Source organism: Lygodium microphyllum, chromosome 1, assembly GCF_053477565.2.
Source record: "Lygodium microphyllum isolate KBCC chromosome 1, Lygodium_microphyllum_v1.1.10, whole genome shotgun sequence".
Lineage (NCBI taxonomy): Eukaryota > Viridiplantae > Streptophyta > Polypodiopsida > Schizaeales > Lygodiaceae > Lygodium > Lygodium microphyllum.
The window spans coordinates 60,658,142-60,730,230 of NC_141135.1; the positions used below are offsets into that span (position 1 = coordinate 60,658,142).

Sequence of the window (72,089 nt, forward strand, 5' to 3'; positions counted from 1 at the left end):
AGAGAAGAAGAAGAAGAAGCTTTGGCCACACACAAGAATGATCTTCTCATTCACTTTTTGAACTTTATATACATGCCCTACTTTTCATGGGCGGTCATCCCCTTTTTTTACATGGCCGGCCATTAGCCTAGGCCCATTTCTCATTTCCCACCGTTCTAATCTATCATATTCCCAACTAATGCATACAATTTGCACAGGAATGAGCCTGGCGCTCTTTTACAAGGATTCGGGAGCGCTGAAATGACCTGCTCCCACAAGAACTTTGCAGTGGTTCTAGCATCATTCTTTCTCGTGGCTCGTGCCTCTGCCCAATTCGTTAGATAATCAGTTGCCACTATGATGTAGCGAGCTTGGGAATATTGTGCCGCATGACTGATAGGTCCAATAAAATCGATGCCCCATTTTTCAAAGGGTTGTCGGGCTATGGCAGGGGTCAACTCCATCTTGTCTTTCTTCACAGGCACTTTGGTCCTTTGGCACTCATCGCAGTGCTTTACGAATTTAGCTGCATCGCGGAAAAGGGTGGGCCACCATAGTTAGGATTGTAGCACCTTTTGGGCTGTTGTGTCCCCGCTAAAGTGTCCTCCAGTGATTCCGCCATGTGCTTCTTTCAATGCATCGTGCATCTCGTGCTCACATACGCATCTGCGCAATAAATCATCTTGTCCCAACCTGTAGAGTTGGCCGGCTATCAGTTGGTATGGCTGAATTTTCAGGATAAGTCTTCTCAGCCTGGCCTTCCCAATGGGTCTCTCAGGTAGTCCGCTCTCTAACACTTGCACTATGTCATCGGCCCAATACGGCATCAGATCAGCTTTAAATAATTCTCTCTCGCTAGACTGGTTAAAGAGATGAGCATCATGGTGAATCGTCACGTATGCCTTGTCTAGTGGCTTCTCCTGTGGGTATGCGGGACACGTGGTCAGCCATGTAATGCTGCTTTCCTTTGCGTACAACCACAGAGAAGTCAAACTCCAGTAGAAGGAGTAACCAGCTAGCTATGCGTCCCGTAGCGCAAGGCTTGTTCACAAGATATAGCAAGGCTTGATGGTCAACAAAGAAGACAAAGGGAGTGGCCAACAAGTAATGCCTAAATTTCTTTACCGCAAATACCATGGCCAACCCCTCCCTTTCTATCGTGGAATAGTTCATCTCGGTCTCTGTGAGCTGCCTGCTGGCAAAACTCACCGTGTAATCTAAGTTATGTTCACCAGGCTGGCATAGCACGGCTCCAATAGTGAACTTAGAGGCGTCTATGTGTACATGAAACGTTATGTTCCAGTCTAGGGCTCGTAAGATTGGTGCAGTAGTAAGAGCCTTTTTCAACTCCTCATATGCGCGCTGGCATTCCTCAGTCCACTCGAACACTATCAACAACTTGTACAATGGTCTAGCAATTAGTGCGTAATTTAGTACAAAGCGTCGATAATATCCAGTGTGTCCTAAGAAGCACTGAACTCCCTTGTAGTTATCGGGTGGCAGTAAGTCAACAATGACTCTGACTTTAGAAAAGTCAGTGGCAATGCCGTTCCTTGATACTACGTGCCCTAAGATGCATCCATGTTTCACCCAGAATTGGCACTTTAAGGGGTTCAACAAGAGGTGGTACAACCTACACCTTTCAAAGACAGCTCTCAATTTCTCTAAGTGTTCGGCCCAACTAGAGTGTACGCATAAGTCGTCTACAAACACTTCCAGTTCGCGCCTAAGCATGTCCTTAAAGATAGTGCACATTAGGCATTGAAAAGTCGCAGGTGCGTTCATCAGCCCAAAAAGCATGACAATGTAGGCGAATACACCCCATTCCGTGGCAAAGCAGTCTTGTGCCTGTCGTCGGGGTGCACTTGCACTTGATTATAGCCCGAGGAACCATCCAGAAAACTGTAGGCTTCTTTACCTGCTACCCTCTCAAGCATGTGCTCAGTGTAAGGTAAAGGATAGTTATCCCTCTTTGTGGCGGCATTCACTTTCTTGTAGTTCACGCACACTCGGATTTTTCCATTTTTCTTCATGACAATCACGATAGGTGATACCCAGTCCGTGTGCTCGATCTCATATATGAATCCTGCCCTCATGAGTTTATCAATCTCCTCTTTTACTGCATGGGCGTGTTTGGGATTCATGGGGTAAGGTCATTGTTTCGTTGGCACTGCATCAAGGACCATTGGGATATTATGAGTCACAACCCTAGGGTCGACTCCCTTAAGTTCATCCAATGTCCAGGCAAATACGTCAATGTACTCTTGCAAGAGTGCAACAAGTTTGGTCCTCATGCTCCATCAAGTCATCTGCAATGAATATAGGTCTTGGCTTTTCACCTTCCCCAGCCAAGTTAACTTCCTTGACTTTGGTGGGTCCCTCGATCAGTTCACTAGTTTGGCATTGTCTTTTCACACCTAGCAGAATCACCACTCTGTCACCCTTTTTAAATTTTGTAAACCATTTGGGTAGATCCTCTGGTTTCTTTTGCCTTTCTGCTTCTGAGTCCTTTGCTTGCTTCCTGGCCTCCTTCTTTAGCCTCCTGCGCCTTAGGTGGACTGGCAAGTCTCCCTTGGTGCGTTTAACTTTAGAAGGTTGTGGTATCTCGGAATCACTCTCAGTGTTGACTTCCGAATCTGAGTTAAACTCGCATCCCTCACTTGAGGAAGGTGTTTCCCCAGGGGGTCGTAGTTCAGTAGGTGCATCCGTCTTGAGCACTGGGATTACCCGTGGTCGTGCCACTCCGGCTTGCTCGTAATCCACGGCTCCTATGTGTTCTAGCCAGGATCTGTCACACTCCATTCGCATGACTCCTTTTTCATTCTGACTGGTCCTTCCTCTCCTAGGCCTCGAGTCTGCCCTGATTTGTTCTATCGCTTTTCCTTCCGTGTCGTACTCTATTGTATCTATCTCTTCTTCACTCTCCTCTCCTGTAGAGCGATAGCCCTCATACTCCTCATCATCAGAGTCGTGTCCTTCTGACTGCTCATCATCACCTAAGCTTTCCTCTCCAGTCTCCTTGTCATCAGTAACTAAAGCCCAGTTATATAACAAATTCAGGTCGTGGACCTTGGTCCATTTCCATTCTGGCTTAGCTAATAGATCACGTAGAGGTTTTAAGTCAACAGCCAAGTTGCCTTCCAGTTTATTGGTCAGATACTCTACGATTTCTTGAAGTTCTAGTTTGTTGTTGGGGATATGGAACGAGGCTGGTTTTCTTGGGTTGAGTGAGCTTCCTGCCATCATGCAGAGTGGCACAATTGGCTCCTCAATTGGCATGGTTGCGGCTTTAGCAGCCTGCCAATATAGTTCTTCCTCATCCGAGAATGGTAGGTCAATGGTTGCCAAAACGTGCATCCAATCCCTCTCATCCTCAGGGCAAGGAATATATTTAGTGAGTGATCCATAGGGTTTGGTCGTTTGAGTATTGCCTTTCAACATAGCTGAGATGGCATCTAGGTCAATAGGGGTCGTCTTCCAAGTGTCCATCTCTACCCTTACTGCACTAGTTCTATTCCCTAGGAAAATCAAACCATTGCCCCAGTCCTCAATGACAGGCGCATTCCTCATCCAAGGTCGGCCTAATAGTATGTCGTAATCCACTCCCTTCATGACAATGAAGTTTACGGAAAACTGCACACCGACAATCTTTACTGGCCAATTCTTTAAGACCCCAAATGGTCTTACCTTCATTCCATTTGCTAACGTGACGTTAAACCTAGTAGTCTCTACAAGAGGGTTTCCCCATGCCTCTAAGACTGCATGGCTTAGTACACTAACACCTGCGCTTGTGTCTACAATTCCTTTTCGCGTCATATCTCCTAAGGCTAGGATGGGTAAAACTGCATGCATTTCAGTGCCTTCCCAAAAAGCATTGATGTGCAAAGACTTAGGAGTTGAGTGTAGAGTTAGACTTGGGATCTGTGTAATCGCATCATGATCTTGCGGATCAGCACCCGCAAGTCGTGTGTATCCCTCCATCAAGTCTTTTAACTCCTGCCATAAGGAACAATTCTGCCTAAGCAGGTCTTCCAAGCTTAGAGTTACTGGAGTAGACAACAAGGTTGTGAGGAGGCTACTGGGCTCTTGTCTTCCCCTGAGGCTAGCATTTCTAGGCCATGCGTTCTGTCTGCCCTAGCAAGTTTCCCCTTGGCCTTGCTGCTGAGTTGCCCCCAGTGGTGCAGGTATGCTCGCAGCTTGTGGTTTTGAAGGTGAGACTGGTGTGCTCACGTTGGAGAAATCGTCAATAGGATCTTCTAATATGGATTCAACATCCTTGAGGTGCTTTTGGGCATCCTTGACCCATTCCTTGACCTTAGCTATAGCCTCGAGCTGCCGTTTGGGATGGGGATATTCCCCTACCTTGGCACTCCCTAGCTCGACTGTCTTAGGAGCTGAGGTCTCCGCCTCTGCGTCTGTGACCCTCTTTCCCGTTACTAGCGTAATCGCTTCCTCGATTTTAAGAGTTATCTTTGCATCGGTTCTCTTTTTCCGTCTCCTCCGGCTTTTCTTTCCTATTGAGGTTGCGTCAAGGTTACTTGGCCCTGGCAAAGAGATGCCTATCATAACATGTAGTGGGATGGGTGTATCCTCACTGTCAAAGGTTTCCACTCCAAAAAGCCCCAAAGGCACCGATGGCATGTTGGCAGAGCTGGTTGATGGCTTCCGCCTAGGACAGTCAGGAAACAGATGTGTGATTCCACACTTTGTGCATCAGAGATCCGCTTTGTCCTTGTTAGCTTGTTCTCATTCTGGGCAGCGTGATGAAATGTGGCCTGGGTGGCCGCAAGTCCAGCATGTGACTGGATCTTGGCTTGGCCCTCCAAAGCCTCTTCCTCTTCCTCTTCCTAAAGCCATCACCAGCACCGGCCGATAGTCCATCAGGACTGGGTTGCCTTCCTTGTCATAGGATATGTACAGGTTGACATATGTTTCTTCCTCATTAGGCTCCTCCACAAAGTGAACAGGAGCATCGCTAGATGGGTGGGTTACAAAAGGCCCTGGTGGTCTGGGTATACCAGTCGAGTTCATCTCCAGCCTAGGTACGGCAGGTCTTGATTCAGTCGGTGCTAGGAGAGCTAACTGGGCTCCCCTCCCAAAGAAATTGGGTGGCCTATTACCTAAGTATGGAGGGTTGTACTGTTGCGTGTATGGGAACCTCCTCGGCATTCTGCAATGCACTACATCATGCCCGACGAATCTACCGCAATTTGAGCACGGCCGAGATCTAGGATCTTGGCACTCAACTAGAAGGTGATTGCCGCCGCAGTATATACATTGTATATGCAATCTCACAGGCTTCCTTACCAGCTCTTGCAACCATGCAATCTCCATTCTCATTTCTGCCATCCCCTGGTCATGGTCTACACTCTTTCCCTTATCCTGCACACTAGCAGTTGCTTTTCCCCCCGAAGTAGTTGATCTCTCAGGGTCCCTCTGGCTTGCACTCTCTCGGTTGATAGTCCTCATGCTGCGTTCCCTGAGTTGATCATCTACGCGTATTGCCTCCTCAAAAACTCTAGCTAGCACGTCTCGTTGCAAGGTGGAGTTACTGGCCAAAGCCTTGTAGAGCTCCTCACTCCGAATCCCATTCATGAACACTGTAGACACTGCCCTCTCGGTAGGTCGCTCATTGGCAGGGATTCTCTTGTAGAGGCTATGCACCTGAGTGACGTAATCCCTAATGTCTTCCTTCTCCCTTTGACTGATATTCATTAACCTAACGATGAGGTTATCTGAATACCCTGCCTCCGAAAACCTCTTGATGAAGAGGCCCTTAAGGCGAACAAAGTTCGTACGTTCTGCGTCATCTAGATTAGAATACCAGGTCCTCCCCTTATCGCCTAAGCACAGGCCAAAAGCTTGAGCTCATTGCGCAGGGTCTGTAAGACCATTTGCCTCACATACTTGCTCGAACTGCTCCATGAAGCTGTACGGGTCACTGCTAGGTTCGTATCTAGCTAGTTGTTTTGCTACGATGGGGATTCTAGCCTGCCCTTTAGCCCCTTGCGTGACTCCCAATCCCGATAGTAGCCCGGTGGCTAGGGCAGTAGCGCTCTGTTCAACGGACGTATTGTCCAAGAGTCGCTTTGCTACCAGTTCGCTCAATGTCATGTCAGCCTCTGCTGCCCGTTCCCTCTCTACATTCGGTCCAGATTTGGCCGCTCCAGCTAGGTCTAGCACTCGTCTAGCCTCATACATATCTACGTCTTGCTGTAGCCTTCTAGCTCTTTGCTCATCGTTGTAGGCAATTATGCCTTCTAGCTCTCTCTTGATTACTCTTCTCTCTTCTTCCAGGTTTGCTACCACTTCCTCTACAGGTCTGCCATGGATCATGGTCCTAGTGAGTAGATCGTAGTTGGGGACTAGTTCCTGGACTGAGGTTGGAAATTCTCCTAAGTCTAATTGGTCCTCTCCTCATTCGCCTCTTGATCCCGACATTGTTTCTGCTTCCAGCTCCACAAGGTTGTCAATAAATCCAAGCAGCTCCAGCAGCGTCCAATCCTCTATATTGTTGCTTTCCGTGTCTTCGTGTCTTCTCCAGGTCCTACTAGTAGGGCACTCAGGCACCTGTCTAAGTCTTGGGGTCTTCTCCTACTAGTGGGTTCCTTAATGTTATTAGATATCCTGATGTGTTCCTTGTTATTTGAAAGCAACTACAATCCTTATTCACACGTTATGCTTAGTGCTTTTGTGGTACTTGGTGCGAAAACAGGCTTTTCTCTTTTCTTGCAGTGCAAACTTAGTGGAACACAAGAGTGAAGTGCTGATGCAGAGAGCATGTAATGCGAACTCCACTCTGTTTCTCTCCACATTCTTAACCTGATTTGAGTTCTAAGCTCGGTTCCCGGCTATTCTATGGTCTTTCTAAAGGTCTATGCTGCATTTTCTATTCTACTCTAAATTCGATTGGTCTCTGAGGTTCTAATGGTCAAACTGGGTCTTGGGGGTGTTCAGGGTTGTGTCCTGGGGTCAGGTCTGTGGCAGGGTCAACTAAATATCCTTATTTTTTCTTCTGGCAGGATGGTCCGATTTCCAGAATCAGACTGTCCGATTCTAGGAATCGGACAGGGCTGGTCCGACTCTAGTAGTCGAACGGTCCGATTCTTGCAGTCAGACAGAGTGATCCGAGTCCAGTAGTAGGACAGGTCGGGTCCGATTCCTAAAGTCTGATGGTCCGACTATGATGGGCGGTCCGAGTGCCACGTGGCACGTCCGATCGAACTGTCCGATCCAGTAGTGGTGTCCGATTCTAAAATTGTTTGGTCTGATCCGAATGTTGGATGGTCCGACTAGCACGCAGTCCGACTCCCTCAGTCAGACGGTCCGATTCTTGGAATCGGACGGTCTGACTCCAGGACTCGGGTGGTCCGACTAGCACGCAGTCCGACTCCCTTAGTCGGACGGTCCGATTCTTGGAATCGGACGGTTCGACTCCAGGACTCGGGTGGTCCGATTCTAGGAATCGGACCACTGAGACCTAGTCCGACTGCGTCTAGTGGCAGGCGCAATTTCGAAGCGTTTCGATCCCACTTGACGCCTGCTACACACAATCACAAGAGACTTTCCATATATGATTAGGGCACTACTAAGAAGCACCAGACTCACCTGGAGTAGCACAAATCGATGGCACCCAGAATCGTGATAGCGCTCCCTCTTCCTGGCAACCAGAAGCTCTCTCTCTCTCTCTCTCACAAAGCTAACCAGTGAAATGAGGTTTGCCCTGGGCTCCCAAGCCTCTTAAGGTCCTTTCCTAGCACTACAAAACCTTAAAGCCAGTTCCCTTTTCCCTGTTTTACCCAGAAATTTGAATCTGGTCCCTTGTTCCCCTGTTTCCAGCAGCAGCCAAAACCTTCTGTTTTCTCTTTTCTTAACCTAATCCAACCATAATCTAGTGCAGCCAAAATGCAAAACAGAGATGCAGAATGGTAGTCCTACACTAATGCTTCCAACAAACCAAAACACTTACTTGTTTCACGGATTAAAACCTCCTAAATCTTCTAGCTATCTCGAGCACCGGTTCAGGCTACAAACCCTACTTCTATGCTTGATTTGATACATGTGGTGCTCAAGGCTCGATTCCGTCTGTCCCGGGAACGGAACCAAAATGAAGGGGAGCTACAAGCTCTACCCCGAGACCTACGGACCACTTATTGCTCAAGTGTTTCAAACCGAGCGGCCATGGCTACCTCTCACATAGCCGACGCCCAATGGCTACCTTACGAGTGTAGTGAGCTTACCTTGATGCTCGATCGAGTACCCTCCTCTTTCTTGCACAGCTCCACGATCCTTGAGGCAAGCTCAAGAAACCTCAATCCCTCTCCCATGAGCTTCATCCTCCATAGCCACGCGCGAGACAAGAGAAGAGAAGAGAGGAGGGGAAGATGAAGAGAGAAGATGGAGAGCTTCTTCTCCAAGATCCCTCACTCTCACACAATCACTCCCTCACTCCCTCACACTCTCTCAATCCCTCTCTCAAGCACAAGCAAGAAGGCAAGAAACAAGAGAAGAAGAAGAAGAAGCTTTGGCCACACACAAGAATGATCTTCTCATTCAGTTTTTGAACTTTATATACATGCCCTACTTTTCATGAGTGGTCATCCCCTTTTTTACATGGCCGGCCATTAGCCTAGGCCCATTTCTCATTTCCCACCGTTCTAATCTATCCTATTCCCAACTAATGCATACAATTTGCACAGGAGTGAGCTCGGCGCTCTTTTACAAGGATTCGGGAGCGCTTTCATACTTAATGGTAGACTTCCTGAGGGTCATGCCCGTGCTTTTAATTTTTTCAGGGTCTGGTTACCGGTTAAGGCGCCTTTTTCTTCCTTTTGTCCTGCGCCTTTTGCTATTTCCTTTTTTCCATTTCCCGCTCCTCTGTGCTACGGTAAACATTAGGTAAACATAAGCTAATGAATCCAAAAAACTAATACTTCTTCAAAAATAATTTCCAAGACTTGTGCTTTACTATTATTTTGATCTGATTAATTTCTAACATTTGCAACTGACTTTTACTTTGACCTTCTTTCTTTGTAGTTTGTCATTACTAGATGGATGCTAGTCCCATGACACTCACCATCATTGCGAGTAGGTTGTAGCTTGCACTAAAGATACTAAATCTTGGGATGGTCAAGGATGAAGTGGTCATTTGAAGTGTGGCAATTGTTGTTGATGCGGAGAGATGCTTTAGTGATGTTGGGACAACAATTACTAGTAGATAATGGGTGGTGTGACAATGGAATGAGGTTGACATCAGGGGTTGCTAAGGTGTAGGATCATAAGATGGGATGGAGTGTAGGCCATGGATGTTGATGGTTCTTCATGGAGAGTCTATTGCTACTAATTGTGCAACTTATTGTGCTCTTCTTAAGGAATGTGTCTACCTTACTATGTTGTGAGGTGTGTGCATGTGAGTGTAGCTGGGAGAGACAAGTTAAACTCCAAGAAAGCTTGGAGTATTGTCCCATACTTAAGGACCTACTTAGTGGAGAGTTTGGGGGTGCAACAAACATTCAGGGTGACAAGTCGTCCAAGCATGCTCGAGAGGTCTTGCTCTCGATGTGCCCCAAAATTGTGAAGGAGAGGTTACACATCCTCAACAAACATTCCTTCCTCATCAACAAGTACTTCAATATGAAATCCATTTTGAAAGTTCATGGGGCTACTAGACATCATACCTCCTACATGATAAAAACAACCAAGATAATAACAAAACCATTTTAAGAAGCCTTCATGTTTTCTATAGCCAACATGATATGTCTAACTTCCTATGGAAACTTGAGAACACCATAACACACCACAAGCTATGTTAGTAAAAAGTGCCTTGAGATATAAGTGTTTGTAAACCCTAGCCCTCTAAGGGAGAGAGACCATGTTATAATTTGAATTTAAACTTTGTAAAGCTTTGCATAGTCAACACAAATTTTCTTTAAAGGTGTTCTTTAGGATATGCCAAAAGACAATCTCAATCCCTCACATTTTGCAAAAGCTTTGTATCAAACTTATAATTAAATTCAATGTAAAGAGAGACCTTGAGAACTATTAGTGTGAATAATGCTTGCAATCGACATGTTCGTGAAAATAGTAAAGCAACAAACAACAAAAATGGGACATCTATATGCTAAGATTCAAGACCAAATGAAACAAAAAAAGCATTAAAGGGCTCTCTAGACAAACACACACACAACACGAGAGAGAGAGAGAGAGAGAGAGAGAGAGAGAGAGAGAGAGAGAGAGAGAGAGAGAGAGAGAGAGAGAGAGAGAGAGAGAGAGAGAGAGAGAGAGAGAGAGAGAGAGAGAGAGAATGTCATGCACTATCAAAATTTCAAAGCAAATTTGAAAATATTAGTCGTACAAGATGTCCAACTCCAATTAACTTGGGTTAATTTTTTAAAGCTTAAGGAAGCAAAGCAAACCATTGCCTAAGCATGGCCTTACAGGCAATGCTAACCAAGCTACATTGAGAGTAAGTATTTTCGAACTCTTAAATTTCAAAACAATCAAATATGATACTTGAAAATCGCACAAGATGTATACTAGTGACAATATGTAGTTAAATCACCACAACTTTAGCATATTCTTACAGTGTGATGCCTTTGGTAATTTACTAAGGTACCCTCATTATGTTGCTTATGGGAAGAGGAAGAAATCCATTAGTCTCCCTAGGAAGTGAACATAGCTTCTCATGCAACACACCTTGATGCCATAGAGCCCATCCCTTGATGCAAATGTTGATTGACTTGCACGAAGGATTGCCATTTTTTACACCTGAGCTAATCCACACAAAAGTCGATTTAGGCATGGACCCTACTGTGAAAAAAAAGGTAGTTGGAGAAAGAAAGTGAAAACAAGGGTGCACAAGCACGCACAAGAGCATTGACCTTTTGTTATTAGCATTCTTTCCTAAAAGTATGCCACTTAACACTCAAGTGTTTTTCTAAATGCATATCACATGATTAAGGTACCAAGAAGTGTCCTATATGGGTAGGTGATTGAGCTATTGGTAGCACTTGAACTCAAGACATCGTGAAACTCACACAACCATGTAACCAATTGGCCTCCACCTTGTTGGGTAACACTCAAGTTAATTAGGGGTAATTTCACAAAGAAACATTACTTTGTCATTATACCAATTTAATAGTATATACCCTAATGGGCAATGTTAACAAAGAGAGACTATTTCATGATGGACTACAATTAGTTATGTATGCAAAGCAAAGTGAATAACACTTGCCGATGGGGTTATAGCCCAATTGCTTTGAGTGTGGGTTGAGTTCTATGGGTGTGTGAGTTCAGACATTGGGCTGTGCTTCTCCTGACATTGTGTCTAAAGGCAAAAACACCTGTCTATGGAAAAGCGCCATGATTTATGTAGATCAAATCGACTTGCGTGTGGCATGCTGCTCTAAGCGTTGGTAGTCCCAATCCTACTCTTGAAAATTCAGGGAGAGTTACATTGCACATTACTAGGCTAGCCCATGTAAAGACAAGCCAGCGAGCTATATACTGCTGGGGTAGTGTAGAAGCTCCTTCCATGGCGTCTGTCAAGGCTATTTCTTCCTTGCCCTTAGTGGCGTTATTTTTGCTGCTCCTGCTCGCTGTCCCCTTCCTCACCACTCTTCCTTCTCTCTTCTCTCCCCTGTACGGTTTGCTAACCAGGACGAGCTCCAAGGAGAAGGAGAAGGAGTGCGATGCGCGACAAGAAGGCGAGGAAGCAGATCCGCCTGCAGCGGCCCTGGGGCCTTCCCAGGAGGATGTAAGATGGCTCAAGTCTCAGCTTCGGCACAATCAGTTACTGGGGGAAGAGCCCAAAACTCCAGAGGACTGGCACAGGCTTCGCAAAGGCATCAACCCCCGCACGCGCCAGCAGCAGCTCTCTGACCTCCTCAGGTAATTCTCTGTCCCTGTCTGTGTCTGTCTTCACTTCAATTTACTTTATCAGTGCTTTCTGAGATGCATTGATAGTACGTTACAATAAGTTTTGACATTTTCCCAATGGGGTAATAGGGGGTCTTTCCCATTGTTTCGCCCCATAGCGTTCCACAGCAGGAGCTTCTGCTTGGGGAAGCACCACACCCCAGGCAGGCAGTCCCCTGCCCCAAACCGCACCTAGTTAGATTTTATGTCTAGCAGGAGATCTAGCATGCAGATATCAGGCAATTCATGACAGGCAGCTAGGCTGATGCTGTGTAGATAGGCAAACCAGTGGCAGTTAGAATGTGACTTTGTTATTAGATGTGTGTGCTTATATGGTTATCTCTTCCTTGTGAGCCTCAGTCTAAGCTAGATGGGGACATTAGGAGCTCCAGCACAGTCTTTTTTCATCAAATTCTCTCTTCGAGACATTTTCTGTGGTGTTCCTTTTTGCACGCATGTCCAAGGAGCCTGTCTAACTGTGTTCCGCCGGGCAGCCAGGAATGCCACGTAGCAGGACAGATATCTCTCATGAGTGGGCAGCATTATTCGCAACATTTATGATCAAGTGCTTGAATTTTGCCAATCTGGCTTTCATTTAATGCCGGCTGGTCAATTGGCTGGCCAGATTCCCATCTTTGGGCTATTTACAGCTCCCTTCACTCACTCTACTGTGTTGTGCATCATTCAGTCAACACTCATCATTTTGTATCCAAAAGGATCAAAGTAAAGTTTCCAAAAGATATTTGGTGAAGTTTGAGGACCATTTACGAATGGATACTAAGTGGATGGAAGAGGATGACTTGGTAGACCATCCTCAGTTGTTGCAGCTTTACCTCGAGGTTTTTTTAGCTAAAGTCGACTTTGGATCAGGCTTAGTCATGTTCAATAGAGCAAGGGTCTAGAGCATTGCTTGATGCTCAATGGGAAGGTAGCACTTTCACTTCTCTAGTTTTTGGTAGTAGTTTTGGATTCTTTATGAGTCTTATGTTATATTTATGTTGGCTGGAAATTTTCAGCAAGTGTTTGGTATTAGCATGGTCAATGAACATAGCCAATGTTGTTTACACACTATAATGCCTTTTTAAAAACTCCAATGTAGTATGCTTTGCTTTGGAATATTGTAGTGCAATGAAGGATGATTGCAAGGGGGAGATTTGTCACGAAGACGCGAAATTTTAGTGCTTTGCTTAGCATTTGATTAAAAGTTAATCAAATATGTAAATGTGACTTGTATATGTAAGGTGTAAGTTAATTATTTCATAATGTGGGACCTAGGAGCCTAAGATATCATATGGTGCTAAAGGCAAAAGTTACAATAAGTTATGCTTGATAGGCACTAGGTAGTACTTGGTGTCAAATTTTGACATAGACGAATTTATTGGCCATTAATGTCAAAGGTGGTAACATTGGAAACTAGGCATTACTTAGTTAATTAAGGTCAATCTAGGCGATAATAATTGCTTACAGATATGTCGGAGATAAATTATCATAGCCAATTTAATTATTAGTTGTTGGAATTATTGTTTTGGATACTAAAGTAATTATTTAATTATTTTTTCGAATATCTAATTTTGAAGATTAATTCAATAAGCTAAATAATATTGAAAAATGGGATTACAGGGTTATCACTTGGCAAAACTTAACCATGCACGTGGAAAAAATGTTTTTGTGACCTAGAGAGAGAGAGAGAGAGAGAGAGAGAGAGAGGTCATACCAGCCTTGTGCAAGTTGAGAGAGGGAGGGGGAAGGGGATCACTTCGAAGATATCTAATAAAATTGAAAGGATATAGAGAAAATTAGTATGGCCTTTACGCAAGGATTATAAACACACACACACAAGGTTGCCATTGTTGTTGTAATAGTTGACATGCCATTTTCAGCTAGCAAGAGACCTCTAGGAGCTGGGGACATGTCTAAAAGGGACTATAGTAGTAGGTGACAACGGTTTGTGGCTTGTTTCAGCTAGGTAATATCATATTTGGGGTGTTTCATGGATGGAGATAGCTTTCATGATTGCCTAGACAGGGCAATAACTGATTTCTTTCATGTTTTTGCAATGGGAGTTTGAATTTTCTCTCTTTAACATTCTTTGTCATCCTCTAGTCATCTATCAAGTTATCTTAGTAAAATCCAACCATTTGAGACATTAGAGGTGGAGATTTTGGTTAATTTACAATAAAAATTAGGGTTTGATAGCTACCTCGAGATGTGTGTGCCCAAAATTGAGGCTCTAGGACTTTAATTCTAGCAGCTGAAATTGAGGAATTTTAGGGAGATTCAAGAGGCCAATTGGTCAATCTCAGATTTGGGGCTAAATTTTTCTCACAAGGAGTAGGATGAAGGCGAAGGGGCAAATTGATTTGAAAGCTTGTTGGTAATTTATGACAGCAAGAGGCACTTGGATTAGTGAGAAGATTAGAGAATCTCAATTGCACTCCATCCATTTGGAATTGAAAATGAAAAAATATTGCAAGGAGCACAATTTTTGGAGCCAATAGATTGTTGATTGTCCAAGATTAAAGTGGCAAAGTGTGTATTTCAATTTATGTGATTTATTTACTTATTGTAATTATTATTAAATTAGGTCATTACCACCCTTTCCAAGGAGGAAGGTTGTTGTAAAGAAATATTTGAACACAAAAGATAAACACAAATGTATAATAAAGCACAAAATGATAATAGTAGAACTCAGAGGTGAAGAGTATCTCAAAGAAAATGAAGGTAGAAGAATGAAGAATGTAATATAATTCTCAATGCAATGAACACATGATGTAGTGATTGCAAATCCTCAAACTCCCGTGTGTTTGAAAGAACTAGGGCAGAGATGGGCTGGAAAAATTAGAATGTGTCATACTCTTAACAAACCCCTAATTAGAGCAAGCATTCTCTAAACAGTGACTAGTTGTAGTAAACAAGAGTGTTGGCTGCACCATGCCCAAAAATGCAATGCTATGATTGAAAATGATTGATTTGATGAAGACGAAAGTACCTGGACAGCAGTCCTTAAACTCTTAGTAGCAAAAAATGATGAGGGTGGCAGCAACAACTAGCAAATGCAAGGCTAGAAATACCTTGCAACAAGTGCAATGATGACATGGTAGCTGTATGACAACTCCACACTACAAAACAACTTGGGCTATATTGAATGGAAATGGTTTGAGTTGCAGCAAGTGTAGCAATGGAGAAGGCTTATGCATGTGCCTAGTTGTTGAACGATAATACGAATTGAGTCATCACATGGACGTGAAATTTCGATGCTTTGCCTAGCATTTGAGATTGTTTTGAAAATTAACTTAATAAGGTTGAAAAATATTGGGAAATGGATAAGGAAAGCCGCTACTTGGAAAACTTTCTATTCAAAGTTTGGGAAGGCTGAATTGGGCTGAAGGAGAGAGGAAAACTTGTTTTTGCAATTGGCAGCACTTGGCGAAAGGTGTTGGACTGTTGCTACTTGCAAACTACAACCTCAGGTGCCTCAATTTGCTGTAGATGAATCGGGTTGGAAAATAGGAACAATAGCTCAATTTGCTCTCTCATTCTTCAGCCAATTCCCAACTTCCCTCTACAAATATCAACAAGTCCAGCCATTGGAGGTGGAGAATTTGAAGATTCTTTGTTGTAAACCCTAATTTACAATAGAGATTAGGGTTTGATAACAACCTCAAGAAGTGTGCTCAGAATTCAAGGCCTAGGACTTGAATTTCAGTAGTTGAAATTGAAGAATTTCAAGCACAAGAGGTTAGCCAACCAATGTTGAATTTGGGGCTGAATTTTGTTATCCAAGGATAAAGGTGAAGGCCAATCTTGTCAGATCAAGGGGCAAATTAGATTGAAGGTTTGTTGGTCATTTATGATAGCAAGATGTATTTGGATTAGTGGAGGAGATTGAAGGAAACTTTGTGTACTCCAGCAAATTGCAATATAAGCTAAAGAAATACCACAAAAGGTGCCAATTTTTTCGGGCCAACAAGATGTCCAATGTCTAAGAATTAAAGGTGACATTTCAATGTGAATTTATTACTTGCTGCAATTAGTATCAAATCGGGTTGTTACCACCCTTTCTTAAAAGGAAGGCTGGTTTCAATAGCAGTAGACAAGGTGCCAATAATTTGCCAAAAAGGGGCGGGGCTGAGTGGTGGGCAGCCTTCCATTTATAGATGTGGATCCTTCCAAGATCAGGATTTTGGCTTGTGGGACCTCAAACACTTGAGCAATTCTCTAGGAAAGTTTGGTAAGTTCATTTTTTGGGGCTGTTTTGAAGAGCTAGTTGAATATTTAATGTTTGTAATGCATTTTTTAGCTCAACAGTGCTCTTGTTCAGTTCTTTGTGTTAATAGTAGCTTCACTGCTTAGCTTTTGTTGCTCCACATTCATTTGACAGTCGTAACATTTACATTTCATGCGCCTATCTATCATTGAGCATTGTACAGATTGTGTTGGTTTTGTTGTTGTATATTTTGTGTTTTTTTATGTTTGTCGTAGCATTTGTTTACAATTCCTTAGTCTTCAAACTCCTTGAAGGCCATTATCCATGAGTCTTTGGATTCCCTCCCTCTTTGTTCTATTTAGAGTAAAGCCTTGAATTTTTTAGCCATGCCATGGTAGCTCTATGGTTCACATCTTGTCCAACAAGGAGATGGAGATGGTGTCCTCTCTTTTGAGGCTTATGATCAAGCATGCCTTCGTATTCTTATCAGCATGGAGATAGAGCTAGTGGTATATCTCTCTAGGTTGAGTTCGGGCTTCTTCAACTCTCACCTTGTGTATTGTTCTTCCTCTCGGGTTTCCTCTTTGGTGTGTTGGATATGGATGCTTCTATTTTAGTCGTCTTCTTGCAGACTACTGTTGTGGACTATGTTTTGCTCCTATCTCAGCTACCGATGATCCTCTTCATTGACACCCTTGCCATTGCCTTACATTATTTAAAGTTAATGAAAGGATGGAATATGATTCCGTCTCTCCTCTTAGGACTCTTTTTGGGCTACACAAATCAACTCATGCATTAACAATAAATTGCCATCCATTAATGTGTAAATTTACTCCTTAAAAACAGCCCCAGCAGGCTTTATTTGTGCATAATAGGACAAATGCCCAAAAGTCCCCTATAAAAGGACATGTTGGCATCCTTTCATCCTCATGGATCATTATCACATTCTCAATCACTTTCTTTCTTGTCCAAGTGCTCTCCCTCACCATCAATTCTACTGTTTCTGTACATGACCATGATTAAAAAGGATGAAGATGATTGTTGCTAGAGCTACAAGCATCCTCATCTGACTGAGATTGAGGCTCACAACCAAGTGATGGACACAGAGACAGACATGGAATGACATGACTGCTAATAGGGATACCATAGCCTATCTTCACACCACAAGATGGTATGTGATAGTGGACCTATACTCCCCTAGTGTGGTTCGTTTCCCCCTATTTCTCAGACTGCCTATACTGTTTTGAAAGGCCTGTTTGATGTAGATCCGGTGCTCCTGTGAACTATTTAACTCTTTGTGCGAGCTCTGCTGTGCTTCTTGAAGAGAGCACAGGATCAAGAAAAACATTCTATAAACATGGCAAAATGCCTCCATCTTCATGAAAGAAATCTGCAGCCATACTTTGATGATAGATGAGATATCAGCATTTATCAGACAAGTTTGACAAATTTACTTTGCAATGGATGTTTGTTCTTTTCTTGGGGCAGAGAAAAGAGTGGTTAATTATATTAGTTGGAAAAGGATGGCAACATGTGTAGTGACAGGTTCAATTTGAGTTACATTCGCAGTTGCTAGAGATTCCTTCTCTTGTTGATCGGTAGACTGCTAGAATGCGTCATGATTCTTGCTAAATGGACCAGAAAGAGAGTTGTATTAATGGAGAGTCCATTTCCATCTGTAACTATTTTTCCATTGAGGCTGCTGCAATGACCTGTTGTAGTGTGTGAACTTGGTAGTGGCTCTAAAGCATGAATGTGTGACAACCTGATCCCTTCCTTATGAATGGCCTCCCAAACCTTCTAATTTAGAAATTAGTCCTTCCAACTCTTACAAAATAGGTCTGGTTGATCTTATGTTTATGAGGTCTTCTGAAGGAATAGCTACCCTCGAAATTGTCATGACTAGAACCACTTGCCATCTGTGGTTTGTATGGACTTGAGTTTGAAATGTTGTATTTGTGGTGCATGCAATCCAAATGATAATCATCTCATTGGATGCTTCATCAAGCTGCTGGAAAGTAATATCTTCTAAACAAGCAGTGGAAACGGTCATTTTTGCAAAGTGGTGACATGTAGTCTCCTGGATGATTTAGTCTCTAATGCAAGTCACATCTTCATGAACACTACCTGCAAGGATTTAACTTGAAACTTCTTCATGTGTGTGTGTGTTGCAGTGCATGCACAATGGTAATTGTTATGCTTGTAAAGGATACTTATTTCTTTTAGAACTGTATGAAGAAAGAAGCTCAAAACTTTCATTAGCCTATTGCATAAACAGACTCATCCATGTTACTAAACATTTGCAGATAGTTTTTGGCTTAATTTACCTGAATGAAATGTGGATGTAGGTGAATGTTCTTTTTACCACAGCCTTTCTTATGGATGAATTCTGTGATATCAGTTGCATAGTTGCAGCTTTCCTAACTGCCTCTGCTGTTGTGACATTTCAGGTTCAAAGGTATCTCTCACTATGAAGGCCTAGATAATCTTACAGTTTTGCCATGCCCAGGTGAATTACTTGTAGAGGAGCACCATAGCAACTATGGTGAACCATGGGCTGGTGGACGAGATGTTTTTGAGTTCCTCGCAAAAGCCATTTCTTTAAAACCTAAACACCAAGTGTTGGAGGTTGGGTGTGGAACTCTAAGAGTAGGATTGCACTTTATAAGGTTTTTACTCCCTTCCCATTTCCACTGTGTAGAAAGAGATCCACTTTCATTAATGGCAGCATTTAGATACGAGCTACCATCTCAGGGTTTGTTGCACAAGCGGCCAGTTATTGTTCGTGGAGAAGACATGAATTTTGATGCTCTGGGATCTAATGCTAAGTACCATCTGATATATGCAAGTGCTGTCTTTTTACATATGCCAGATGCTCTTGTTTGGACAGGGCTAGAGCGCCTTTCAAAGCGCCTGCTGCCAGGACATGGCCGCATATTCATTTCACATAACATCAAATTCTGCACCCGCCTGCCTCCAGGTGTATGCCAGGATCGACTGGCCAAACTCAAGTTGAACTATGTGGGGAAACAAACTCATGACAGCCTACTTTTTAACCACTATGAAATATGGCATGAATTCAATCAGACAAGTTCTTGACTAGTGTTTTGAATCTCTTTGCTCTCTAGCAAGCTGTCCAGCAAGTGATTTCAATGTTCAATTGTGTGTGGCTGATACATGTGGGCATTTTGTACACGCTCACCTTCAAGCTTGGCTTACTTGAGGAGGGCTTTTCAACGTGGCATGTGGCTTTCAGAAGCGTATGATACGCATTGGCTTCCGGGTATTGATTCTGATGTTTGACGACAATTTGTGGAATGGATGCTAAACCTGCACGATGGCTGCTGGCACTGTCACTAGTAAGAGCTTTTCAGGGTTGCTCTAGAAACAACAGTCATGTTTTAGGGTAACAGCAAGAAAATTTGGATCATGTGAATGGGGCCTGCTTTTTCAAGCTCTCTTGAAACTTAACCCCTTTTTGGCAGACTGCTGAGCATAAGGCAGCTTACGTTTTGCCTATGTCAGACTGTCTAGCCAGTCAGATCCAATTTTACAAGTGTGGCTTTGTAGAGTATTTCTGGCAAATTGTTCTATCAAAGTGTACACTTTCTTTTGGAGTCCTAAGTCCTTGACATCTGGACTTGAGATGTTTCTTTTAAAATACAAGGTCTTGGATAGCTTGCTTTTGAGAAGACTCATAGAAAAGCTTGGTATGACAAGGACATTCAGGAAAGAAGCCTTGATGCAACTGATTATGAGTTAATATTCATTGAAAGGAGTTTTAGGAAAAAAATCAAGTTATGTGGACTTGGCCCTTATACGCGAGACATCGTCTCCATTGACAATGTGAAAATTGAAGAGAAAGGGATGCTAGTAAGCTTGAGTATTTGCCTTTTGTGTATATGAGCATGCATGTTTGATAAGCTTGCAGACTTATGGAAGTTATTCCTGAACATGGTTGTTTTTATTGTAACATGATGTGGCACTATATAGGGCTTGTATGAGAGAACAGATGCAGCATCTTGCATTTGCCATGGCATTACTAAGGGTGTGCACAAAATCATACTCATATTGTAAAAGATATAATATGTTTATGGAAACTCACCAACAAATCTCAACCATGTATTTGTAAAGAACCTGCAAAATATTATACCAGGTTGACATCCATTGTTTGAAACCTTCTTCACTTGAAAACCTAGAGGTGTTCTGAAGGCTTTTTTGCACATGGGTCCAAATTGGAACTCTTTTTGCTTTGCACATCTCTTAATTATTGCAATTATAATGCCTATAGAGCCTCGCATTGTGGTTTTTCTTTCAAACAAAAAGGAACCAACCATTGAATTGAATACAAACAAATGACCAATACTTTTTAAGATACAACTATTGAATTGAATATGAACATAAACTTCATACTTATAGTAATATACTTCTTGTCTTGGATAGTGTTATACCTAGCATTAGCATAATACCCTTTGCTTAAGTTGTCTTCATGGCTTCCAAAGTTTAAAATGCACTTGTCTTCATTAATTTGCTCTCAAATTCAAATTTTCTAAAGAGTGAACCTACTTGAATGAACCAAGGAAGATCTATGCATATTTTAAATTCTTGTTTTTTCAGAACCTTTGGAGGTGGATCTTTGTACATTAGTCTCTTCTCACGTAGGTAAAATTTACATGTCATAATTCTTCTAGAACACTTGTCTGGCATGTGAAATTGGCTTGGTACCTTGTGTCACGTTAATTATTTTTTACATTTTGATTTATGTGTTGCTTTCTCTCCCTTGAGAACAAATTTTATCCTCAAAAATAGAATCGGGAGATCTAACTATTGATCGGGAAACCTTTCTCGAATGGTGCTAATTGCTCCTATGTTGAAATCTCTTTTGAACATGGAATTGTGTAGAAAATTTACATTGTTTGTTTGTCTTGAACATATTGAAGCCCTTTTAGGCTCATTTGGAAGTGATTGTTTTGGAAGAGCTCTATTATGTTACCCCTAAAGATGAGATTATCAACTCCACCTAGCTTTTTCCTTCGCTTAAATAAAAAGAAGGAAATAGCCTACTTGTAGTGGAAAGTTGGATTGGGAGAGTTTGGACATTGCCCCATCTTCACGGTGTAGATTTCTCAAGCATGCTAAGATGAACTTTCTCACCATCCTCAAATGCAAGAGGTGTTTGTGTGGGTCATCACAGGCTCTAGCTCTATTGTGCAACTTTGAACATTTCATTCATATCTTTTGAAAAGTCTTTGCTTGCATGGACCTTCTCATTTTTGCACTTTTATTGCTAGGTTGAAATCCAAACATTAACATGAATGGACTATGTTTGGAAGTTGCATAGAGCCCAATCATTGGTTAGTTAATGCCCACACACACACACACACATTGTGTGTGTGTGTGTGTGTGTGTGTGTGTGTGTGTGTGTAACATTTTGGTCTCATAGGCCAACTTGGCCTTTCATAGACGTTAATATAACTTTCTTTCTTTCTTCTTTCTACACACACACACATTGCAAAATGGGCCACATGGAAGAAGAGAAGTTGCATGGAGCTAGTGACCAATTAGTTAATGCCCACACACATTCTCTCTCTCTCTCTCTCTCTCTCTCTCTCTCAAATGGCAAGCCATCTTGCTTGACTTCCACATATGAACAAGGTTACAATGCAAATGATGTGCATCTAGAAATTTGGGTTCAAGTTGGATTTTTAAGAATCAACAATTGTACTATTTTGAAAATTGGATTCTACTTCAATTTTGATAAAGTACATGACATTCACCCCTCAAAGAAATGACCATAAAAAGTTCAAGCATTTATTTTACTTTCTAAACTATAGAATCAACTTCTTGAATGCTATGTCGAAGTCTAAAAACTTTACTTTATTTCCAATAGTTAACTATTTGAAGTACCAAAACCTCCTTCTTGGATGCTATGTTGAATCTAAAAAGATCATTTAGTTGAGGCTATGTGTGAATTACATGTCACCTTATTTATCTAAATTTGTAGATCTTTCAAATAAAAGACACAATATGCTTAATTTGGGCCAAATTAGTACTTTGTATTACTTGTATTTATGTAGCATGGTCTAATTAAAAAAATGTCTATTTAAGTTCAATTATGGAAATTTCCATTTTCTTCAAAGAGAGTCTTTAGTCAATTGCTTTTTTATAGTTGAGATGTAGAAGATCCACAACACTGCCTTGTTTTTAGGCTAGATTAGTTGTATGTGGTGTAGTTTACAATGGATACTATTGAAAAGATTTCAAAGAGATGGTTTTTAGCCAAACATGGGCTTCTTAATGATAGAGATGTGCACAAGAGCTACATCACTATCATTGAAAACCTTCAATAACCAATGGAGCCAATGGGTTGAAGAGCTAGCCTCAGTTTCACTACTAGAGTTAATATAAAGAAAATAGAAATCCAAGGCCATCTAAGAGCTCTACAAAATAAAATACCAATGGTTGTACAATGGCGAATAATTGGAGATAGCCCACTAGATCGGGAGAGCAACTTTCAAAATGAAGTTGATAGAGATTAAAATGTTTGTTTGTGTTGAAGTTGGCAAGGATAAACATCTAAGGCCAATCAACACATTTGAACTCAAACTCATATTTGTTTATAGACAATTTTTCTTACAATTTCATATGTGAAAATACTCTTATTTTATTTACACATTTTTACTTCGCCCCCTTTGGAGCTTGAAATGTTATTGGGGTATGAGATTGGCCTATGTTTATGGGATTTGCAAAATAATGTCACGAGAAAAAAGCCTAGAACAAAAACTTCATATAAGCCAGCACGTGGCGTTTTTACCATATCAAATAGATGGAGTTTTTACCATATCGATCAAGATGTGCTCTCCAACTTTTTTCTATAAGAATATCCACATGAAACCCTAAAAAAAAGTCATCAAAATTGTTCCAAACTTAACTAGGATTTATGTGAGGTCAAGAAATATATTCCAAACTAAAGCAAGGTTGATTTATTATTATTTCTTATTGTTATCTTGGGTTTTTTAATGGAGGGGGAGGGATGAGATCACTCTTCTTGAATCACTTACTGTATATAATAGATTGCCATCAAGTGAAGGGCAAGCAACAATGTATTTTACTTCTTGAAGAAGATGCATTGTGTTTGCAAGTGGTGTTGAGCACCAATTTCAAGGCAAGTTCTTGCCCATAGACATTTTGGGAGGAAACCATCAAGATGGTTATAGCATCATTAGAGGAGGCAAGTAGTTCAAATAACTATAGCTTTGTTCCACAAGGTCCTCCAAATACCATCTCACCTCACCTCAAATGCCAACATTTGTGTGAAAGTAAATGAGAAGCACAACATGGAACTAATCTATGTGCCAATGTTGAAGATGCCCAATACAAGTTCATGAGTTGGACTAAGATGTGCATTAGATTGGATGCAACCTTAAGTGTATGATAGATGCTATAGCATAGGCTAATGCCCTAGGTCACCCACCATCTACTTCCTTTTGCAATGCTACCAAATTTTGGATCCATGGTCCATGCGACCACCTACTTTGGCCCTCCTACTATCAGCATTCATGCCTATTGTAGTCGCCTAATAGTGTTGTTCCTATTTCTCAATCGATTCTCTTTTGGATTTATTATTACACAAGTCTGTCTCTCCCTATATGTGCATGATTTATGGTTGCATATATTTAAACAAAATATAATTTGAAATGGAACTCTCTTTCCCCTCAAATACCAATCATGCTTCTCCTTTACTTCTACATATAAACAAGGCTATAATGTAAATTATGTGCATTTTGAATTTTGGGTTCAAGCTAGAATTTTAGGAACCAACAATCAAGGAATTTGAAAATTGGATCCTACTTCAAATCTAGAAGTTCATATAGCACATTTGCATGACATTTATCCCTCAAAGCAATGGACAAAGAAAAAAAGTCAAGCACTTCAAAGTAATGTACGCGCTTCTTTCCCTATGCATGTACCACATATAGGCATAGATGTATATGTTTCTCAATGTTGGAGATTGGAAAGTGGGTGGAGGAGGGTTTGCAAAGTAGGGTTGTGGGAGAGAGAGAGAGAGAGAGAGAGAGAGAGAGAGAGAGAGAGAGAGAGAGAGAGAGAGAGAGAGAGAGAGAGAGAGAGAGAGAGAGAGAGAGAGAGAGAGAGAGAGAGAGAGAGAGAGAGCAACATGCCTCTCTGTGTAGATGATGTAAAGGTAAACAATCGTAGAAAATACTACAGAGTTTTGAGCTTGTAATTGGGATGCTAACACTTAGGAGTACATGATTAGAGAGAAGAGAATTATTGTGGTGAAAAGTAGCATGAATTTCACATTAGAAAGGTTTATATTAGCAGTAACAACATGAGAAATGGAGAGAATTATATATTTTGGCATGTGCACACACACGCATGCTTGTGACGTGTGTGAAGGCAACGCTCTTGTGCATGATAGTGTGCCCTTTACCTATTTTGAGACCCAAGATATCTAGCATCTTATAGAATTCTCACATGGATTTTCAAGCAAAAAGGGGATGGCTCTCAACAATTGAAACACTTCCATTCCAAACGTTTTGCTACAAATCAAGATGTCATCAAGAAAGACTAGCACAAACTGAATTCAAGAGGATTGTAAGACACTATTCATGAGCTTCATGAATGTGGCTAATGCAATAATAATATCAAAGGCATTAGCAAAAACAAATAGCTCATGTGTTAAGTCCTATGCAGTCTTAAGAACATGATTGGGCTTACTTTAGCTTCACAAAAACTCAGTCCTGAATCTATGTTTTGTAAAGAAATTTTCACTTTGCAATTGATAACAAAAATCCTTAAATTTGGGCATTGTGAACTTATTCCTTGTCATAATCTTGTTAAGTTCCCGATAGCACTCAAAGTCACATTGAGCCATCTTCTTTTTTAACCAATAAATTTTATGAAGCCCATGGTGAATTATTGGGTTTAATAAACCCCTTTCCTAGGTATTCCCTGATTTCCCTTTCTACTTCATGATTTGGTCTTTCACTAAGCCTATAAGGTAGTATAAATACTGGGTGAGCATCCCTAATCAATTTTGTTCAAAGGTCTATTTCACCACTTTTAGTTGATAACCTTGTAGGAAAGTTATTAGAAAATGCATATTTAAATTTACTTAAATCACGTTTTTCACCTAATTTAGAAGAATAGAAACCTTTTTGGTTTGTTTGTAAAGTAGAAAAGTTTTGTTCAAAGTCAAGGATGAAACTATATTTAGCTCGCATTTTTTTTGGTCCATTAGCCTTGACAATTTGAATAAACTAAGGATGAATTTGGTAAATCATGTTCACCTTGAATTGCACCGTTACTAACGAGGGAAGAGGGAGGGGAGACTCCAGATCTCAAGGAGTCCCCTAAATCCTAATAGTTAACCAAAATTGGAAATTTCCCTCTTTTGGCATTTGGTGCAAATCAAGTTGTCTATTATTTTTAGGAGCCCATTTTGTTTGGGCCTTTCATCTTTTTCAAGTTAAGTATATTCCGATGATAGTTTCTCTTTAAAGATGGTTCAAGAGTCCAAATCCACTATCTATCTAGAGCATTATGTGCCTATCCATGTTCACAATTGGGAAATCGAGCTTATTTGTATACTTCAGTATCAAAATTTCCAATTGGAACAACCAATAATTTTTCTACCTGACCCTTTCATAAAATTCACAATATATTGATGCTGATAGTTAGGGAAGTTGAAGGACAAACTATGTAGTTAGTAAAGTCGATGCTAACTAGATAGTTAGGGATGTTGAAGGACAAACTATGTAGTTAATAAAGTCGATGCTAACTAGATAGTTAGGGGAGTTGAAGGACAAACTATGTAGTTAGTAAAGGCATGTATTTGAATCGTCTATCTTATGCCCTCCAATAAAGCCATGCATTCTAACATACTCATGTGGCCAAAACATGGTTGCCACATTGGCACTGACAAGCTACATGCATGTGCTGCCTATATGCAAAGCCTGCTAAGATATTTCCTCTTTATGCCCTTATTTTCCAAGGTCTTGAAAACATGGATTCGTTTATCCTTCTTTCCCTTGTTATTACAACCTTTCTTATCATCATCCCACTTATTTTTGTTTTAGAGATTTGATGCAAAGTGTTTTAGAGATTTATTACAACCTCAAGTATCTAATGTTTGTTGGTGTATTTATTAGCTTATGCAAGTCTTGCAATTTTTTAAGGAGGATAAAGGTGTCATCGTTTCTATCTTTTTTTTTGCCAAATAAATAGTGCTCATTTCATATCCTTAAAAATGAGGTTATCCTTACAATGGAGCCTTGACTACCACTACCATATCTTTCTATATGAGAGGGTATATTTGGGTCTATGGGTGTAGATCTAGAATCCCAATGTCCTTTTTCTTTATCCTTATTCCATTTTTCTATTTCAACTAATATAGCCAATTGTGACTTCATAGTTTTGATGAACTTGCAATTGCACTCCCATGTTGTCAACCTACATTATTAGCACTTCATGTTTGCTTTGGGAGCATCATAATCCTCCCGATTATCCTTACCTTCTTCCAATGCCATAGTTGATCGCTTTTTATTGGCATCTCCCTTCCCTTCCGAGTTTTGTTATTCAAAACTTATCTTATTTTTATTTTATTGAAGTTGATAACAAAATGGAGAAAAATAGATAGATAATTGTATTCACAACCTACCAAGATCTTCATGCACTTGAATAAACCCAAGATGATCAGACACGTTTCGATTCCATGGAGCTCCACAATTGGATCAATTTATTGTCATTTAGAGAAGATTTGGGGCTAATAAGCATGTTTATTGTTGAAATAGTTAAGTTTGCTACTTAGGATGTTTGGGGCTTCACATGTCAACGTATTGCATTGAATGGAGATGCAATAGGAACTTCCCACTTGTGGTAGCTTCTAGCCTATAGCAACCTTAGTTGTAGTCCCAATTGAAAATTTGATGATGTGGTGCCCTTATCTTTGACTTTGACACAAAAAATTCAATCATCATCATGATAAAAGATAATACACTAATAGATAAAGAGAAGACTCCATGGAACACAAATATCATATCCTATTAGTACTCACAAAACCTCCCAATCCAATCAAATAAGAAAGAAAATAGCCAATTTTCATCAAGACAAACTCAAATTTCAACCAGTTCTTTGAGAATCCAACCAAGGAAAATACACTAAACGATGGTTTCCTATAAACACTAAGTTACTACCGCCCCACCACATTTGCCTAACCAACTAATGGCAAACCTCTCATGGCCTTGCCATAAATCATTGTATGGGAAAACCTAGTTCAAACCAACCTTACCAAGAGAGTAGCCACCATCTGTATACAATACTAGCCCTACTCTATAATAATCTTTTTGTCATTTTCTCAATACAAGTTCTAGTGTTCTTGCTCTACTCTTGTGCTCTTGTTGTGGTCAACCATAGCTTGGAGCATGTATGGAGATCCAAAGAGGGTGCCTTCTACAAGATGGTTCATGGAGATAAGCTTCTTACATTACTCCTAGACTACTGCATGGGTGTTCTTGTAGTGAGTGCAAACATAGCAAGATCTCTTTCTCATTGCTAATAAACATTCCATAAACAATGGGACATGACGTTAGCAAATGGCATTGCAAGCAGATAGGTGAATAGCCTTTCCCTTACCCGTCGCGTGCTATTTTTACTGCCCTTTTTTCTGCTACAATAGTCGTGATCATATATTGTAGGTCCACAAAGTGAACTACACTTATTCTTAGGAAAAGTAAAGAAAATGCCCACAATTTACAAAAAAAGTGGGCACGAGATTTCAGGACTGTATGCCCTCATGTTAGTAGGTACACATGGATGCCCTGTGCACTCAGTGATAGACATGAAACAGATTCAATTCAATTAAGAAGCTTCCAATACAGTAGTTTAGCCATCTCTTTTAGAGCATATGAATAGGAACCACCATGTAAAAAGGACATACTGTACTTTGTGAGCTCTGAAAGTAGTTTACACTTTCTTATGTTGACTTTTAAACCACATACAAGCCAAGGTAAGAGAGTATAAGGTGCTACCTAGTTTTGCCTTTGTTTGGTATAGATTTATGTTATGCACGCAGTTTTCATAGTGCCCATAATTTGATTTACATAGACATTGCACAACAATATATTTAATTTCACACCTCCAATCTGAAACACACATGCTATAATTGCTTTTTCCCTGGAATTCTTCCCTAGTGCTATCATATATACAATCTAGTTTATCTGATGTCCAAGTAAATTGATGTGTTCATGTTTAGTTTTAAAATGATCATACAAAAATCAATGGACAAGCACATTAAGTAACTGCATGTACAACCCTTCACGACCTTTAAAGAGAGAACTTTCTGCCCCATTAGCCTACCAAACTAGTGTGAAATGCTGATTGCCTTACACAAATATACACAAAGTTATCAGCTCATGTGGCATCTTCAAAGTCTTTGAAAAAGCTTTCGAGGCTTAACTCATGATATGGCTTGTCCAAGCACTTCTGTTGCTGCAAAGACAGTGTTACAATGTCTCTGAACACCCATTTGCCTCACGGATTTCTATGCTAATGCTTGTAGATTGAGTTGTAGAATGTCTTGGTTTGCTTTTGAAGCTTGACAAGAACTAACTCTGATTATATAAAGACTTTATCTGTAAGAACCTGACAAGAACAGACTGTGTTTATGCACAACAAGGCACTTCATAGAAGAGACATCAGATTTTCCATATAGCTCTTGTATTGAATCTCATACAGTGGTTTCAAGGCACCACTTCCAGCCTCAAAACCTAAGGACAGGTGATCAATAGTAGTACAAATCATTCGATTAACAACACATCATTCTAGGATGTCAAAATTTATCTTCAATGTACATTGCAAGTCAAGCATATATGATATGCTACATGTACACATGCTTGCCCAGTCGAAGTAAGATACTTTGCTTGCTCCTACATAATCTCCCAATCAAAAAGACCGGGCCTTCATAAATTTTCCCTCTCTCGACCAAACTCCATCTGTAGTTCTCACTGGTGAAAGATAGGTCATTGGCGGCCCTCATCTGCAGACACCTCAAAAACCTGCCGTTTAAGTTCCCAAACAAGGAAAGAACAAACCCTCACTATCAGCTTGGAAATATGAGGGCTTGCTTTCTTGATGCAAATCCCGAGAGGGTTCCCAATTACCCCTTCAAATTGGTACAATCACTCACTAGTGTAGCAGCTTCTTTGCCTTCTATGCCACATTTAGCTTTCTTCTGACTTGTCTTCTGTGGATAGTCTTGTGTGAAAACTATCTAATCAAGCTCTTTGCTGCACTACATTGACCAAATATTGTCAAGCAATGCTAAGCATGAAATGAGGCTACAAAGTGTGCATAACCTTCAACATACATCCATTTGGATGCTGGCTACCACCTACAATGTAATAAGGCAAACTGTGTTCTGTATTCTCTGTATCTTTGTATCACAATCCCCTGTTAAAGACCCGCAATGTTTCTTGGCACATTGTGAGAGATAGAACACAGTCGAGAGGGCAAGGTAAACTAAAAAGAGAACCAAGAGTTGAACCCAGGATTGTATGCAGGCCTCTGGGAGAACAGCAGTGCAAGCTTGAGCAGGTTTCAGATACCACCTCAAGGAGGATTCCTCATTGCTGAGCATAAGCTTGGATATATAAGCAGAAAACATCAATGTGTCTTTGCCCTTCCAAAGAGATTTTTGCTGAAGAGGATGCCTTGGATGTAGATACTACTCTGTATGTTGGGCTACATGTCCATGCAGAAGCCTCAAGATAAATACATAACAATCATCGAGGCATAGACAAGATTCCAACCATAAAAACTTGGCCGATGGTAAGCTTGGAAGAGTTCAGTGTGATGAGTTCACAATAAGCCGAATCTATACTTAAAAATATTCGACCATCTTGAGAGCAGTAAATATTTGGATTACTGCATAAACAGGAGTATGGAGTCGACTGCTTAGCCTTGTATACCCTTTTTGTGTTGGACACCCCCATTTTCAACTCAGGTGTAGAACCCACACTCGAACTATCCTAGACATCCCATGTGAAATGCTGCTCTTAAATGAATAGTTGGGAAGAAAAATGCTTACAAGCCTCAGCTAGAAGCATGTATCCCATTGGACGGTACACAATGTTTTCTTCTAGCTTGTGATCTCGCATACAAACTTTACATAAGAGTTTGCAACATGTTACCGCCTCAATGCTTGTGGTCGATGTTGAGAAATAGGCTTTCCCCTGGCTATAAGAGGAGCTTTAGCTCTTTTGGGCCCTCCCTTTGGTAGGTCTTCTAGCTCCATCACCTGTATAGTGCGTTGGCGCTTTGCTGAACCAAATGACTCCATTGGTTATGAAGAGAAGTTAAAATCAACTGGTAACCCCATTGGTTACTAAGAGAACATAAACAGATAAAAGTCAACCAGTTGATTCATCGACCTACCATTCTCAGCTTGCTGATAATTTTCTTGTAACTTCCTTTTGGCAGCCAAAAACTTCTGGTCCATCTCTTTAGGGTCCTTTAATAGAAAAAACCAAATACTATCAAGACAAAGGCAGACATCTGGAAATCCTGAAACATCCAGGTAAGAAAAATGGACCCAAAAGCATAATGATCAGCCTGGAGGCGGCTCACTAGCACTTACAGAAGCAGGCTTTGATGAAGGTATCCTGTTGCTGCTTCCTGGAGTGAAACACTTCTCAGCATTCTCAGAATGGTGAGACTTCTTTTCCATTTTTTCGGTTTCTCTTCGGCTTTCATAACCATTTGTAAATCGTTCCTCCCTGTCTTTCTTGCTAGATCCGTTTGAGCTCAACATTGTATCCCTTTCTTTCTTTCTTGCATCAGAATCATTTATCTTTCTAACAGAGCTTTTTCTCATTTCTCCATGCTTGTTGTTCAACAATGTGGATGGAGAACCATCAGCTTGGCCTTTTGGATTGCCAGAGCCTGCAGCTGCTTCAATAACCCCCAATAAGACAATCTAACTTATAGGGTAGAAATTGTATTTAAATAAGTTTCTTCTGTGCTATCATTTTAGAAAGTGCAGGCTGCAGATATGGAAAGAACAAAGTAAAAAGAGCACAACATGCAATAGAATCCACAACTTCTCACTCTCCATCTGATTTCAGATGGGTGTGAAGGATTGATTTGGTGGTCAAACCGTCAAAAAATGCACATTGTACGCTCACTCAGCATCCTTTGCTGAAAACCATGCCCATGGCAGCCTATGCAGCTTGCAGGCATCATGGATGAACAGCTCAACAATAAATCTGAAAGGAATCAGATAGCACACCTGACCAAATTTCTTAAAGGTAGCATCACTTTATAAATATGCTCTTTGTTAGACATGTAACAAAGTCTATGGAAATGTCCCCACAAGGACCCTCAGGGTTTGACAACTGACATGTCCACCCATCTTGGAATGGAAGTGATGAACTTCATGCCTCAGCCTGAAGCATGGGAAAACATTTCCAGTAATGCCCTTGGGCCTCCTCGTCAGAAAACAGCATTTGAACATATTGTTGCATTCACAGATGAATAGCTGAGTGGTTTAGGTGGCATCATACCCCACCTTCATGAGGATAAGATTGCACTGCTGAATCAGTGCTGACTAACCATCATCCTGTGCATATAAAGCAAAATGCTACCAATGCAATTGTTAATCTCAAGGCTATTCAGTGCCGACTAACCATCATCCTGTGCATATAAAGCAAAATGCTACCAATGCAATTGTTAATCTCAAGGCCAAGACCAAGAACTCAAACAAGCCACAAGAAGTTAAAAAAGCCATCTTGTGCAGCTCCTTTGGAGTGGGATTGGTAGTCCAACTTTAGGCCAAGCTTGCTGAAAATTGTCACCCCCGAAACTAGTCATAGGCTTGTGGAGGGGAGCTAGAATCCTTACACGAGCAATTGTTGTCAAAGTCCTTTCAAGAAGTACCACTGCACCAAACAGAGAAGAGCTAACTCAGATCATCCCTTCAGCCAATGGCTTCTTGGCCAATGCCTTGAGCTTGTCAAGTTCTTTTTGGCCATCCTATATTGAGCTCAAGAAGGTGGCTAGGCTTCAGGAGCTACATCACTGTCAGACTCTTCAGTTCAGATGAAAGAAGCTCCATTGGGAGATCCAAATCACATATTAAAAGAATAAAAATAATGAGAAGTGATAAAAGAATATATTGGCCATCTCATGGGCTATCCATTGATGCCCTTTCTCCCTTGATATGGGCTTGCTAGACCCACTAAATATCATATAAGAATAGTTAAAAGACAATCAGTACACCTAGCACAATCAGAACTGGGGCTCCTTAGGGTTAGTCCTAGGGTTTCTATCTAAAGACACTTTGTACAGTTTAGCACATCAGTGTGGATCATTATTCGCTTGTATATAATAGTTAAAAGGTCAGGAGGAGTAGTAACATTGACAGAAGGGAGCTACAGGACCCAATATGCATCCTAGCACGTGATCCTAGAGCTCAAATTATGTGGATTAGGGTGGAGATCTCACAAGGTCAGATACTATGCATCACCCTATTTCTCCTTCCCTCCAAAAGGACCGAGGTATGCTAATGGGGAGACAACACAGCACAAAGGAAAAGGGAGATGGAGCAGCAGAAAGGGAGTCACGCTTTATAAACCTATTAGATGACATAATGCACGGCTTCGGACTAGGAGAGATTCTTCTTGTGGGAGGTTTCAACGTTAGGACACAAAGTAGATATTGTCATACATATGATTTTAAGGATCCAGGGAGACCCTGGACACACATTTTTCTCAATTAGGGTGTGTACATATACAGTTTTCCAGCCGCTTAGTCATCTGAGAGAGTTCCGGTGTGCGGAGCAGGTTTGCCACATCAGCAGCAGCCATGCAGGATGCAGACATGGCAGTCCAGTCGGCCAGTTTTTCAGCACAGTCAGCTGCATTTAATTTAATGCAGCCAACCTGATTATTTCTTGCACTTTTATTCAGGCTATAAATAGCCTGCCACCAGCACACTCTCTCAGTCTTGCAGTTGCAGATTTCAGGGCAGAGACCAGGCAGAGTGCAGCAGACTTCAAGGTGTCCAGCAGGGAGACATTGTCAAGGTCGAGATACGCAGGCATACGGACTGCACCCGTGTACATATCTGCATTCCTTTGTATTCAGCATACTTTATACAGCAGATCTTCATGTTCTTCTGTCTCTTTCTCTCTCTCTTCTCTCCGTGTTCACTCTACTCTCTCAGTCTTGGTCCCACGCTTCTGCACCGCTGCACTCTGACATGGTATCAGAGCAATGAAGACGGACTGACTGAGTGAAGAACCCATCTGAAGAGGAGATTTCAGTGTGACACAAGGCTGCGTTTCTAGCGTTCGAGGGCAATGGAAGGGCTGCGCATTGGAACAAGGCTAAAGCAAGAGTGGGCGTGAGGGAAAGGATCAAAGTTGGTGAAGTTACTGCTGTTTCAAGAGGAGGAAGGCTGAGTTTTTGGCCTTCAAGTGCAGATTTTACCTTTTCATTGCCTCTAGCAAGTGAAGGAGTGGGACAAGCGAACCATAGTCCTAGCAAGCTGTATTTTCACAGTCAAAGGGGCTGTTTTTGTGTTTCGTGCAGGCATTGTAGGTGAAGATGTCTTCTGAGGCCGAGACAGAGTTTCAAGCCATCATGGCCCGGAAGGTGCCCATCCTACCGGCTCTTCCATCAAATCAAAAGCTCGATGGCAAGAACTACCGCATTTGGTGGGTCATGATGCTTGCCATATTGGAGTTCTATGACTTGACAGAGCTTGTTGCCGAGGCTGTCCATCATCGTTCTTCGCATGACGAGTCCAGACTCTCTTCCAGTGAGAAGGTGGAGTTGGCAAAGGCTCAAGCACATTGGAATAAAATCAATGCTCGCATTTGCTCGTTTTTATTTCTCTCATGTACGACAGCTGTTATCTGTCATATCAAGCATTTGACATTGGCACGGGAGATATGGCTAAAGTTGGATCAAATGTATAATTGGATGACCGTCATGAAGTGAGTCTCTTTGGAAGTGCAGATGCGGACCATGAGCATCAACAAGTCATCATCCATGCGGGAGGATATCAACAAGCTAAGGCAACTTCAGATGCAGGTTCAAAACACAGGGAAGGTGATCGTACTTTGGGTCAAAGCCAAATGTTTCTTATTTCAGGGTCTTTAGGTGTGATGTCTATGTTCACATCCCGAAGACATAGCGTGACAAATTTGAAGCAGCTTCCAAAAGACAGGTGTTTGTGGGCTATAGCTTGTAGTCTCAAGGCTACTGATTGTATGGTCCTGTTAAGCAGAATGTCTACACAAGCCGTGACGTTTGGTTTGTAGAGGTTTCAGCCCAAGAGGGGGGTGAGGACCACCCTGTTCTTGGCGATCCCGATGATAACTGGGCCCAAGCAACTATTCCTCTCGAGCCTATCTCTCTTGATGACTCTTCTTTGGATGAGGAGCCTAGTTCCCAACCACCGGATTCACCAATTGCTCCTACGCTGTCAATGAACCTTCCAAAACTTCAACAGATGGAGAGCGTCGCGAGGCGAGATCCGACCTCCTTATTGGGCCCGTGACACGCTCCAAGATTCAGGGATCGAGGGGGTCCCTAAGCAGTGGCAACCGCAAGATGGACCACGGAGGTCACGGAGACACCAAGCACATTCTATGGAGCTTGTTTGCTCTAACTACTGTTTGATGTCCCCTGTTATGCACGATAGGGAGCCTACCTCCGTGAAGGAGGCTTTATAGTCCAATCATTGGCGAAAAGCAATACAAGTCAAGTTGGAGGCTATTGTGCGGAATGGCACTTGGTACCTTATGCCTCGTCCCTCTCATAAGAAGGTGATTGGTGTCGAATGGGTCTTCAAGACCAAGTACCAAATTGATGGTTCTTTGGACAAGCACAAGACTCACCTTGTTGCTAAAGGTTTTGCTCAACGCGCAGGTATTGATTTCCATGATACTTTTGTCTCTCACTGCTCGTATGGCGACGATTTATGTTGTTCTTGCCTTGGCTGGTCATAGGAGATGGCCCATCTTTCAATTGGATGTGAAGTCAGCCTACTTGAACGGTGATTTGAAGGAGGAGATTTATGTAGAGCAACGTCCTGGCTTTGATTCCTCTGATGGGAAAGTTTATAGGTTGAAGAAGGCCTTGTATGGCTTGAAGCAAGCTCCGCGTGCTTGGAACAAGAAGATTGATTCATTTCTCCCATCAAAGTTGGGATATCGGCGCTCTAGGGTCGATCTGCAACTTTATGTTCACACTTCCGAGGATGGTCGTGTGCTGTTTGTTTTGTTACATGTGACCATGCCTAGAAGGTCGAAGAGACAAAGGCAGCCCTACATCAGAAGTTCGAGATGACAGATTTAGAACTTCTCCATTTCTTTTTGGGCCACTAGACTTATCTGACTCAGAGGGGGATTTTCATCTCTCAGCAAAGATATATACAAGAGCTCTTGGTGACTTTTGAGATGGAAGATTGTCAGTCCATTTCTACTCCTATGAAGCCGAACTGGAAGGCCACTTCATACTCAGATTCTCCTTTGGCGGATGCTACCCGCTACCGTCAGCTGATTGGATCGTTGATTTGGCTCCTCAACACACGGGTTGATCTATGTTTTGCTATAGGTCTCTTGGCTGGGTTCATGAGTGCACCTCAGTAAATGCATTGGCAAGCTACCCAGAGGATACTACGGTTTCTAAGGGGGACCTCTGACCTAGGGAGTTACTATCCAGCTGGTACAAGTACTTTCGATTTTGTCCTTGTAGGTTGGAGTAATTTGGATTGGGCTAGCGTTGTGGACCATAGGTGGTCTACTACAAGCTATTGTTTTACCTTGGGTGCAGGTGTTATCTCTTGGAGTAGCAAGAAGTAGCCCACGATAGCCCTATCTTCAACTGAGGCGGAGTATCAAGCCGCATCTTCTACCACATGTGAGACTATGTGGCTTCGGAGATTGTTGGAGGAGCTTGGTTTCCCCCAAACTCATCCTACTATTCTGCGGTGCGACAATGAGAGTTGCATTGCCTTGGACAGGAATCCCATATTCCATGCCCGGACAAAGCACATAGAGATCCAATACCACTTCATCAAGGAGAAGCTTCTGGATGAGACAGTTGATGTGGAGTACTGTAAGACCGAGGACAATCTTGCAGATCTATTTATGAAGGTGCTTCCCCAAGCTCTACTTTACCGACACTCTAGATCCCTTAGCCTTATGCCTTGTCCAGGATCTCAGAGGGGGTGTTAGAGATTGTCATCCCCTAGATAGGCATTTTTCTCAGTTAGGGTGTGTACAAATACAGTTTTCCAGCCGGGCAGTCATCTGAGTTGTTCTGATGTGCAGAGCAGGTTTGCCATGTCAACAGTGCCACATCAGCAACAGCCACGCAAGATGCGCTCGGACTGCCACGTGACAGTCCAGTCAGCTGCATTTAATGCAGCCAACTGATTATTTCTTGGCATTTTATTCAGGCTATAAATAGCCTGCCACCAGCACACACTCTCAGTCTTACAGTTGCAGATTTCAGGGCAGAGATCAGGCAGATTGCAGCAGACTTCAAGGTGTCCAGCAGGAAGACATTGTCGAGGTCGAGATACGCAGGCATACGGACTGCACCCATGCACATATCTGCATTCCTTTGTATTCAGCATACTTTATACAGCAGATCTTCAAGTTCTTTTGTCTCTTTCTCTCTCTCAGTCTTGGTCCCACGCTTCCGCACCGCTGCACTCTGACAGTTAGAGCTAGGGTAATCTGCAATAGGACGATCTGGAGAAAACCATATGAATCTAGAGCATTGACCTATTTCCAGCCCATTTTACCTGTCACTTCTCACATGATCTGACTGATATATATAATCACCATGTTTATAATGGTCTCACCCACTTCGAGCACATTGCTCCACTACCAACACTCTCCTCCCAGCTTACTATCGCTCCTCTAGTGACAATCATCTTCCAGCTCACTTCCAACCTACATTCAATTTCCCTTCATAGCTTTCCACACTCCATATACACTTTGGGACATACTTCATCTAGGGCCATGCCCCACAACATATGGTATGATGATGAGAGCAAAGAGCTATACAGACACCCTTGGACTTGGAGAGGGCTCAAGCATATCATAGACAAGGAGGCTTACTAACAGATGAGCGACATCACCCATCATAAAAGGCTTGCAATCAAATGAGTAGACACAATACTAGGATTTATGCCATCTATTCATGAAAGAGGTTATATGATGTACCACACTATATGGTGAGGAAGGCTACAAAGCATGTACAACATGGAAGATCGATGGATCATATAGGTATAGAGGTGAGCACTTCATCTATGGAGTGGACGTTTTGGCCCCTCTCCTCAAATTTATGCTTAGCAAAGGGCTTCCCAAATGAGTAGACCATGCATATCAAAGTGCCTATCGACAAGTTTGGATACCCTCTAGATCCGATGGAGATTGAGAGTTGCAAGACAAGCTAGATTCAAATGTGGTTCTCTACATTAGATCACATCTTCACCTTGAGAGGCATGGTCAAGCAAGTGAGAGTCAAGAAGACAAGACTCTACTCTTGCTTTGTGCACTTTTGCAAAGCGTGGATACAACCGCACAAGATAGACTACTACAAAGATTGCAACACTCGGGATTCCATCGAACTTGATCTGAGGCATATATGCACTATATAATAGGGTGATGAGCTTAGTCAGATGTCCAAGAGAACTTTCTAATGTATCATGCGGTCTCTAGCACCACTGGAGTGAGGCAAGTATGTCCTTTGACAAGGATGGGTGGACATAGCAAATCATTTCATTTTATTACCTAAGTCTCAAACCCTACACCGGGTAGGTCCTTAACCCTTCCGCATTTGTCTTAATTATGCTTTATGCTGATGATATTGTCTTGGTCTCTCAATCGCGAGAGGGTCTTACTAACATCTCCATGCTCTACATGACTTCTATGCATAGAATGGACGGACCATTAATCTTGGGAAAACCAAGACCTTGATCTACATGCATCAGCCTCAGTACAAAGAAGGTCAGTATTTACTCTAGGAGCAAGACAAGTGGAGGTGGCAGATTTATATATCACTTGGGGATTATATTTGCCACATTTGCTAGGAGATTCACCATGTCACAACAAGCAACCAGAGATCAACTCACACAATTGTATGCAACATTAAACATGTTAGCAAGACAATGCTATTAGGTACACTTCCATGAGTCCCCCCACGTGGAGATGGTTGTTTGATACATTGATACACCAACCATGATGTATGGAGCACCTATCTAGACCCTTGGTTTGTCGGCTACATGTCTATGGATACAAATTGAGAGACCACAGATTATCATGATCTCATTGAGGATAGATGACCTTTTTCAAACCATCCGCTTCATACACGGAATGCAAGGTATGCATCCAAACGGATAGCCTAGGAGAGCTTTTGCTACTTCCAATCAACTAGCATTGGCAAGACATGGGATTTGATGCATGCATAGGAAGAGTTGGGGCTCATGGGATATAGGATTGACAAGGACTACCTCCCATAGTGACAGGAAGCGGCCGGAACGGCCCCCTAGCACGTGGAATCGCCGTCCCCGGAATGTATCCGTCATGGACCGCATTTCCAAATGATGGAACGTTCCCTGTCCCGTTTCAGACAGGGAACGCCACGTGGCAGGCAAAGCTTACCTGCGCCCGATCGCCCGCATTCTGCTTCCGCCTACGCTTCGCGTTCTACTCCCGCCCAGACTCCTGCCTGCATCCTGCATCCTGCTCTTCGCGTTCTACTCCCGCCTGCATCCTGCTCCCGGGACCCGCATGCATCCTGCCCCCAGCGGCCAGCCACCTTCATTCTCTTCCTTCTTCTTCTTTCTTCTCTTCCTTCTCTTCCCTCTCTTCCTTCTTCTTCTTTCTCTTCTTTCTCCTCCCACCTTCAACCTCTTCCTTCTCTTCCTTCTTCTTCTTTCTCTTTTTTCTCTTTCTTCTCTTCTTCCTTCTACCTTCTCTTCACTTCTCCCTTCTCTTCTGCCTTCTTCCTTGAACCTTCTTCCTTCTCTTCCTTCTTCTCCTCTGCTCTTGAATCTTCCTTCTAAGTTCTTTTCCAAGTTCCAAGTTCTCCTCTTTTCTTCTTCTTCTCCCTTCTCTCCCTTTCCCTTCTCTCTCGACTCTTGAGTGAGTCTTGACTCTTGAGCCTTCTCCCTTCTCTCGAGCCTTCAATTTTTCCTTCTCTCGACTCTTGAACCTTCAATTTTCAGCCTGAAATCATAAATGGCTTCATCTTCCCGCCCCGCTCGTCGGGTTGGTGGTCAAGGAAGAAGGTCTGATGATTGGTCATGGTGGGAAGAAGTAAATGCTGACCGCCCTTTGAGTGGTGGAGGATCTCGACCATGGACTTGCAAGCTTTGCCCATACAAGCGAACTAGTGGAGCAAACAAGGTAATCCATTGAGCCGAGCATTTGTATTTCAAATTTTTATTGATTTTAATTTTTCAAAGTTACTTAAATATTAAAATATGGACTACCAATTGCCACTTGTTCCATTTTAATATTTATGCATAATCAAGTCCGAGCTCATCTCCTACATGAGCCAAATTCAGAGGTGCAGTTTTGTCCAAATGTGACCTTGGAGAAGCAAAGGGAGCTTCGTGACCATGTAGCAGGTCAACAAGCTTATCTTGCATCTAGACCACGGCGTGTTGCAGTTGACCCTGCAACTTTTGTGACACCATCCCCATCAGATGTATCTAGAGCAAGGCCAGTATCAGGAAGTGCTACCTCCACACCTACTGCAGGCATTGCATCGGCCATGGCATCAACAACGCCACATGTTGCACGTAGACAAAGCACACTTGATGCTAGTTGGGATCCCAAGAAGAAGGAAGAGGTAGATACATCAGTGGCACGCTTTTTTTATCATGACCACATTCAATTTCGTGCAGCCAGGTCAGAGTATTTTAAATTGATGTGCAAGAAGATTGGTGAGTATGGCCCTTCGTATATACCTCCATCATCAGAGATCTTACGCACCACTTTGCTCGACAAGGAAAAGCGCATTGTTGAGCAAGCAACAGTGACTAGAAAGGGCATGTTGGCTAAAAATGGAGTTTCCTTGATTGCTGATGGTTGGAGTGATACACGCAAACGATCCATTCATGGTATGGTTGCTTATTCTCGTGGAGAAATGTATTTCATATCTTCACATGATGCATCGGGGACAGGAAAGTCAACAGATGTACTTGCAGCAGAGTGGGTTACAAGTGTTGAGCTTATTGGCCCAGAGCATGTTGTGGGATTTGTTGCAGATGGAGAGCCTGCAAATAGGGCAGCAGGTGCTATTATTCAGGGATATTATCCGCATATCACAGTTTCATATTGTATGGCTCATTGCTTGAACAACCTACTAAAGGATATTGGTAACCTGTCATGGATTGCACCTGTCATAGAGCAAGGAGCTCAAATGGTTAGCTTTGTTTTGAATCACCAGTTTCTTCGCCATCACTTCTCTTTGCGGTCGAAGAAGACACTTTTAAAATACTCTGATACCAGATTTGCCTTTAACTTCTTGATGCTAGGCAGGTTAAGAGAATGCAGTGGTGCCTTGAGGCAGTTATTTCTTAGTAATGAGTTTACCTCATCAACATTGGCAGATACTCCTACAGGTATCTTATGCTTGGAGAAAGCAAATAACTCCACTTTTTGGGATGATGTAAAGCAAATAGATGCTATGGTATCACCCATTGTACATTTATTGAGGGTTATGGATGCTATGTGCATTGGCAAGGTATATGAGGCTATGGACAGGCTGAATGAAAAGTTGCAGGAGTTGGCACCAAATGATGAGGCGTATGAGGAAATACACCATTTAGTTGTGACGAGGTGGAATTCCTATAGCTCACCCATGCATGCAGTTGTATTTGTTGTGGATCCTGAGTTCCAGGGCAAGGGTCAGGAGAATGACACTGAGGTTATGGATGCATGGAGACTTATATTGTCTCGTCTAGTGCCTGATCATGGCACTAGACGAAAGATCAGAGATCAGCTTTCATGTTATAGGACCTTTCGGGGTTCTTTTGGTTGTGGGGATGCACAGGAGGATCGCTGTAAGATTGGGGCAGCTTTGTGGTGGGAGGACTATGGTTCGGATGGTCCTGAGTTGCAGCAACTAGCCATCCGTATTTTGAGTCAGTCAGTTAGCTCCTCTTATTTGGAGCAATTGTGGAGTACCTACGCCCACATTGCTTCAAAGAAGAGGAACCGTCTTGGTGTGGAGAGGGCAAACGATCTAGTGTTCGTTAGTGCTAATTTGAGGATGTTATGTAACAGTATGACAACAAAGCCTGATCCATTCACAGAGTGGGAGATGCAGCAAGAAGAGGAGACACATGCTGATGTTGAGGGAGATGCAGCAATTCATGGTACACATGATGATGAGGCTGGAACTTCAGGAGTGGCTAGAGCAGCCTCAGATCATGATCATGATCTTTGATTTAGCTTACTTATCACGAGTCTCATGATACATGAGTCATGACACATTTACATTATATATGATATTATGATCATTCATGACACTGTGACACTTGGGCTGTTGACAGTTGTGCCATGCCGATATTATATTTGTACTTGAGTCTTACAGTCTTGCAGTTGCCCTTTGGGCTATTTTGGCATGCCGCATTTTGCTTCAGTCTAGAGATTAGACTTTATATTTATAGTCTTTTTTGGGGCAATGAGCATGTTCTTTCAAAGATTAGACTTCAATTTCATTTTTGTAATCTTTTAAGTTTTTTGGCAATGGTACCATAGGCATGTTCTTTTACTATTTAGCTTAGACTTTAAAGTTTAGTTCATTGTTCATTGTTTTATCATTTATGATTTTTGGCATATGTATTATGGATTTTATTATTTATAATTGAATAGCTTACCTCTTGAGCCTTATAAGTTGCAATTCAATTTCTAATGAGTAGTTTTAGAATAATGCATGATATCTTAAAGTTAAAACGTAAAATGATTTGTCCTTGTGGATTATATACCTTGGTTTTAAGTTTTAACACTCCCGAGTCCACATGGATTATAAGTGAAATATTAAATTTTTTTCATGAATTTTGATTTTTTAAATGCCGTTCCCGTTCCCACGTTCCATTCCCCGTCCCCGTCCCCGTTCCCCGTTCCCGTTCCCCGTTTCATGTTTCTATGCCACCTCCCTCCCTCCCAATATGGCCCTCAATCCCCTTCCATACACCTCCCTCACAATAAGAGGAACATGGTACTATAGGACCATTTCCTTAGGACCACAACAGATGGTTTCATTGAGAGACCTGAAAACCTAGACATATACATCCCATGTGAGATGCAAGCAACAGCTTAGGGTCTCTTCTCACCAACTCGAGATTGACATAGGGGAGCAACCCGCTGTCAGAGTGCAGCGATGCGGAAGCGTGGGACCAAGACTGAGAGAGAGAGAGTGAACACAGAGAGGAGAGAGAGAGAGACAGTGGAAGATGAAGATCTGCTGTATAAGGTGTGCTGTATACAAAGATATGCAGATATATACACGGGCGCAGTGCGCGGGACTGCGTGTCTCCACCTCGACGATGCAACCTGCTGTTCACCTCGAAGTACGCTGCAGTCTGCACGAATCTCCAGCCTGAAATCTGCAAACAAAAGTAGTGAACAATGTGCAGGCTGCCGGCTATAAATAGCCAGGAATAAAGCAAAAAAATATGGCAGGTCGGCTGCATTAAATGCAGCTGACTGGTACAGTCGACCAGGCTGCCACGTGGCTGCCTGCGCCGCCAGGAACTGATAATCGCTAACACCCGCATCCCAAGAGCTAAGAGGATTTGCAATTTATGGCAGGATGCAAAGAGAGTGAGGAGTAGTAGATATGTAGATGCAAGGCCTACAGTACAATCAAACCAAGATATCCCACACTATTCAGAATGGACACCTCCATCAAACTAGTCATGGAGTCCCCCAAATCAGAGATCCTTGGGTGAGTTCCTCCTTGCAATCCAAAGGCTTTGCACACTATTGCTCCACTCAAAAACCATGCAAAAAGGGGACGAATAGTCAGTTCATTGATTCCCTCTAGACAATAACCACATACATTGCTCATACACAAAGAGTTGAGGAGATCAAAGCTACATGGCAAACAAGGGTGTAGCATATCGGACATAATGACTACACCAAACACAGATGGAGATCCACAGCTAGCAAGAGAAGTGGGTGTTAAGAGACCAATCCAAATGCTATTCCATCAAGGATGTATGACTTATTATACCCATTGATCCTACCTGGATGGAGTTATACAAATGGTGCCATATAGTGGTATCATTGTAAAGAGAATGTTGATTGTTTCTCACAAGCTACTGCACAAAAGACCTAAGATCACACCATAGGCTTCATCCATGGCAATACCCCTCCAAATAAGCCACCATACAAGGTGAGTGTAGCCTAGCAAGAGGAGGTTATGAGCCAAGTTGATGAGCCGGGCTCATTCAGCCCAGCTCGTCTTCATACTGCTCTCTAGTGTTGTCAATGCAAAAAAAGGATGGTTCATGTTGTATGTGCATTGACTACTAAGCTTTGAAAAAGATCATGATCAAGAATTATTTCTCGATTCCTAGTATTGATAACATCATGGGCAGATTGCATAGGCCTATCATTTTTAGTCATTAGACTTCCAGACAACACCTTCCTGTGTGTTATGTTTTATGTTTGGTCATAAATCTGCTGGATCGTGAGAATTGTGAAGACGTCACGTTGCAATGGGGTAGGCCCTCTGTAGAGATGTTATTGGCAACTTCCAGCCATGGCCCCTAATGGTGAGAGACGAAGCAGAGCATGAAACGGGAAGACATACTTTAACCTAATGGTTATACACCTGCAGAGCTATCAATAATATGTGAGGGAATCGCTAGCAATCGACTACCCTTTTTGATTTAGCCCTATAAGAATTGCACATGGCTATCGCTTCAGTTCCGATTGGTGGACTTCTTACCCTTCTTTTACCGGTGCTTGGCTTTGTGCAGGCTCAGGAGTCCTGAAAAGCAACTAGATTTTTGTACGTTCGTATTACCCCCTGGAATCAACCCTTCGTCTCGGTGCCAAGCAACAAGTGTACATGTTTATGAGGGATAACATGCCAAATCCAATTTACCAAATTTCCATGCTTGTATCGAAACTCACATTCATATGCTTGGAGCCGCCGAGGGTATGCCATGTATTGTTTTTTAGTATCAAATGTAAGCTTCCTGTATAAACAATTGGGTCCTGACTCATTGAAACTTGGGCATTAGGCTAGGGATCCTTCACTATGATGGCCATAAGAAGTCCTTGTTCATGCAAAGGGGAGGGACAAAGAATTCTTCTTCACTTAAAGCAGAGGTATAGAGCTTATGTTGAAAATATGTTAACCACCTTGAGTAACACGTAAAGTCTAACGATGATCCGGTTATTTTGGCTGGCCACTAGAGCATTTCATATCTCTTGTGGCTAATGGAAGTTCGAAGAACTTTCAAGTACAAAAGGCTTAGCACATTAAATGTGGATGGGCAGCGTCTAGTTTATGGGCAAGGACAAGAATTTTCAATTTTTACAATTAATTGATTGTTGGAGATTAGAGTCTAGAGGCTAAGGCTGCCTTAGAATGTGTGCCACTTGTCAATTAGGGAGAGAACATGCCATGCAAGTTGGTGGAGACCTAGTTGGGGCTTGCTAAGCCATATGGGGGTTTTACATCACTTTTGAAGCTGTTGCCAAAATCAAAATTGCCATTAGAGTTACTAATTGAAAGATTCTCTCTCCAACTGATCCTCTTTCTCCTCTATTAAGATCTCATCAGTCTACAGCAAATTGGAGGTGGACAACAATGCATTTGCTGTCAAAACCCTAATTTTCTGAAAAATTCAGGATTCCTTAGCCACCTCCAAAAACATGTCCATTAACCAAAGGCGTAGTGATCAGAGAAGATGTTGCAATTGTGGAAATTACAGCAGACCTGAAGGGGATTGTAGACCCAAAATTGATTCAAGTCGCATGCAAGTGTTCCCAGTCCAATTTAGGCCAAAATTGCAACAGAATCATGGGGCAATTTGAATCTTGATGATGCTAATCATTTGTGACAGCCCAAAGTATTGGAATTTGTAGAGAGATCAGCCTATATCTCCATGTCCTACAGATTCAACACAATACAATTTAAAGAAATACCGGAAGGGGTGCCAGTTTTGGGGCCATGGGGTGTTGGCTGTCCAAGATTATTGTGTAAAGCTTTTATAATCAGATTTGTGAATTATTTGCTTGGTATAATAAGTGTTAAATCATGTCATTTACTACCCTATTTGAGAAGAAAGGCTGGTTTCAATCTTCTTGTGCATCCATGGAATCTCAACAGTTTTGGTTTGGATCTTGTTCTTTTGGTCTTGGCTAGTGAGCACAGTGCAAAAGCACAGCAGACTTGTGAACAATTGTATTGATACTTCAATCATGATAAAGTGAAACCACAAAGGGTGCATTTCTTTGTGTCCATGTGTAGGAGGATTCTAGTTCCATTGTTTGATGTTTTTCTATTGCTGATTTTAAGATTAAGTGTGCAAAGTAAAAGGTTGTTGTTCTTTGATTCACCACATGCCAAATTCATTCCTTATGCTTTTTTATATGCTTGTATGGCTCATGTCATCTCCTATGCGTAAGATGGACCCTAGCACTGTATTACAAATGCCCCATTGACCACCATGCTTCTCTCGCTTCCGGGGCTCTTCATCAATGCCATTCCCTCAATGTAAAGATTCATCTTCATCATCTAAGTACCAAACTCTACATCATCTAAGTATCATTCCTCAGGGCCCGACTCTCCTCTAAATATCTATCCATCTACTATGGCACAAGCTGCTATCAACTCACCTCAAAGCATGCCAAAAGGATGTGCACCTCAATCGCGGCAACTAATTGATGAGATTGTGCAGCTCTTAACTAGGGTAGATGTATAATTGACTTCCAAGCAATGACTAATGATTCAATCCTTTGTCACAACCAAGCTTGACAATAGATGCGTAGATCCATTTAGTTTGTATGAACCATATTTTCTCTATGTTGCTTCTTCTATATGCAAAAACCGGGTGTAAGTCCCAACAAAGATAGAGATTAGTACAAGTATGTTAATAGAAGACCGTAACTTAACCAAGTATGCCTATTGTGCCTTAAAAGCCTACCTTTTGTTTCATATGAGCATGAGTTTGGTGCCCTCCATTCTCAACTTTCACCTACACTCATCTAGGCTCTAAAACATTAGCTTTAGAACCTTTCTCCCCCCCCCCCCCCAATAGGTTATCCCTTCTGATGTCAGGTGAGCTTAGATAATCCTTTAGGTTTTAGTGCCTTGTTAGGAATGCCACCCACACATACAACTCGCTACAAGAGAGTCTCACTTTGACCCATGTGCTTCTATGTTGAAAATCCCCCTCATGCACATTCCACCCCATTCCCTGCTTGCTCAAACACAAGCATCTCCCTCCCTCGTTGTTGATAACCCACCTACCTAACAAATCGTAACAAGAATTGTAAAACACCAAAAAGAAACCTCCATGGGAGTGCCTACCTACAAGAATAGACTTCAAATTTATTGATAGAAATCCTGATTCCGATCACCTTGATGACAATTGTCATTCAAAGGCCAAGGGGACTCTCTCTCCTAATCCAATCTTAGCCCCCATCCCCAACAATAGCAATGCTACTCAAGTTCATCAATGGCTTATGATTATACCATAGAATCATGGATTTAAACCACCCAAAATACCCAAAACCCGAATTCCAATGACCTTGATGATAATTGTCATTCAATGCCACTCTATGGTGATTGAGAGGGGGGTACTTCCCAAGGCAATAGCACCATTTTTCCATTTGCTAATACTCAAAGTCATCAATGGCTTATCATTACTATTGTGGAATTGTGGATTCTAGGCCCGCCCCTTGGTCAGAGCCTTTCGAATTACTGACTAATTCAAACTTTCCCCTTTTGGCTAAGTTACACTCGGCTTTCTCTAGGCCAATCTAGCTAGATCTTTAGGCTAACCTCTTTTAGGCCCATTTAGGCTAAGATAGGCTAGTCATTCCATAGCTCCTCAGTCTATGTCCTTCTTTAGGCCTCTTCATTCTTCTTCCATAGTATCTTGATTTTTAGGCTTCTTTTACTTCTCCCCAAGCATGTACTCACTTTGCTTTACTTTGCATCAAAGCATCTCAATATGAAGCACTAGAATGCATGTTCTACTCTCTTCTCTAGTACTTAGATGCTAGCTTTTGTACTTCATCAAGGACTAATATTGCAAGAATCTACTCGTCCTCACTTGGTTGGAGACACAAACTTTCAACCTTGCCTTGATGATTGAGCCTTCACATTCTTTCAGCTAATTGTCTCTCTCTACTGATCTAAAGACACATTTATCAACTTTTCAAGATTCCTAGAGGCCAGATCTGTTTGACATAATATTTGTATTTCTACAAGATCCTATAACCATACAAAACCTTATCAACAAGTTGGTATACAATCTAATCCAAGTCATGGTTGGCAACAATTTGCTGACTTTGCTTTATTCATCAACTTGAGACATTTTCAAACTATCATTTTTACCAATGGATCAGCAAATACAATATGCAGATCTCATTTGCAAATGAATGATCTTTTTGGCTAAAGCATGCTATTGGCATCTAGAAAGTAAGAAACATTGTTACTATCTCTTCAAAGTAAATTTGAATGCTGATGCCAAACAGAGATTACCCCTGCTTGGACTTACCCTGCATGAACTGAGCCTGAGGTAAAAATCTTCACTGGATTAACTCAAGCTCCAATTAAGATGTACCTGCCCAGTGGCTAACTGCCTTATTTGCTGACATATTACAAGTCACAATAGAGCCACATTGAGCATCCAACAGCTGTTGTATAGACCCTTATCAACCCTTTCTTAAACTGTCCTCCTCCTAATGATTTTCATCCTGCATCAGAGAATGCTATTCTTTTTACATGTTATTTTCAAACTTCTGCACCTGAAGCTGCAGCCTTGCTAGAGCATACCGTCCCAGGCTCAGGGAGAGGATCTCAGAACTCAAGAATACAAGCTTCTTCTGTGAATAGATTAAGCCAGGCTCTCTCAGTGATCCTCAATTGCCAAATAAAACAAATTAACATATTATGTGCCACAATTGAACCATGCCAAAGATCCAACAGCTGTCATATAAACCCTAACAACCCTTTCTTAAACTGTCCTCCTCCTAATCATTTTCATCCTGCATCAGAGAATACCAAGTCTTTTGACATGTTATTTTCAAGTTTCTGCACCTGAAGCTGCAGCCGTACTAGATCATATTGCCACTACAGACTTCTTCTGTGAATAGAATAAGCAAAACTGGCAACTCTAAGGAAAAAATAAAATCAGGGGTGTCTAGCCCGAAATAAAGCATAAAAGAAATGTCTAACCTGCACATGTAGCCATGAATTCTCAGAGCACAAGGTCACTGGTAAAAATGGTAAAAATGGTAAAATAACCTGACAGTAGAGCCCTTCTGTTGACCCTTTTTCTAAGCAAGTCAGGAAGAAGTAGCCCTAACCTAATCAGCAAGCCACCTAAGGTTGCTGGCTAATTTACAAGCAACACATGTCAAATAGCAATTAACATTTCTCTTCCTTCTTTTCAAAGGTTCATCTATCAAGTTAGATGGAAGTTTCCAAAGTCAAAAACCCTTCCGAGCAAGGTAAACATTGCATCCATTCCTTGGTGCATTAAAAAGACAATCAACCACTTTCCAGCAAGGCATCTGTTAACCATGTATTCTTCAGATGGAGGTTATCTAGAACAGTCCAGTATTAAGACAGGTACGTATTGATAAAGCCAAAGAGTATGCCATCTAGGCATTTTCAGTAATCCCAATCTCATGATAAGGATATTTTCTTCCCAGGCATTCAAAACCATGTTTAATTAACTAACAAAAGCCAATGCAAATGCCCATAATTTTCACGTTCACAGGATATGTGTCTTGCCTACTTTCCCACTATTATAGGCTCTGACTGCTCTCACTCCTCAGCTAACATACAGCAGGGCTTGACTCTTGAGACCAGCTATCTGTAGTCTACAAGGACATGGCCAGATCATATTATCTCCAGCTCTCCCTAGACATCTGAAATTATACTTTCCATAGGACAGACTCACCCCAATAACAGCCTTTATTGTGTCAAGCTTCAAAATCAATCCTCCTATCCCAAGAGAACACAATCAATAGCACGACGACAGTTTACAATGTTCTGGTCACTAAGAGCTGAATTCATAATTGTTCCATTTATGAGCGAAAATGGAGTGTAGACAGCCACTTACATGTCTCATCGTCCATAAAATCAAATAGCTGTCATCAGGAAAACACACAAAAAAAGTAAACAGAAATCAGAACCATGAGTGCAGCTCTATAGAATGTTCCTTTCAAGCATCCTAAATACAACATAAACTTCGATGACATTGTGAAACCTGAGACATCTCGATTGAGGCAGTTCGACCAGCCAACAAAGCACCTTCATCCATTGGAGGTGAAGGTAGACCATGTTCCCCCTTTTCAGATGGTGAATCGGATGTCACTAAGAGAAATGTGCACATAAATCATCAGTTAAGACACCTTTGCAAAAGGAAAGTATGCTGTCCTTTGATGATTATCACGGCTATACACAGTGTGCATATAATACACTTGCAAACCTGCCATAGAGGCTGCCGTAACATCTTCTACACTTTTGCACCAATGATCCACAGTGTCTTTCCATTCACTACATTTGCACAGCAATCAAATGAGTGATGTTAAAGCACAAAAATAGGTTGGCAAAGCCCAGCTCATTACAATCAAAATCATGCACAGCTGCCATATTATGCTTGGTCATTTTTCATTTTCTTGCATCACAATTAGTATTTAGAGAGGAGAAAAAAGCACAAAGCCTGTACAGTGTGCAATTCACTCATATTACCTCACAAGCTGTTTTGCCAAAGTTCGCACTCTCATTGAAGAATGCTTACGCAAGCTGTTCACAGCCTTCCCAATTTCTGTTTCCTGGATGCATTTTGTTGATGAAGCAATTACTACCCAATAGGAACACTGATGTCTTCGAAACAGTGACCAAAAAAACTCAAGCACAGACAATTAAATACCTTCAACACATCAAACGTAAGCTGCATGAGTTCCAACCTCTGCAAAGAGTCAAAAACCTCTTTCTCAGGCTGCAACAACCACAAGAGGACCTTGGTGAAAACCTTCTCTATTGCAGGAATCAGTCAGATTGTTCAGCTGTTCAAATTGGCTCCAGATTATCACAGTTGAGAGTAGAACTTCCAATGGAGACCCACAGCCTTCCATTCCTCTTATGTACAGGAAAGCAACATTTGCACGGGAAATAACTTAAACGCACAAACACCTGTTTCACTATTCAAAACAACCTTCAGCCTTTATAAAGGCCGGCTTTCAAGAAGATATTTAAAACAAACAAGATTCAAGACTTAGGATTGTTTGTTGTTCTCCACAGGCTTCTTAAAGTAAGGAGTCACTCGAGACGAAGGGACAGTTTATTAACTGGATGTGATTTGAGCATTGAGCTGTGTCGATCTGATGTTTTGAATAAAAAGCATATACAGCAAACCAGGTGGCAATGATGACTCTGCTAGAGCCTCTACATGAATGCAAACAATCTGCATAAGCTAAAATTCAAACCTTTGAATGGCAGGGCAGTATCTCCAGAACTTTAGCAATTTGTAGGGGCAAAAAAAGAAACAGAAAAAGAAATGCAGATCAAAGTAAGTCTGAGAGCAGTCCAGGACCTTGTAAGAGTCCAGAATTGTCTCTTTGAGTTCAAATACATCTCTTTTGAGAAGGCCCTCTTCCTCCATCGCCTCTGTGAGAGCTTGAGCTTGATCATAATTGTTGCCATTGGGGGTCCCATGCTGCTCTTCTTCTTCATCACTGCTGCCCTCATCTATGCTTCCCCTGTGGGCCGAACCGGCCCGGATTGCCTCATTCGAACGTGGCGGGCTCTCCTGCAGCTCCTGCAAATCGAACTTCTCCGGGGCGAAGAGCTTCTGGGCGAGCCTGTCTCTGTGAGAAGGGAAATCCTGAGGATTCTCTTGATACGCCAGAGCCAATGCTCGCTCGCAGACCGTCCACAAGTCGGCCCCTGCTCCGCGGAAGTACTTCCTCCATCTTTCCATTTGATGGATCCGTTCCTTGATCAGGCAACCTTGCGCTCTTAGAACAATGCAAGCGGGTTTGAACAACTTATGTGAATTAAGGATTGGTGTTGGGTGTGTTGGGGAAGGAGGGGGACGAGAGCTCCTGCTCTGTTGGGTCAGGGCAGGGCTGGGGCTGCGGCTGCGGCTGCGGTAGAGATAATCATCAGGTTAAATCCGGCCCGGAGAGAGAGAGAGAGAGAGAGAGAGAGGAGGTGAAAAGATTACAAGATCAAGACAGTTAAGATGAAAATGGAAGATGGGATAGAGCGACAAATAGAGAGAGAGAGAGAACGGGAGGGAGTGCGGCAGAAGAATGGAAAAGTTGCCTAAGTGGAAGGAATAGGCAAGCGAGTGAGTACAAAGAGAGCCGAAGAGGACTGCAGGCAGGCAGAGAAAGAGAGAGAGAGAGAGAGAGAGCTGGAGAGACAAAGGCTCTTCTCTCTCACAGAGTCACACCATTTGGCCCATAAAGAATTGGTGATGATGAATAGTAACAAGCCAACCTGCCTCTCCCGTCGCCTCCCTTGCTTTTGCTGTTTTCTATGAAGTTTTATGTTTTTTTTGTAATATTCTGACCGACGATTTAAAATTTTCCCAATGTAACAATCTTCAAAAAAAAGTATTCACATACTCAATGTTAATTGCACGCGAAACAAAGTTTATATCCTTTTTAGCATAATTATTTACATATGTAAAAGTATTTACATCCCTTGTGAGAGGATAACATCTTCATGCTGAGGTTTTAAGGCTCGTTAGACACCGCCATTGCCTGCCCAATCTGCACCTAGTTGGTGGACATAGGAAAAGTTAACTTGGGCGGTTACTTGTCTGCCACCTGCTTACACACTGGGCGATGGACACTTTTCGTGGTCAATAAGTGTATGTCTATCTTCTGTCCGCAATCGTTTATACACCAGCCACACCACCTATGCATTGAACGCTTCTCGAATCACATGTGAATGAAGGGATGCTATGGATGTTGATCATTATTGACATAATAATTAGTATTTGAATACCTGATTAAACACAATCATTGATGTTAGATTTTTTTTAATGACTAATAAATTTTTAAGAAACTAACTGATAAAACTAAAAGCATTACAAAACGTTAAAAAAAGCAACTAATAGAACTAAAAGCATTACAAAACTTTTAAAAAACGACTAATAACACTAACACAATTTAGTAATGAAAAAGAGAGCATGGGAGTTGAACCCCTTCACCATGCTATTGAGGCATGGCTCTACCCAACTCTCTGCAGAAAGGTGGAAAGATGGAAAAAAAATTTGCACACCACCCTATTTCCACCTTTCCATTTGCATTGCAAATGCTATAGAAGTTTACTCACCAATGTCTTCATCGTCGATCTCCTCCTCCGCAGAGTCAGAATTACCAAAGATTGTTCTCACATTTGCGATCTCCCTTTCTCGAAACATGGCTTGAGCAATGCTGTCTCTTCAAGATGCCCCCCCAAGGATGGCTTGCCTTCGGTGTTGGCTCCCCTGCTTGAGCTCTTTGTATTGCTTGTGTGGTATCTGTGTTAGTTAGCATAGCAACCTCTATTAATCCATTCCTCAAACTATTTTGTTGGTCCATATCTTGATGAGGTGCATTACTTTCTCTCTCAAGTTCCACTATCACTTCACATATCCATGCATCATCAAAACTATCTCCATACACAATGCATATATTATGTGGAACAAGGCATGCTGCCACCATCTTCGAGGCATTTTGTAAAAGCATGTCACATCTCTTCAATGATATATGAAATCATGCTTTAAGGATGCCAAATGCCCTTTTAACTTCTCGCGGGTAAAGGCACCTCCGCCTAGCCACCCATGTATTACTACACTGACAGTACCTGCCACTACATACTACAGGTGGCAAGCGCCCATTACCGTCACTTTATTCTTTATTCTTTCATTGACAGTTTGAATAAAGGAAGGCCCAATCACACATTGTGACTGTTGGAGTTCCCACTTTGTGTCTCTCTCTTTCTTGCTCTTGCTCTCCCGCCATAGCTCTTCCAAGCAATCTTCGATCCTTCTCACCTTTCAACTGATATCAGAGCATGGATTCATAACTACTTGAGCTTGGTTCGTGGAGTCTTCAACTTCCTATTGAATCCCTACATTCATTGGGCTCAAGGAGTGTAGGGTTGTCCCAACAGAGGGAACCTACTCATCAAGACAATCGTTTGCAAGTACATTAGTGGTAGAAGCATGCTACTGCAAGGACTCATCAATCCGTAACAGAAAAGGGAACATAAAGGTATAAAGCAAAGATGCAGAAGCTCCCACATGAACAAACCTCGTAGGTAACTGCATGACATAGCCGACTGCAGAAGCATAAAGCAAAAGACATCTATCATAAGAGCATACGAATTTCAACCATATAATCGGCCCATAACCATATGCATAAGCATAGCTTTGCAGCACATAATGCCATCTAGGAAAAGCTAAGTCAAACCAAGACCGGCAAGAGGCGAAAAATCCTGCAAGAGTCAAGCTCCAAGAAAAGCCCAAGTATCTGTACAACAACATCCAAATAAGTGGCTATGTAAAGTACATGACAGTAGACAAAGTGCATAGCTGAGTAAGTATCAAGAGCAACTACTCTCTGACCTGTATGGGCAAAAGCAACCCAACTAGCAGAGAAGCTAGGCAACATAGAAGCAACAAAGCCATAACTGCTAAACCCAAGCATTGTCAAGAAGTCCACTGATCAAGGAGTAACCTGCAAAGAACCAAGCATCAGTGAGCAATGAAAGCTCAATAATCAACTACCAAGACAATAGAGCAAGCATTGCTCAAACATGTATCTGCATCCAAGTAAATTCAAGATCCATAATCGGGGCCTTAAGGGCTAAATAGCATCCAAGCTGCATAAGTGATAAGCCGACCAAATGCAAACAGCTCCATAAAATTCTCAAATGCAAGTCGATTCAAGCCCAAATATCTGCCATACTGTAATCATTTCCAAAAGCATCCACATCAGACATCAGTCCCATAATGGGTAGCATGGGGCATAAACCTTGTCAAGTGAAATGCCAGTTGTAAAGAAAATGGCAATAAACCAAGAATTTGATCTCTACTCTTTGCTCAAGAAGCATCCGGGAGCATAAACATCAAAGTGGCATCATCCAAATACATCAACATATCATCTCAAGTAGTCGGGAGCATCCGAAGACCATAGACATAACCAAACTGGAGGTAAAATAACCTGTCAACCAAGGTAGCATAAATCCCAATCAACAATGAAGTGTTCGCATCCAAATCAAGGCTCAATAGCTCTCAAATAGCATATCCGTGCATAAACCATGATGACCAAGCATCAATACATCCAACAGGACACCCAAATGTCAACAAAGAGCATTATGCATTAGCCGTCCCTGATAAAACCTTGTTGCCAAACAATGTATAGAGTAAATCCCTGCATAAATCGAGCTATGGAAGCTCAAACTAAGTTCCAAAGCATCTCAAAACATTCGATAAACATCCCCAAAGCATTTGGGCCTCAAATACCAAGCCTCGAGAGCATCACATAAGCTAAGAGCATGACATTTTCTTGCTATGAATCAAACTCAAATATGTTGCAGAACATTTTATGATCAGAATTCGGTAGATATAACATCATCATTGCGTCCCGAGCATGCCAAAACTCCAAGTTAGGCTCTTACCTTGCCTAAATCGGGTTCTAGATGCTCGAGATATGAGAAAAATTAGGATTTTTAAGCCAGATTTTAAAACAGGCGCAAAAAAAAAAACATGACCTACTATTGTGGTGTCTGTTAGTTATTCTGAGGATAAGGGGACAAATGGGGGTATACAAGATGCCCAATGAAGCCAAGGAACACCTACCTATGAGGGCTGAGGAGAGGCGGGAGATGAAATCTTACCTCGGGGGGAAGAAGCCATGGCTAACATTGAAGCTCCAAGCTCTAGGTCTTCAATCCGGACTGAAGTAATGGCAGGGGCCAAGCTCTGATCCAAAGCTCTGATACCAGTTGAAGGGGATGCAATGGCAGTGGAGAAGGAAAAGAGGAAGATGCGGGAGAGAAAAGCACACACAATGTAGGTGCTATCAAGAATGATATGATAGCCTTATTGCACTATCTCATATTGACAATTTTTCACATAAAGTTTGGGCTTCTTCCATTAAGCTTAAGTCAGATCTATTGGCTGTGTTTCAGAGATGACTTGCATTAGTTAAGAACTAGATTGGGCATAAGCTGAAATGCCATAGGACTGACAATGGGGGAGAATATGTGTCACATGCTTTTAAGCAACTATGTGACGAGAGGGGTATTAAGCGTTAGTTACCCTATACCCCACACCAGAATGGATTGGCTAAGCGGATGAATAGAAGCATCCAGGAGTGTGTATGCAATATGCTTAGCCATGTAGGCCTACCACATAGCTTTTGGTATGAGGCAATCAATACAACTGTGCATGTTATAAATAGATCACCTTTCAGTGGTTTGGATTTCCAAGTTGTAGAGGATGTATGAACAGGGAAACCTTCGTCTTATGCACATCTATGTGTCTTTGGATATGAGGCATTCTACTATGTGCCCAAGGACAAGTGTAGTAAGATGGATCCTAAGAGTGTCAAATGCATTTTCCTTGGCTATGGAGATGCAGGTGAGATGGGTTACCACCTTTGGAATCCACAAGTGTGAAAAGTCATCTGCAGCCATGATGTAGTCTTCCATAAAGACAAGATGTATCGACAACTTGAGAAGGTGGTAGAGATGCGTAGGGTTATATTCCATGAGGAGCCACGTGCTCCTGCACAGCCAGTTGGACAGCCTGTAGTAGCAGTTGATACACATGGCCAGAGTATTGGACAAGATGCTAGATATGCAACAGAGTTTGCAGTGAGAGAGTCTACTAGAGCTAGACATCCACCTGATAGATTTAAGCCTCGATGCATTATGTCTTGGTTACAGATGCAGGAGAGCTTGTCATCTATAATGAGGCTATGCGCAGGGGTAACATTCACTCCTAGGAGAGGGCTATGCAGTCTGAGATGGACTCCTTGCATAAGAATATGACTTGGGATTTGGTTGCATTGCCTCAAGGCAAGAAGGTTTTGCCATGCAAATGGGTGTACAAGCTGAAAAGTAACCCTGGGCACCCCAAACCAACTTATAAGGCATGACTTATTGCTAAGGGTTTTAAATAGGAACATGGAGTTGACTTTGATGAAGTCTTTTCTTCTATGGTCAATATTACCACCCTACACTTGGTTTTGGCCTTAGTCGCACAGCTTGACTTGGATATGTACTAGATGGATGCCAAGACTGTATTCTTGCATGGGGATTTACATGATGAGATATACATGGAGCAGCCTAAGCTGAAGAAGAGCTTTGAGATGAAGGATTTGGGACAGGCCTCTCACATTCTTGGCATGCGCATTAAGCGCGATAGGCATCAAGGACTACTCTACCTCTCACAAAGGGAGTACATTCATAAAGTCCTTGAGCGTTTCCACATGCAGGACGTGAAGCCTATTGGATGTCCATAGATAGATGAGCAAAGGGCCAAGATGGCCAAGATCCCTCATGCATTAGCTGTGGGTAGTTTGATGTATGCCATGATAGCCACTCATCTAGATATTGCCTTTGTAGTTGGTGTTGTGGCATGCTATATGGCTACACTTGGCAAGAAACATTGGGATGCCGTGAAGGGTATCATGAGATACCTAAAGGGCACAGTAGATATGTGTATTTGCTATGGAAGCCAAGATACAGGAGTTGTGGGGTACACAGACTCCAATTATGCAGGACATGTAGATAGTAGAAAGCCTACTTCTGGCTATGTATTCACCTATGCTGGAGGTGTTGTCTCTTGGATATCTAGGGTTCAGAAGTTGACAACTCTCTCTACCATTGAAGCCGAGTATGTTGCAACCATCACTGAGGCTTGCAAGGAGGCCATATGATTGGGCCATTTGGTTCATGACCTTGGGATTGATACTATACCTACATTGTATTCGGATTCTATGAGTGCTATTCAGCTAGCCAAGAATCTGATCTTCCATGCGAAAGCAAAACACATTGAGGTGAGGTATCACTTCATACGTGGGGTTGTGGAGGACAAGTTTGTTGACCTTGTCAATATCTCCATTGGCAAAAATCCTATAGATCTACTCATGAAAAGCCTCACTACTGAGCATTTTGCCTTCCTCATGAGATTGATGGGCATTAGATGAGATGATGTTTTTCCTCATATTGGTGTACTTCTCATTGGGGCAGATTCGCCTTTAAGTGGAAGGTTGTTAGGGGTGAAGGTGCCTCTGCCTAGATGCCTGTGTATTACTACACTGACAGTACTTACCATTGCACATTGCAGGTGGCAGGCACCCGTCACCGTCACTTTATTCTTTATTCTTTCAATGACAATTTGAATAAAGGAAGGCCCGATCACACATTGTGACTATTGGAGTTCCCACTTTGTGTCTCTCTCTTTCTTGCTCTTGCTCTCCCGCCATAGCTCTTCCAAGCAAGCTTCAATCCTTCTTACTTTTCACAACTGGCATATGAGTACTTGATTGTATGTAATTCCAATAATAATGTTCGGAATATAGTCCATCCTTAATACCCTTGAAAGGAGGAAGCATCCAAAAGCATGCAGGATAAGCACAATTGCCTAGTAGACAACATTCTCCTAGAGCTTTATTTGTACATTATTTTCCTAGGTCTAAAAGTTGAAAAACATTCCAATCGTGCATAGAACCTGCCTAGCCAACATCATAGTCCCAAACAACATAATTGGCTACCACACTTATCTATAGAATAATTGAGTGGGAGCCTTTCCTATTAAAATAATCTTCGTGGTTCTCTCTTGGGGCAATGATGGGTATATGGTATACCTCGAAGAGTCTTAAATGCATCTGCATATTTTTACATATGTTGTGATGTTGGCCACTTTATGTACATACCATGCAATCCAGATGCAGTCAGTGCATCGCAAAAGTCCATAATAGCCAACTGTGTAAACGAAGTTGAGACTTTGTACAAATCATCTATAAGTCCCAAATTTGAGCTGCTCGCTAGGCGATGAGAGCCACACAGACCCGCTTCTCCACAGGTATTGCTCTTCTACAGTTCATGTTCTTGCATCATATTTGTGGTGCTAACTTCACGACGAGATATTCAAATGTACTCTTGCTAACTCGTAATGTACTTTTAAACATTCAGTTTGAATAATTCCCTAAAAGCCCTTGCTCCATAAAAGTTTGTGGTCTTAGATAGGCCCAGCATGACCATCGATCGTGCCTTCATTGACCTATCCTAGCTCGACGTGCAACATAACCTTGAGCCATGCACTCCATCAAAGTATGCAATTGCATACTGTCATCATCCCCATCATCTAAATCACTTGACAGTAGCTGAAACATTGCCATGACATCAACTACAACACCGATGACACACATTATCAAAAGACTTTTGTCATCCATTCACCTGTCAAAAGATTTTATGAAACTTTATGAGACAATTGAAGAGAGATGTATATGTAGACTTAAAAACATTTTTTAAAAAGTTCCAAATTCATCTACAGGTGAAACCATCATTCCTTTTTAAGACATTTGATTACATCTAATAGACCAGATATAGAGGAGGCAAGTGTATCCACGATAACGAGCTTGCGCTCTTCAAATGCTTTCTTTTCCTCTAGGTTTGATTTTTGGTTGGCTAACATTGATTGGGCGGTGCTAGCCATGTCACTGAGAGACTCCTCTATCTTTCTACCCTTCTTATTATGTGCTCCTTGGTTGGTCATTTGATCTTGCCCAATCTTTAAAGGCTCATTGGAGCCAATGTCTTCCTGGGTGTGGTCACATGGATCAATGGAGACTAATGTAGTGTTGTCTTCTAAAGAAGACAACCCACCAACAAACGAGGCCGGTGCATCATTGACAACATTGGCACGATTTCACATATATTCATCCACAAGATCATACCATTGACAAATGATCCTGCGATCATTGCCTAATATGGCATTGTGGGCCTTATCCTTTCTATATGACTCATAAACACATCCCCAGCGTTTTCTGCATGCCTCACCATCTTTGTCCGAACTCTGGAAATAGTGATGTTGGTTGTGTGGCTACCTTGGACCATATATCCACTCCTTGCTTCGATGGCTTTGAGAACTCCGCACGCACTACTCAAAGGTGGGATAGATTGTTTGTAATCCTAGCTAAACTAAGTATTAAACAATTAGAAACAACGCACTTGATTATTAACGCTTGGTTGCTCATTTTTCAAGTAGGTGAAGTAGAAAGGATCTTCTATAAAAGGTGAATCCTTTCTCAATCTTTACCTATTTGGCTTACTTTAGGTGCTTACATAGATGGTTCCTAAACTTTAAGAATGCCCTAAGTTAGAATGACAAGGGGATAATAGTATGGGCATGCATCATGGAAAAGATCCCTTTAGATAAACTAAAGGATATGTGCAATTTGGATCAATAGTGTGGGTCATAATTCCAAATCTATGCCCCTTGTCATATTGGAGGAAACTTATTCTCTTTTCTAGGCATGAAAGCTAGTTAAGTCCTTTTAGAAGAAAATTCAACGATGGCTTAGCAATTGTTTGACATTGATACAAGTGCTCCTTGGAGCAAAACGAAATATTAGCCCTCGTTTACTTCGAGTTTGGATTATGTTAAGAGCATTGACATTGCGGGTTATTTGGGATGCTAGAAATGAGGTTGTCTTCAAAGTAATTCCTATGGTTACGATTGAGCTTGCTCAAAATACGTTAATAAGAGTTTCACATGAGGCACAATTTGATGGTTTGGAGTGAAAAGAGGAATTGAGTCTTGCATTTCTAAATATGCCAAAAGAGGAAAAATTTGCAAACTAAGGAATTTTTGTTAATTTTCTAGAGAAGGAAGCATTTGGTGTGCAAAGGGCCTCTAATGGGTTCTGAAGGGCATCAAAGATAGTAGCAAACTTGCTATTGCAAAACTTAGGTCAGTTACACACCACCGATACCTCACCCAACCTGTGCCCAAGACTTGGGTGGGTGAGATGGTTGACATGTCATGGATTGTGTGTATGGGGGTGTGATAACTTGACAGATGGACAAGATGGGAGGTGAAGACATGCTAATTGTGATTGGCCTTGGATTCTTATTGATGTCAAGCTTAGCTAGTCCTTGCATAGTATTTGAAGTGGACATGTTTGGGCTGGGAGTAGCTCGCATTCTCTTTTGTCTGTAGCAAGTTTTGATTATTCAAAATTTGAGTGTTAGGGGCATCCATGAGCCGGTGTGTAACCAGCCTTAGACCCATTACACACTTGAACACGGCCCCCCAGGTCTTCGCAAAATGGCCAATGGGAAGGGCCAAAACGCAAAAAGGGCACCCCCTTACACATTGGGGGCACTCACTGGTAGCAGTAGTCGTGGGGTATTGAATACTCCCCCCACCCTATTTCGGCATTCCACAAGGCAGGGGAGCTCCCTTGTCCAATCCCGTCCATAGGTAAAATGGAGGGCTCCTTCATTTGCCCTCGCCAATCATGCTGCACGAGTCTTGGTCCCTCTCTTGCATGTTGCAGCAGTCATTGTTGACTCGTTGTTGATTGCTAATATTGGTCTCTCTGTGGTTGTTGTATAAACGTTGGTGATTGCCATGCCTGTTTGTGAACGGACGTCTTGTTGCGATGAGAGGTATCTCTCTCTCTCTCTCTCCTGCACATGCATCATGCATCAACGGTCTCTCTCTCTCCTCACAAGATAACAATGCATCATGCATCATTCATCAATGGAATGTAACCTGTAAATTTGAATTTCTGCAACTTGTAATCTTGCACCATGATGCATCATGATAAGGACCATGATGTTCTGAATCTCTATAACCTGTAAACTTATGAATTTCTAGAACGATTAAACATGCACCATGATGCATCATTATAATCATGCCATAATTGTATTTATGGAATGATGCATCATGTTTTGAATTTTCGGCATGATGATAATCTGAATTTTTGGAACAATTAAACCTGTATTGTTCGCGCCATAATCGTGAAATATGCATCATGCATCAATGGTCTCTCTCTCTCTCTCTCTCTCTCTCTCTCTCTCTCTCTCTCTCTCTCTCTCTCTCTCTCTCTCTCTCTCTCTCTCTCTCTCTCCTGCACAAGAGAGCAATGCATCATGCATCATTCATCAATGGAATGTAACTTGTAAACTTGCACCATGATGCATCATGATAAGGAGCATGATGTTCTAAATCTCTGTAACCTATAAGCTTCTGAATTTCTGGAATGATTAAATTTGCACCATGATGCATCGTGATAGTCGTGCCATAATTGTATTTCTGAATGATGCATCATGTTCTAAAATTCTGGAATGATGATAATCCGAATTTCTAGAATGATTAAACATGTATTGCTTGCGCCATAATTGTGAATAATGCATAATGCATCAATGGTGTCTCTCTCTCTCTCTCTCTCTCTCTCTCCTACACAAGAGAGCAATGCATCATGCATTCTTCTTTCCAATAAACACCTACACAATCCAATGTTTCAAAAGGGAGGCCCATGGGTGGGAGGAACTAAAATCAATTCCATGGTTATCTATTTGAACAATGCTAAAAGTTAGGAACACATTCCTCCTTGTGACCTAGAAGTAGTTACCTGTTGCCAAGGTATTGGATGCTACTATTGCATATCTACTTTTTTGCATGCAAGCACTAAAAAATGTCAATATCTCACCCCGAGCCTACTTGCTAAAAGGAAAACTAGAAGAAATAAAAATTGTCATTGTGTTTAATATTCTCAACTTGCCCATAATTAACATATTTACAACTTTCCACCTCTTTGTCTTTTCAAATATCTATTTGGGTTTGTCACCTCTTTGTCTTTGGATTTGTCACCAAACCCAAATCTGCCTTTAACAAGGTCTTTTGGATTACAGTGTAACCTAAGAACCTCTGTCATTTGGTTGACTTGAGATTCTAACACCTCACAAAATCGATCATATAGCCTTAAGAGGGCTCTAATGCAATATGCATCTTCTTCCATGATGTTGGCAATATAATCAACAAACATTCACCTCTATCTGGCATATTTAGTCCTTTTATTACCTATTTCTCCCCACTGAGTAGTGTATATTTCTCAATAGAGAATTCAAAACCATTGCAAACAGTAAAAGAGCCAATTGGCATCCTTTCTCGATAGATCTTTTCAACATGAAGATCGCTACAAATATTTATTCAAAGGCCAACATGAAGATGACTATAAATATCCATTCAAAGGCAAACATGCTGATACATTAGAAAATAAAGCATTCATCAATCTACAAAATATTATGACAAGTCAAAGCTTAGCAAGAACCAATTATATATAGTCCCATCTTACTTTGTTGTAAGATTGTCCACATCCATGTCAATCATGGAAAACATCCTATCATGCAATATACTATAATTCACCAATACGACTAAATCCATTATTTCCTATTATATTTTTTCTACCTTGAATCTAGCAAAGCATTAGCAATAATTTTGTAAGAGATGATTGATGTCATCAGAGGCCTCCAATCCTCACAAATTTGCCTTTTCAAAGTCTTCAATGCAAGCTCAATAAGGCCTATGTTTACAACTATTGAGACTTATCCAATCTAGTTCACTTCATTAGCAATTTGAGTGATTGTTCAGTTGCACATTTCATGATCCTCGATAAATTTCAACACATTATCTATCTACTTACGTCTTATATGTTTTCAGATCATAAAAATTATATTAATTAATCCATTTTTAGTTAATGGACTATCCAAAATTCTTGCTTTCACTTGAGTAACTATAGTTGGAACACATTTAAGGAATTTGCATACCCCTAGGATGGGAGTGATCATCAACTTTAGGTGCAACACAATGTGTAAAGGATGCTTGGTAAAAACCTCACTTATCTTTACCTCCTGCTTGTGGACAACTCTATTGTCATCTGTAGCTTTTGCAATATTCTCCCACAACTCAATTTTCCTTACAATACTAAAGAAAAGGGTAAATAAACAATCTACAACATCAAACCATCATATTCTAGGGCAAACTTTATTCAACATGAACTCAAGACTCTTCTTATTCTCAATAGAAGTATCAACTTCTAGTAGGAGGTTAGTAAGGAGCTTAACCATAGTTTCATCATGTGGAGCATAATGTGTACCAGGAATAAGAGCATCCCAACACTTAACAATATTTCATGCCAAAGCCCCTTTTATAACTATACATTCCCAACCACATTGCTTGCACATGTCAATGTCTGATTTAATCATTAGATCCCATCTATCTATTGGATCCAATATTTCTTACAAAGGCTTTAAAAAATTAGTAACTCTATTTTGTAGCTTGGTATGCTTCAACAACCTTGTATTAGGGTGGTGTTCTTTTATTTAAAGAAAATGCACGAAGATGAGAAAAGGTAATTAAAATAGGAAAATGGTCAAAATGTCAAATCAAAATTAAAACCTTCACCTCTATAGAAGGGTGCATTCCATCAATTGCCTCTCATGGCATAAACATAATTAAGCTTGGTAGCTTGACCCGTGAAATTCTAAGTGTGTAGTGTTGCATGTAGACTAATATAAAGTTTCTCCCTTTCCAACTATAGTAAGATCCACTAACTCTAAATTAGTATTGACTTGCCCATGCTTGCAACTCTTCCCCATATATTACATGTCCCATGTTGTGAATGATTCCTCTCTTCTTTCCATATTCCAATCACATGCCAATAATGCATCCTTCATATCTCCTACTTCTGCTAGTCTCGTTAAAGGATCCAATCTGCCACCACCATAATGATTCTAAGCATTCACATTCATGATGTTGTAACTATGATTACCCTTGGAAGTAGTAACATCCATGGATTCTCCTCTATAGCTTAATGTACAAGTTTTATGTCCATCATCAATAGTATTTCAAACCTTTGGGGCTTCCTTGCCATTTTTTAAAGAGAGGCTCTAGGCATACTATATTTCTCTCTCTCTCCACATCTTACCCTTCTCTTTTTCATTTCCAAAGCTAACAAGAAGTATCTTCTCCAGTCGTCAATCTTAGAGGTACTTGCCTTGGGTTTCTTTTGCACTTTCTATGTTACGAGGCTTATCCTACAAAAGGCCATCTCAACTCTCCTCTTAGAAGTTGTCCAACCCTCTCCTCTTTAGGTAGTCTCATTTCTTTATTTCCTATAAGTGTCTCTTATTTTTATTACCTTTATTGCATTATTGTGAAAATCAATATTCTCCTCTTTCTATACTTTTGGTAAACATTCTAAAATGAAGTGGCACATGTCTCAACAAACATAATGTGCATCAAGAAATGGAAAAATCCTAACTTCACATACAATATCAAGTCTCTTTCATCCTTTATTTCCAACACTTTAGAGGGATCCACCTGTCAATTCCAATGGATACGTGGTTGTTTGTGGTAGTGTATACAACACATTGCCTAAGATGGCTATAACATCACGAAACTCCATCTCAAACAAAGCATGCATGCCTAGAGAAGAGACCTAAACAAGGCATTCCAATAGCAAAGCATCACTCGGAGAAAACTTGACACTCCAAGGCATAGTATGCACAAAAATTTCAATTGAACCTAATTTATCAACTAAAGATCCAATCCTCTTCAAGCTATGTGCCAATAAGCGCATGAAAAAACTATTTTCCAATAAACTTATAGTGATGAAGAAGAGCATACTTTCCACTCTATTACCTTTCACACCATAAATTCTACTTTGCACTTCCTCTATTTACCCTATGTTCTCTTTCTCTTATGCTTGAGTAGGTAAATAAAGCACAAAGCAAGAAGAAGGAAAGAAGATACAATGTTGTTACCTTATCAAGCATAGTCAAGATTCAAGCAGCATCGTTATCTTATTGAGTGTAGTCAGCCCTCAAGTAGCATAGCTCAAGTGCATATTTGTTGATCTAGGCATGGATTTTGCATAGCTCCGAAGTTCTCCTCTAATCCAGATATATTCTTATGCCACCACTTCAAGCTCCTGATGATACTCCTACTTCTTTATAGGTCTCCAAGCTCCATCAAGTGTTCAAAAGGGTGAAGGAGAGAAGAAAAGTACAAGCTATTCTAGAAGGAGCATTTCTCCTACACCCACAACATACACCATATAAGAGTTGAAGGAAAGCAAGAGATGGACTAATGAAAACAATGATGTTGATGATCATGATGGCTATGGAAACATCCAAGATCTCAATAGGGTGAAAGAGAGAAGAAAAGGAACATTTCTCCTATGCCATACTAGAGTTGAAGAGATGGAAGGAAAGTAGGAGATGAAGGAAATGTTGAAGACAATGATGTTGATGATCCTGATGGCTATGGTAGCATCCAAGATCACACACACACACACACACACACACACACACACACACGCACGCACGCACGCACGCACGCACGCACGCACATCTCTTCTAGATGGTCCCTTTCTCTTTCAAACACATTTTTGTATCGTTCTATTGCACTGAATTCACACACACACACACACACGCACGCACGCACACACACGCACGCACGCACGCACGCACGCGCACGCACGCACGCACGCACACGCACACGCACACGCACACGCACACGCACACGCACACGCACACGCACACGCGCGCACACACACACACACACACACACACACACACACATCTCTTCTAGATGGTCCCTTTCTCTTTCAAACACGTTTTTGTATCGTTCTATTGCACTGAATTCATAATACAACCTTCCTCTATTAGGAGGCTTTTAGTTGTTCCATTTTATGTAGTCACTCTCAATTGTTACTTTTGTAAAACTTTTTGTCTTTTGAAGATTAGTTTATATGCTCTTTTGCTATTATGTCCATTGGACCTTTTTGCTTTGAAGTAACACACACATTTGTGTCTTGTGTCATACTATATGTAGTCCTATTTTGCATAAACTTGGTATGAGCTCACAAAAAACTTCCATTTGGCATTATGACAAAATCATTTATTATCAATGCCCTTATACCTACACTTTACCAACTTATGTTTTGTCATTGGACTTGTGGCTCACTAGAAACCTAATGACATGTTATGTACAAACCTAATGTTAGCAAAAGTGTCTCTCAAAGATTAGTTGGGTTCCTTCACCTACATTCTTTCATCTTGTCTCTAAGGAGTCCTTATGTAAATTGGATTATCTAATGCATATGACAACCTATTGGTCCCACTCGTTATAGTGTGCCTTAGTTATTATGTTGTTAAGCATGCACTGATGTCTCCATCTCTTATCTCTAATGTTGAGGTAAGCATGCCTTATAGTCATATGTAAGGCTTACAATAGATCTTATGCAAATTGCACTTCATGGATCATCTGAGACATTTGGCAACTTGCTGGTTCCATAATTTATACACTTCATTTGCTCTAAGTTGGGTAAGGGCATGCCCTATGTTATATCCATTCGTTTGTATCTTTACTTGTTGTTAATGGCATCCTTTGCTTTAGGTGAGATCTACTACCACCAACTTTAGGTATCACCTACAATAGCAAGTTTTATGGCACATTAACATGCTATTTCTCCTACTTCACTACCTTCCAAGATGTGTGTGTGTGTGTGTGTTGCAAATATGGTTTATGATTGAGCTAGCCCAATCTCATCATCTTCAAAGCATGAACAAGGTATTTAACTAGATATGATAAAAGGGATGGCAACCAAGTTGTGGCCCTAATACATGTGACACAATTTTGCATGCTTTAGTTCTTCCTAATCATCTACCTGACTGGATTTCAAGTATTAGATGTAACCTCTACATGTATTTTTGTCTATTGAGTTCCTTTTGTGATTATGATGATTTTGTCATACTATCTCATGTGCTCTCTTGTATTTAAGATGGAATTTGTAGCATTGTATGCTTTGTTGTAACACACTCACTCTAGGGTATAGTGCTATGTGCAACCATGCCTTGTATTTGAATCTTTATATTGCCTTGATTCTTCACATGATTTTTGTGAGGATGTATAGATACAAATTTGGTTGTACTAATGCCAAAATTGTTGCATCCACATGCCTTTATCTTTTATAAATATTGTTCTATAATGCAATAATGCTCCACTACTGAACTATGGGTGGTTACACACCGCCATTGCCCGCCCAATCTGTGCCCAGTTTGTGGGCACAGGAAAATTTGACTTGGGCGGTCACCTGTCCGCCACCTGCTTACACACTGGGCAGTGGACACTTTTCGTTATCAATAAGTGTCCGTCCATCTTCCGTCCACAATAGTTTACACACCGGCCACCACCTACCAGCGGACAATTCCTGAATTGTATGTGAGAATGAAGGGGCGCTACGAATGTTGATCATCATTCTCATAATAATTATTTTTAGAATGCTTGATTAAACACTTTAAATCGATTAATAAACCTTTAAAAAAAGTCACCAAAAAAATTGAAAACATGAATCTGAGGTTTTTCCTACCAAAGAACTCCAAGATTATGACCTTATTGCGTCATTGCTTTCTGCGCCAATATATTTGTTTCTATGGTGACTACTATTCATGTTTTTGGAAGCTCACTCACTTCCAAGAGAGCAGGGGAGTTGAACCCCTTCGCCATGTTGTTGAGGCATGGCTCTACCAAGCTCTCTGCGGAAAGGTGGAAAGAGGGAAATTTTTTTAGCACACCACCCCTCTTTCCACCTTTCCACTTGCGCTGCAGATGCAAGGATGACAGAAAACTTAAAAAAAACATGCAAGGATGGCTGAAAATTACTTACTTGGATGTGATTGTGTTTACTCACCATTGTCTTCGTCGTCCATCTCCTCCGCAGAGTCAGAATCACCAAATATTGTTCTCACATTTGCGCTCTCCCTCTCTTGATACATGGCTCGAGCAATTTTATCTCTTTGAGATGCCCCCCCAAGATGGATTGCCTCTTGTGTTGGCTCTGCTGCTTGAGCTCTTTGTATTGCTTGTGTGGTACCTGTGTTAATTAGCATAGCAACCTCCGCTAATCCATTCCTCAAACTATTTTGCTGGTCCATGTCTTGATGAGCCGCATTACTTTCTCTATCAAGTTCTGCTGTCGCTTCATGTATCCATGCATCATCAAAACCATCTCCATGCACAATGCATATATTATGTAGAACAATGCATGCTGCCACCATCTTTGGGACATTTTGTAAAAGCATGTCACATCTCTTTAACAATATACGAAATCGCGCTTTAAGGATGCCAAATGCCCTTTCAACTGGCATACGAGTACTTGATTGTATGTAATTCCAATAATAACGTTCTAGAGATAGCCCATCCTTACTACCCTTGAAAGGAGGAAGCATCCAAAAGCGTGCAGGATAAGCACAATCGCCTAGTAGACAGTATTGTCCCAGAGCTTTGTTTGTGCATCGTTTTCCTAGTTCTGAACGTTGAAAAACATTCCAATCGTGCATAGAACCTGCCCAGCCAACGTCATAGTCCCAAACAACACAATTGGCAGCCACGCTTATCTGTAGAATAATAGAGTGGAAGCCCTTCCTATTAAAATAATCTTCATGGTTCTCCCTTGGGGCAATTATGGGTATATGACTACCATCTACTGCACCAATAACATATGGTATGCCTCGAAGGGCTTGAAATGCACCAGCATATTTTTGCATTTGTTGTGGGGAAGGCCACTTTACATACATACTATGCAACCCAGAAGCACCCAGTGCATCGCAAAAGTCCAAAACAGCCAGTTGTGTAAACGAAGTTGAGACTCCGTATAAATCGGCTATTAGTCCCAAACTTGAGCCGCTTGCCAAGCGATGCAGAGCGACACAGACCCGCTTCTCCACAGGTACTACCCTTCTATAGTTCGTATTCTTGCGTCGCATTTGTGGTGCTAATTTCGCGACGAGATATTCAAATGTACTCCTGCTAACTCCTAACCTGCTTTTAAACATTCGGTTTGTATAACTCCCCATAAGCCCCTGCTCCATAAAAGTTTGTGGTCTTTGATAAGCCCAACATGACCGTCGATCGTGCCTTCACTGACCTATCCTGGCTCGACGTGCAACGTAACCTCGAGCCATGCACTCCATCAAAGTATGCAATAGCATGCTATCATCATCCTCGTCATCCAAATCACTCAACAAAAGTTGAAACATTGCTATGACAGCGACTACAACACCGATGACACGCATTATCAAAATACTTTCGTCGTCCATTCACCTGTCAAAATATTAGACGAAACCTTATGAGACACTTGAAGAGAGATGTGAAGGCAGAATAAAAAACTTGTTTTTTAAAAAGTTCAAAATTCATCTACAGTTGAATTCATCATTCCTTTTTAAGACTTTTGATTACATCTAATAGACCAGATACTGAGGAGGCAAGTGTGTCCATGATAACGAGCTTGCGCTCTTCAAATGTTTTTTTTTTAGTCAAGGTTTGATTTTTGGTTGGCTAACATTGATCGGGCGGTGGTAGCCATGTCACTGAGAGACTCCTCTATCTTTCTACCCTTTTTATTGCGTGCTCCTTGGTTGGTTGTTTGATCATGCACGATCTTCAAAGGCTCATTGGAGCCAATGTCTTCTTGGGTGTGGTCACCTTGATCATTGGAGACTGATGAATTGTTGTCTTCTGACGAAGACAACCCACCAACAGAAGAGGCATATGCATCGCTAACAACATTGGCACGATTCCACATATATTCATCCACAATATCATACCACTGACAAATGATTCTGCGATCATTGCCTGATATGGCATTGTGGGCCTTATCCTTTCTGTGTGACTCATAAACGCGTCCCCAACGTTTTCTGCATGCCTCACCATCTTTGTCAAACTCTGGAAATAGCGATGCTAGCTGGGTGGCAACCTTGGACCATATATCCACTCCTTGCTTCAGTGGCTTTGAGAACTCCACGCTCATGGATCCTCGGATGTGAATGAGTTGTATTGTCCATGCATCCTTCCATTGCGCAAATGGTTTTTTTGTGGCTATTGTATGATCTTGTGTCTCAAGACCGTCGTTTTGATTCTTTCCTTTCCGCGCCCTCTTTGGTTTAGGAGGTTTAGGAGCATCAGACTCCGATGATGTTCGTCGTGGATGTTGTTTGGTGGCATTCTCGGAAGATGGAACCATTGGTTCTTGAGCCTGAACCAAGTCAACCTCTTCACATGAGTCTTGGTTGGCATCATAAGAACTTATTGCTTGTGGTTCTTGTTGTCGTGGTGCTGAGAGACCATGTTGAGGACTATGTGCAACTGGACGAAGAAATACATTATTGTGTACTGTTGTGGGTCTCTCTATACCTAATTGTCTTGGTCGTTGGAAAGGTACGAATTGAGGAGGACGAGGATTGATCAAAGGAGGGCGGTTTGGAAACACATTTACAGGGATATTGCCAATGGCGGTGTGGCTTTGCATGTGGTTTGGAACACCCACACTTTGGCTCGAAAAGTACATGAAGTCATTATTGGATATTGCATCTTGGCTCATTTGAGACACGAACTGGTGATACTCTTCCATGGGAGTGCTCTCTTGAGAATCCATTCCAATCGTCCACCTTACGCATGAAAATTGATTCATCATTTACACTATGTGAATGGACAAACAAGTTTATTGTTCTTTACATAATGCACTCCATTTTTTAAATTTACATTTCAATAATTGATTGTGAGGTATAGACAAGTTTATTGTTCTTCACATAATGCACTCCATTTTTTTTAATTTACATTTCAATAATTGATTTCAATAAAGAAAATGAAATGTTATACATATACACTGACTCAATGATGGGATGTATGTATAGACAAGAAGTTTTAGCCATTGTCAACCTGTAACAGATGCCAAACATATATAGCGGAACTAAGAAAGGATTTATTGCAATGATGAACATATATCAAACAATATGGTTAAAGAACAATAAAGAAAAGGAAATGTTATACACATACATTGATTCAAACAAAATGATGGGATGTATGTATAGACAAGATGTTTTAGCCATTGTCAACCTGTAATAGATGCCAAACATATATAGCGGAACTAAAAAAGGATTCGTTGCAACGATGAACATATATCAAACAATATGGTTAAAGAACAATAAAGAAAAGGAAACGTTATACATATACATTAATTCAAACAAAATGATGGGATGTACAAATAGACAAGATGTTTTAGCCATTGTCAACCTGTAATAGATGCCAAACATATATAGCGGAACTAAGAAAGGATTCATCGCAACGTAATTAAGGCCAAGTAATTTAGCCCAAGTACCTAGTGAATCATGTTTCAACCCAATAACAGTCACTACTTCCAATAAAGAATAATTAAGGCCATACAACCACTACTTGTCCGTATAACCACAACCTTTGCACAATCACCATCAGATTTGCTGCTCGAGTAATTTAACTTAAAGTTTAATTACACCCATTACGTGCAATGGCATAGAATCCAAAAGAAATTAATGTTTCTTCCTCTTCGCACACATAGACCAATCAAGCAAAAGGCAAGAAGAGAGCACATTTTTCTTGTAGGGTGTGAGTACTACCATAGATAAGAGGAGCCACAACACAATCAAGTCATGTGCTCAAGTGAACATCTCTAAAGTGCTCAACTCAAGTCCACCAAAATAGTAGGATAGCTCTTGACTCGAGTGACGATCACTCGAGACTTCATATAGATACTCTTAACTCGAGAGCCACATGCACTTAAAGTATACCCTTTTATATATGGATAACTAGTGTGTACCCCATTCAAGCCCATACC

At 41.4% G+C, this 72,089-nt stretch overlaps 2 protein-coding genes, 1 long non-coding RNA gene and 1 other non-coding gene across 5 annotated transcripts in view; 2 read left to right on the top strand and 2 right to left on the bottom strand.

Moving 5' to 3' along the window:
* The first annotated feature begins 11,429 nt into the window (after positions 1-11,429).
* Positions 11,430-20,258, top strand: LOC148041170 (S-adenosyl-L-methionine-dependent methyltransferases superfamily protein). Its single transcript, XM_087677329.1, has 2 exons — positions 11,430-11,868; positions 18,553-20,258. The coding sequence occupies exons 1-2, from the start codon at positions 11,513-11,515 to the stop codon at positions 19,199-19,201; spliced, it is 1,005 nt and encodes a 334-aa protein (XP_087533455.1). The 5' UTR covers positions 11,430-11,512; the 3' UTR covers positions 19,202-20,258.
* On the top strand, positions 13,647-13,749 carry LOC148041171 (U6 spliceosomal RNA). The gene has a single exon (XR_015692640.1). It is a non-coding gene; the product is annotated as a U6 spliceosomal RNA (small nuclear RNA).
* An 8,026-nt stretch (positions 20,259-28,284) lies between the features above and the next one.
* On the bottom strand, positions 28,285-51,862 carry LOC148041172 (putative mediator of RNA polymerase II transcription subunit 26b). 2 transcript variants are annotated; one of them, XM_087677345.1, is made up of 9 exons: positions 50,951-51,862; positions 50,288-50,356; positions 50,107-50,189; positions 49,844-49,911; positions 49,622-49,728; positions 49,475-49,502; positions 30,759-31,063; positions 30,557-30,632; positions 28,285-30,442 (listed from the first exon to the last, which is right to left on the bottom strand). In XM_087677345.1, the coding sequence occupies exons 1-9, from the start codon at positions 51,335-51,337 to the stop codon at positions 30,309-30,311; spliced, it is 1,257 nt and encodes a 418-aa protein (XP_087533471.1). In that variant the 5' UTR covers positions 51,338-51,862; the 3' UTR covers positions 28,285-30,308. The 2 variants fall into 2 exon arrangements, with proteins under 2 accessions (XP_087533471.1, XP_087533464.1); XM_087677338.1 differs by having other exon boundaries at positions 28,286-30,442; positions 30,759-31,069; positions 50,951-51,861.
* An 18,673-nt stretch (positions 51,863-70,535) lies between these two features.
* The window catches only part of LOC148041173 (uncharacterized), a 2,343-nt gene continuing 789 nt past the window's right edge, over positions 70,536-72,089 (bottom strand). Inside the window, exon 3 of the long non-coding RNA XR_015692334.1 lies at positions 70,536-70,887. This is a non-coding gene — a long non-coding RNA (uncharacterized LOC148041173). The remainder of the gene's footprint in view (positions 70,888-72,089) is intronic.

Coding starts and splice junctions, on each gene's coding strand:
- LOC148041170 (XM_087677329.1), top strand. CDS start 11,513: ATGGCGTCTGTCAAGGCTATTTCTTCCTTGCCCTTAGTGGCGTTATTT. Junction 11,869..18,552: donor CAGCTCTCTGACCTCCTCAG/GTAATTCTCTGT, acceptor GTGACATTTCAG/GTTCAAAGGTATCTCTCACT.
- LOC148041172 (XM_087677338.1), bottom strand. CDS start 51,337: ATGGAAAGATGGAGGAAGTACTTCCGCGGAGCAGGGGCCGACTTGTGG. Junction 50,357..50,950: donor CAATTCTGGACTCTTACAAG/GTCCTGGACTGC, acceptor TGGTTGTTGCAG/CCTGAGAAAGAGGTTTTTGA. Junction 30,443..30,556: donor TTATCAGCAAGCTGAGAATG/GTAGGTCGATGA, acceptor CATTTGGTTCAG/CAAAGCGCCAACGCACTATA.